Here is a 69,204-nt window from a genome sequence, read left to right on the forward strand (position 1 = left end):
ACCCAGCTTGGTGTTTGGCACAGCAGTTAGTAGGCATTTGGGGGAGTTTTGTTGATCGGATCAAAACATGATCTAGAGATAATGTGTATGAAGATGCTTTGTAAACTGATGTTAGACACACACGGGGGTTATTATGTGATCTTTTTTTAGGGTTTGTCCCTCATCTCCACCTGTGCCTCCTCAGACTTTGCCCAGCACCCAGCTGCTGGCACTATCAACCCATCAAGTGAGGTTTTTTTTTTCCCCCCAGCAAGGGAGTATTTACGGAAGCTCTACTATGAACCCAGCACTTGAGTGCTGTGGGGAATATAGAGGTATAGGAAGCGTAGTCTGGGCCCTCAAGAATCTTTTGGGGCAACCAAATGTATATATATGAAACAAAACATATAAGTAGGTACTCTATTGGGTGGCATAGACGTAATAGGTAGTCAGAAGAGAGGGTGGTCTATAAGGGCTAGGGCTCTCCGCGGACCCAGGAGGGGCAGGGGAGAGGGCAGTGGAACCGAATATCAGGAGCAAACAGGCTTGTTATTCTTCTTCATTTCTGAAGCAGTCTTGTTACTTGTTGGCATTAATTTTGGGTGGGAGCAGTAGGATATAGGGGAAGTGTCCTGGGATAAGGAGTCCCAAGTTTTCCTGGGCTTACCACTTTCTAGCTGTATAACCCCGAGGAGGTCCTTAACTACTGCAAGGCTCAGTTTCCTCACCAGTGTAATGGGGCCATAACCTCTTTCTCACAGGTTTGTGGTAAACACTGAAATAACATTTGTGTAATGCTTTTAAAAAGTGCTTTACAATTTCTTCTTCATTGCATCTATCCTCTTATAGGGTCTTGAGTGTATGTGTGTGCAGCACTTTGAGGTTAGGAGTTTTTTTGAGAATACAAAGATTTTACTTCCACATTTTCTTAGCATCCACTTTGTGCTAGGTACTGAGATGAAAAAAATTCAGTCTGTGCCCTCAAGGACCTCATGGTCTCCTAGGAAAGAGAGATGAATAAAGAGATGCTCAGTGCATAATGAATGTGGGTGGGTACAGTGAAAAGGGGACCCAGTTGTGTGTGTGTGTGTGTGTGTGTGCTGAGGGGAGTCCAGGCAACTCCCACCCCTTCCAATCAGTGTAGACTGGAGGGTAGGTTTGTGAAACCTCTCTCTAGCCTGGGATGTTGTTGGCGCGTCTCTTCCCCAGTCCTCAGGAATGGGGAGGAGAGCAGGGTAGAAGCCCCCACCCAAACCCCCCGGCCAACCTGCCTCCCGCTAGCCGGCCGGGCGCCTTACCGAGTCAGACCACTGGGAGGCTGGGGGAGCCGGGTTGGGCGAGGAGGCGAGCGAGATGGGGGAGCTCTTATTTTGACAGGGGCCTCTCCGGGCTCTGGTATGAAGGCAGAAGGAGGCAGCCAGAGAGCCCCGATGCTTATTCAGGCTGGGGAGAGGAGCCGAGTGGAGGGGCGAGCGAGGCTCCGGCAGCGCAGGGGAGCCCGGGGAGGCGGCGGCGCGCGGCGGAGCCAGTGGCCGGACATGCCCCGGACCCGGGGCCGCTGCACCACTGCCGCCGCCCGGAGCCAGCCGGCCGGACGCCCGCACGCCTGGGTCCCCCGGCGCCGCGCCGCCCGGGGGCTGCGACCCGGACCCTCGGCGTCCGACCAACAATAAGCGCCCAGACAGCCCCCTCCCCGCCCCGCGCCCGCCGTCCCCGCGGGCCTCGGAGAAAGTGAAAGGAGGAGGCGAAGGAAGGGAGGAAGGAAGGAAGGAAGGAAGCAAGGAAGGAAGGAAGGGAGGAGGAGCAGGAGCCGGAGCCGTGAGGTTCGGGGCCGAGACCCCAGCCCCGAGCCCCGGGCCGGGCGGGTGTGCACGCTCTCCCGCCGCTGTCCGGCGCCCACGACCATGCTCGGCGGTTGGGAGGCAGGAACCCAGGCGCCCAGCGACCCCCGGATACCCTCTCCCGGGCCGGGCTGGTATTGAGATCAAGGCGTCCAGGATCAAAAGATCACCGCCTGCCCGCCCCCCTCCGCACCTCCAACTGGCAAGCCGGAGGACCCCAGTCCAGTCACCGACCCTGACCTGGTCATGGCGTCCAGCTCCGGCCTGGCGTGAGGACCCCCGACCCGCGCGAGGTGAGGGGTGGGCTGGGGCCGAGGGCGAAAGTCATGCCAGGCAGGCAGAGGCTCGAGGAGGGAGATCCAGTTTGAACTGGGGAGGGGGAACACAGTCTGATTGTCTGTTGCCCTCTGGCACGCACCCCCAGGCTGTTTAAAGGGTGGGGGACGCCCCCAGGGTTAGTGGTGGCTACTCTTGGGCCCCCAGTCAGGTTGGCAGCCCCAGAGCTCAGGGGGGAGGGCTTAGGGGCAGCCAGGGGACCCTGCCACCCTAGCGCAGAGAACAAGGCCGGCCTTGGGCCAGCTGGAGCAGCAACCCTGCCCTGGGGGCTTCTGGGAGATGTAGTCCCCCTCCCAGGCTCACCAACCTCTTGGGTCTCAGCACCCCAGCACTCCTTCCCTGGGTAATGGGAGCCTCCAGAAGGAGGTGCATTAGGATTGGGGATTGCTGGGGTTACCCTCTGCCCCCAAGCAGTGCCTAGGAGCAGGAGGGGCTGTGACTGGAGGAGTCTCCCCGGCCAAGGATTCTCAGTGCTGTGGGCTTGGCTGGGGGGTGGGGCAGTCACACAGTTCCTTGGAGGTGTCCCTGCACTGCTAAGGGGAGGCTCCCCCTGCCTTGGTCCGGGGGAGCTCTTGGAGGAGGAATATGAGGAAGAGAAGTGAGACTTAAGCCTTCTTGCTTGTCTGGAGTGTGTCCTATTCCTGGGCTGCTGGAATTTGGTTTCAGGAGACACTGAAGTCTACTCTCCCCTTCTCCCTCCGGGTTGCTGAGAACGAGAGTGTCCCTCACAGTCTGGGAGTCTGGAGGGTGTCTCTCTGGAGCAGTGAAGCCAGGATCTGCTTCTGTCTGTCTGTCCAGCCTCCTTCCTTCCGGGTTTTTCTGACACCCCTCCTCCTGCCTCCTTGAGTCTGTCTGCTGCTTGGGGTGTGTGTCTGTGTCGGGGCCGGTGGGGGGGGGGGGCTCTGCTGCAGGGAGGAAAAGTGTTGCTCTGGGAGAGGTGAGCCGGGCATGTGACTGAGCCTTGGGATAGGGGCTCGGGGCCCACTTGATCTTTGGCCTTGGTTTCCTGTTTTACTTAGGAAAGCTGTCTTCACACTGTATCTGCTGGAATCCTACTGATGCCTCTGGGCAGTGCTCTGATTATGACCTCCAGGGTGGGTGGGCTTCCACTCCTCTTGTTCTCCCCACTCCTCAGCCTCTCCAGAGAGCAGCCACTTCTGTGGGGCCTGGCTTATCTGCTGCTCCCTAGCACAGTCTTGCCTTCTCTGGGTCAGGACCACGATTTCATGGCCCCAGGGGAAGAGCATGATCAGGCCCTGTCTTTCTGGTACCATCTATAGGGCGCCTGGTGCTAGAAGCCTCAGGATGCAGTGAGAATGGGCCAGGAAGATGAGGGGTAAGGGAAATCTGGTAGAGAAGGAAGGTGCTGCCTCCCTTAGGTGATCAGGCTCCTTGGCCTTGGAGAACCACGCCTGGAAGGCCGGGTTCTAGCCACCTCCCTCTAGAGGTTCTCTGCTTACCTGTATTGCTCCTGATTAGGGGTGGGGGTGCGGGGGAGGTTTAATGTTTGAAAGGGCACTGGTTAGGGGTAGAATACCTATAATCTTCCATCCAGGGTAACTCTTGTGCTTGGGATAACAGGGGCTCCATGGCTGGAGATGGGTTCTGGAGGTCCATGTGGAGGTTCAAAATGAGTCTCTAATTACTGGAGTTGAGGGTCAAGGTGGGAAGAGATTACAGAGTCCTGGAGAAGGATTGGTGGTCGACAGAAATCTGGGACTAGCACAACAGTGGTAATGTGGGGCCTAGTGAACTTGCTTATTGAACCTGTGCCAGGCACCCATGCCTCTGTCTGGGTACTTCCTGGGTTAAGCTTCTGGGTACCTGGGTTAAGCAGAAGCCCTGGGCTGGAGACTCAGCTTCCCTGAGCACGCAGGGCAGTAGCCTTCTGGGCAGAGACCTAGTGGGTGGCAGTGTCGATTCAGCAAGGGCTGGAATGCCTGGCACCTGCTTTAGATTAAAGGAGATGCCTGCAAAGGGGGGGATGCCGGCCTGTGGGGGAGTGGCTGGGATGGAGCTCCGTGTAGCCCAGGAGTGGGGTGGAAGAAAAGGACCAGGGTTGCAGGTAGCAGCCGCTCTGGCAAGAGTGGAAGGAGCCAGCACTCACCCAGCTCTGCAGCCCCCCCTCCAGGGAGTCTAAGACCGGAGCTGGGGGCACCCCCACATGGGCTCTGGCGCCACATGCTGAACTTCTGCCCCAGTGCCCAGAGGATGGGGCATCTGCGGGGAGCCAGCGTGTCTGAGTGTCCAGGCTTCCCAGGACTTCCCAGAAAAGCCTGCAAGGAGGTGGGGGGCACTTTGGGTTCTTGTCCTGATGCCATGTTTACTCTTTCTGGGGCTCCTTGGCTGCTGGTGGGGAGGCACCCCCAAGAGCCTGGGTACCCAGGGGTGATGGGGAAATGGCATCCCTTCCTTGTGCCAGGAGCCCTGGGCACTGCCCGGGTGCTGACCTGGGGGGAGGGGACAGGGGGATGGCAGCGTGGGAAAGTGGGCAGCCGTGGGAGCCAAGCGGGTACAGGCTGGGTGCCGCGGGCAGGGAGCCTCTGCCAGGCCCGCTCTCCCTGGGGTGGGGCTGGCTGTTCCAGGGACTGGCTCAACCTGTTGAGCGCCTCGCTGCTGCAGCTTGGCATCTGCGCCCCTGCCTGCCAGCCCCGGCAGCTGCCCACCATAGCCACACTGGAGGGGCTGCCCCCAGGGATCTGGGAAAAGGAGGCTCCGGGTGGCCAAGGGGCCAGGATGGGTCTGGTAGAGGCTCATCCAGAGAGTGCCAAGTTTCCTCGGGTCCTGTCCTCTTAACTACCAGAGCTGGGCTGGGGCCAGTTGGAGGGCTAGGAGCTGAGGGGCTAGGTGGAGAAGGCCCCCATACTAGTGCTCTTGAGGTGCTGCATGTCGCTTGGATGGGCGGCCCTAAAGGCAGCCTGGAGTTACAGCCTGGAATTTCCTCTGCTGGGTGCCAGGGCCAGGCCTCCAGGGCCCCACCCCCAGCCCGGCCTGACCTCCCCTCCCTGGGAGAGAACTGCCTAGACTGTCCCTGGAGGTTGGGGGAGGGGCAGTAAGGGCATTCTGCTGCCCTGGGAGGGGAGGGGTGACTTCCTGGGTGTGGGGGTATGTTGTACTGCCTCAGTCTCCCCAAAGGCCCCCCTCCCAGGTGAAGAAGAGGGAAGCCCCTGGTTCCCAGGGAGCTGTCTCCCACCTTGCTCTGAGTATGGGGAGTCCTGGGTCCCACGGAGGATCTCTGAGCCCTGAGGGCCCTTGCTGTCCCCCCACCCCCTCAGACCCCTTAGTTTGGGGCCCATCTTGGGGCTCTGCTAGCTGGTGGAGAAGGGGAGCCGGGGTGCTACTCTGTAGGGGAGAAGGTGTTGACCACCGCCCATATATGGGGGAAGCGGGCACAGGCAGCTTCCCTCTTCCTCTCCTGAGGGGAAGGGCGGCCTCCCCTGCCTTCTTTCTTTTTCATTCAGTGGCCAAAGCAGAGTCCTCTCCTTCTTTGCCTCCTTTCCACCCCAGGCCCTTCCTGCTTGGCCCTGGACCTCCTGCCCCTCCTAACCTTGGTGTCTCGTCTAGGCTCCCCTCCCTGGGGGGCTGGGATTTCCTCTGTCCCACCCCCTCCTCCAAAGGGCTGGTGGCCCTGTGCTGGTCTGTCTTCCCCTCCCCCTTACTCTCCACCCCCAGCCTCAGCTGGGAATGGCCCTGAATCCAGCATTTCCAGCATTTCGAAACCAAGATTGTTTTGAAATCCCTGAGTACTTCTCCACCCCCCTCTGTCTCCCCTCCTCCCCACTAGCCCAGAACTTAGTCCTCTAATCTGACCTCACGCTGTGCATTGCCAGGGTCTGTGTGTGTGAGTTTGAGTGCTAGCACTCAGCCACGTGCATATGACTGTGTGTGTGTGTGCGCGCGCGCGCGCGTGCAAGCCAGTGTGTATGTGTATCCCAGTGTGGATGTATCTTCTGTCTATGAGCAGTTCTGTGTGACTGGCCCATGTCTTTTGTGATTCTGGAGCTCTCCTCATTCTCTGGGAGTATGGCAGCCTCTATGGGTCTTGAGGCATTCTTAGGGAGTTTGGGGTTATTTTTAGGAGATAGATATCTTGGATGTGTATCTTTGGGAATCGTGTCTGTGTCTCAGTTGCACATCCCGGGGAATGTCTCTGAGGAGTGTGTATGCCTGGGCTTGTGTCTCTTTGATGAGTTTATGTGCGTGTGTGTGTGTGTGTGTGTGTGTGTACGTGTGTGTGCTCTGCTCCTGTTTCTGCTTCTCTCCTCCTCCCTTTGAGTATGTCTGGTGTCTGTAGTCATAGGTCTCCCTGCAGCAACCTGGGACATGGAGTCCTCTGTCCCTTGATAGGGAGGTTTCCTGGAGCGGGGCCAAGGCTTCTGGCAGTTCCATGGTCCTTGGAGAGAAAGTGGTGGAAGGGGGAGACTTTGGGATAAACTGTCCCCCCTGGGCTGGGCTCTCTTCCTCTGCCTCTCACAGACACCCAACAGCTTGAGGGGTCCCAACACCCTCTTCTTGACCTCATGATACGGGGGTGGCTGACCATAGAGAGGCTAGTGCCCTAAAGGAAGGGCGAGGAAAGGGAGTTAACCCTCCACCCCAGTCATTCGCTTCACTGGGGATGAGGAACAGGCCAGCCGCATCAGACCTGGGAGCTTGGAGGCTCATTTAAGATTCAGGAAAGTTGACTTCTCTAGCTAGGGGCAGACAGCAAAACAAGACAAGACATTCATATTTCCAGCCTTCACGGAAGACAGAGGGGGCTGGAATCCTAAGGGGGTGATGTTCCGCCCCAGAAATATGAGGCATTTGGGGTGGGGCCCGCTGCCATGGTAGCCTGGATCCTGGGAAGTCCTTCATGTTTAATTTCATTCTGCAGTTAGACAGTGTTCTGCAGTGGGGGAGGATGCTGGGGGGGGGGGGCGTTTTTGTTTTTTGTTTGTTTGTTGCCAAAGCAAGGGTGGTGATAGCAGAGTTATGTTAGCATGGGATTTGGGCACTGGGACCCCTGATAATCTCACTATGACTCAGTTTCCCATCCTGGGGTCTCAGGTTCTAATTGAATGCTTTCCTCTAGAGGCACTTGGGTCAGATCAGTGAAGAAGAAGAAGAGGGCCCGGGCAGGGGCTGTTTGTAGGAGTCCAGGGCCTGTGGAGACAGCAGCAGGAGACAGGCAGAGGATAAGCTGTCCCTCCTCCCTCCCCCCCCCCCCCCCCCCGCCCGTGGCCTCTGGTCCCAGTGGGAGGAAGGGAGGGCTAGAGGCACAGGTTGGTACAGTGCTCAGTGACCCAGCAAGGGGAGGGCTTTGGCAAGGAATTTTCAGTTTGTTTCTCAATCTCTGTCTCTGAGACACGCAAACACACGTCACTGCAGACACCTTCAGGAGATGAGCCTAGAAAAGTCACCCAAGTGGCGGTAGGGCAGGGCGCTACCGGATGGGGCTATGTGGAACCAGCTTCATTCTGGCAGAAGACACCCGGCACCTGCCCCCTTGAACTGGAAGTTGAGTCCAGCTGGAGGTCTCCTACCCAACTCCCCCATCCTGGGCCCAGGATTAACACAGGCTGCACAGGGTTAAGTCTGGTTGGCAGGGACACCCCGCTGCCCCCAGTGCAGAGAGAAAGAGGGAGGGGTGGTTAGCAGCTTGCTCTAGTTGGCGTCTCTCCCAGAATTCTTCGGAAAAGAACTCCCCTTTGACCCCCAGTACAAACTGAGCCCAGCCACCAGCCTCCCTCCTGCCTGCCTGTGGGAGCTTCACCCAGCCCCCCGTCCTACTGAACTGCTAAGCCAGATCCTCTCACCCCAGGCCGGTGGGGACTCAGTGTCTTCGGGGGATGAGGGGTGTAGCCAAAGGGACCACACAGGGACGTGGGAGAGGCACCATTCTTTTCTCTGACATAGGATAACCCTGGGGCTGGCTGGCACTGAAAGCCAGGGTCCTCCGGTCTCCCCATCCTTCCCTTCCCCCAGGACCTCAGGCCAGGTCATGGGAGTCATTGGCCCCGCCCCTCTCTCTCTCAGGCATCTTCCAGTGCCTTCTCCTTTCCTGCTTCCAGGATAGGGAGGGGGAGCGGTGTGGTGCAGCAGCTGGGTCAGGCCTGGCTCCCAGCCAATCCACAGAAGTCCTGGAGTGTGTGTTTGGGGGGGGTGGTGTCCGAGTAGCTCAGAGACTTCCTGGAGCTGCAGGCTGTGTGTGTGTGTGTGTGTGTGTGTGTGTGTACACGTTTATGTGGTGTACATGATGGGGGAGGGGCTGGGGTTATGGGAGGAGCAGGGGCCTAGATTGCTGGCTTGGGGCTTCTAGCTGTGACCCTCTCTCCACAGGGAGCCCCCTTCCCAGACCACACCCTTGAGCCTGAGCCCGTCACACAGTACTCCTGAGGTGAGAGCTCCCTGTGCTTGTGTGTGCCCTCCGCAGCCTTCTCGCTGCTCTCATCTGCCAGTCTCCTGCTTGGCTTTTTGTCTTGGGCGCCCTCCTCCTGGCTTTCTGCCCCCACTTCTCCTTTCATTCTCCTGCCCCCAGAGGAGGGGAGCTAACCGCCTTACAACCTGCAACCTGGGGGGGGTGGGGGTGGGGCAGGAAGGGTTAAAGCGCCACTCCAGTGAAAGTCCCAGGCCTTTTCTGAGCTGGAAGCTTTCCCGGCTGGGAGGTGGGGAGCTCCTGCCCAATCACCCCTGGAGGGCAAGGTACGGTTTCCTGGTCATCCCAAGTACTTGCCCCGCTCTGTCCTGGCTTTGGCCTCTGCCGGCTGAGTCAAAGCCAGGGTGGCTACCAGCCACCGTAATGTGGTTTCTGCCCTGGCCTTAGACACACACACTCTCTCTCTCTCTCTGTCCCTTTCTCCCTCTCTCCCTCTCCCTCTCCCTACTGCCACCCCCCTCCTTCCCTCCCTCCCCTCCTTCCTTACTTAGCAACAACTCCCTGAATTCACAACAAACACGCCTGTAGGCTCCTGGGCTGACTAGGGAAAGCTGCCGAAGGCTGAGGACTGGGAGGAGGCACGTCTCTTAGACTGTCCTCGGGAGGGAGGGGCTTCTAATCCCCCCACCCTCCTTCCCTGGCCGGAGGCCACTACCCCTCAGGGACGGGGAGGAAGTCGTCCTGCTTCCAACTCAGGCAATGAAAAAAGTGGGGAGCAGTGACAGGTGTGGCTGAGCAGGTGTGGGGGCAGGGGCTGGACTCCACCCTTCACTAGTGAGTCCCACTTGACCTTTGACCCCCACCTGGGGAGTGAGAGGGGCGGCAGACTCCTCTCCAGCAGCCCCCCCCCACTGTCTCTCTCAGCAGGGGCCCTGTGTTGTTGTCATGGTAACTTGCCTGGCTCCCTTCCGACAATTAGGGACCAGGATGGGTGAGGACGTAGCGGATTGGGGGTGGGTAGGACTGGGGGCTCCCCCGGAGAACTTTGCTCTCAGGGCACCTGTGCTGAGGGGGCGGGGGGTGGTGCCCTCTCTTTGATCTCTTCCCTGGGCAGGAACTCTGGCCTCTAGCCAGGACCTGGGGCACATCGGCCCTGGAGGGAGTGTATGTGGAATGAGTGAGGGGCACCTATTCTCTCGTCAGAGCACAGAGGGCTGATTCAGGGTGAACTGGTCTCACAAACTGGTGAGGAACCCAACTGCTGGCATGTCTGATTCCGGTTCTTCTCATTCTGGACTGAGTACCTTAGGCAAGTTACTTAACTTCCCGGTGCCTTAAAGTGGGGGATCATAAAAGTGCTTTCGTGTAGAAGCTGTTGTGAGGATTAAATTAGATCCTGCGTGTGTAGCATCCAGGGCAGGCTGATGCGATGGGATAAGTGTAGAGAGCCTCCTCTTCGCCCCTAGCCGTCCCTTTCTGCAAGGACTCCTACCACCACTCCCGGGGGGCTTTGGCAGGGAAGAACTGATGGCGGGGGGAGGACTGGGGGGGGTGGGGGGGTGGGGACAACCTTTCCAGTACTTCAGACTCCTAGATCCTAAGGCCCTTCCAGACTCACTTTCTCGCTGCCTCAGTCTCCCCACTGTTGGAGCCAGCTGACATCTTGGTTGTAGGTTCACCAAATAGCCATAGGCCCAGAGAGGGGCCTGGGGGGACTTAGGACATGTCCCTCCCTGTCTGCCGGCACTTCTCAGGCTGAGCTCTCCCTCCCCCAGGCTGCTGGCTCAGATCAACTTTAGCACCCCTCCCACCATTCCATCCCTGCTGCTCTGTTCTTTCACCAGGCTGAACGCAACATTCTGTCCTTAAATGGCTTAACTGGCTGCCTCCTCTCCTTCCTGGCCTAAGGGGTCAGGGACCTTCCTTGGGGAGAACAGTGGCAGTGTGGAGCTGTGACATGGATGGCAGCTGTTAGGGTTGCCCCAGGGTCCAGGGTCCCCTGGATTCCCTGTACCCTCTGCCTGGGCATTTTCCCCGAGTGTGGCAGAGCAGTGCCCAGACCTGTGATATGTATAGAAGCCCAGATGGGCATGCCTGGCACCTGCTGCACACAAACGGGCAGGGAGGAGGCATCCTGAAGCCCAGAGGAGGGGTGGGGTCATATCAGCATCCACAGTGGCCAGAGGACTCTTTTCGTGGGCGGCATGGTAAGTGTGGGCAGTGCTAGAAAGAGTTCTGCTTCAGCCCTGTGTGCCCCTGGGACAGGGTGAGTGCCGAGGGACACCGGTGAGCAGGGCTCCTGAAGGTCCTGGCGTGGGGGATGGGATAATACAGGAGCTGAGGCTTGGGAACCTCTGGATGAGGAGCCCAGGAGTGGACAGCAGGGATGGGGTGCCCACAACTAGGGGAGCTCTGCAGACAGGTGGTTTGGATCTTCTGGGGAGTGAGTATCCAAATCTCAGGGGAAAGTGGATTATAAGATGTGGCAGAAGTGTCTGGGATCCCAGGGCTCCCGTGTCTGGGACCTGGGCTTGGCTGGCAGGTACCTTCTCTGGCCTGGTGCCAAGATGGGTGGGCTGGAGCCCCTGGCTCTATGCATCCTCTCCTTCTGGAACCAGAGAGGACACTTCCCTTCTATGGGCCTGAAAGTGAGGGCTCAGGGTTGGCCTGGGCCATGCCTCACCGCTGTGCCGGCCATGCCGCCTAGGCCCGGCCCCTGGGGCCTGTTCCTTGGGCAGGCTGGGGCTATTTTTGGGATCGGGCTGGGGCTCTGGGGCTGGTTTCAGATGTTCCAATGTGAACAGGAGAAAATGGGAACAGATGGCTGGGGGGGTCCTGCTGGGAGCAGGTTATTTTTAGGGCCTTGTTAACCCTTTTGGGGCTTGTGGAGCCACCCTGAGAGGGACAGCCCTCTCCAGTTGAGAAGAGGATAGGTCTTCTCCCTGGACCCCTGCTTTCTAGAACTTCCTGCGCCAGTCGCTTGTCTTGCCCTCTCAGACCCTTCCCTCTTTAAGAACGTGCGTGGCAAGAAAGTAGGCTCCAGCTTCCTCCAGCCCAAACCCTGCAGGAGTCTGCCAAGGGGTCAGGCGGGGAGAGGGCTGCCTGGCTGGGGGAACGCGGGCCACTGTTGACGGGAAACCCCCTTTCACTTGCCTCCTGAGGTTTTGAGACACACACCTGAAGCTAAGAGAGTGGAACCCAGCTTTCTGGGTTCACACTCTGGGTTCAAGTGTATGTCAGTAAAGTTAGTGATGCCCAGGGGAGAGCTAGCTGAGGGAGCTGGCCTCTTCTAGGAGGGCAGAGGAAGAGCCAAGTCTTTGTACTCGGTACCCCTTATATGATGTCCATGGGCCCCATTCCCTTGGATACTCCAAGGACACATGCGCACCTTTATTTCCCAAATGCCCACAAATCTGGGGGCCAGGCAGGGGGTAAAGAAGGGGACATCATGGCCAGAGGTGGTTTCTTGAGGGCTGAGTATGTCGTAGGCATTCTGTGAGATGGTTTCACTGAGTATCTCACCCTATACGTTTACCCTCGCTTTGGAGATGAGGAAACAGGCTCAGAGGGACAAGTCCCCTAGCTCAGACAGGGCCGGATATGATTGGCACTTCGTCTGCCTGACCGCCAACCCAGCCCTCATTGCACTGCCCGCGTCCCAACCCCGGGAGGTGAGGCTGCTGGGGCAGGATCTCCTCGGGGAGCAGGTTTCTGGAATGAGTGTGGGAAAGGAGGCCTGGGGGCAGGGGACCCTGCCTGTCCCCGGTCTCACAATCCCCTAAGCCCTTCTTGCCTGAGGGTGCCAGGACTGACACCAGAAACCCCGTTTGGCCTTCCTGTCTTCCCTGCGGGAGGATCACAGGCAGGCATCCTGTCTCTCAGCCCCCACCCCCACCCCGTCCTGGCCCACAGGCCCCTGCTTCCTGCAGGGTCACGGCCGCCTGCGTGTCAATGTGGGCAGAGCTGGAGGGCCCTCCAGGTGCTGCCGGGGCCAGGGGTCTGGGCCGGGCAGGCGAGCTGAGGGGACCGGGAGGACGTGTCTGCCGCTGGTGGTACCTGGGGGAGCGCGGGCGCTGGGGGAGGTCCCGCCCCGTGGTGCGCTGGCGGCCTGTGCCAGCAGTCTGCCCAACTCCAGGCCTCCCACAATGGCCCCATTGTTCCCGGCCGCCAGGCAGTTTGGAGGAGGTTCCTAGGCCACCCCTACCCACCCCCCCCAAACAGGGGCCAGATTAACCCCTTGGAGGACAGGCCAGGTGAGGGCCCACAGGGAGCCACCCTGCCCATTCCTCCCTGCGGGGACTCCAGGCTTTGGGACGTCACCTTCCACCCACGTGTACCCAGCGACAGGACCACTCCAGAGACTGGGGTCTCCCACCTAGACCCTCTCCCACCCCCGCCGTGGTGCAGGTGCCAGGGGGCAGGAAGTGCCAGTGGGGTGGCAGGCGGAGACCAGATATATTTGGGCCGGTGGGGCTAATTCCAGCCACCACCGCCTGCCCTACTAGCTCCTGAGCGCCTTTCCTTCCTGTGAAACCAGAGCTGGGTTGGGCCTAGCTCAGGATTTCGGTGGATTTAAAGAGGCAGCACCATCCCTGCCAGCCTGGCTTCCTCTCCCCCTCCCCAGGTAGGGTCTGGGGCAGAGAGAGGACTGAAAAGAACTTCTGGCTCTTGCCTTGCCCCGGGCTAACCCTGGGCCCTCGCCCTGGTTGGGGGTACCAGGCTCTTGGCAGCTCCACTCTCCCAGAGCTTTGGGCGGGTGGGGTGGGCGGGGGTGGGCTGTGGTTTCCTGTGTTGGCTGTTTGTGCCTGGCCCAGAGTGCCCGCCGCCTGCCTGGGCTTCCTGCCCTGTCTTGTTTCCTTGTGCCCCCCACCCTCTCTTCCCCCTCCCCCCCGAGGGAGGGAGCAGCCAGGGATTGGGCAGCAGCCTTTGGGGGCCCCCCACTGCCAAGGCATGACTGTGTCCCCAGGCCTGGCCACATTGGCACTGGCTGAGGGAGCCAAGTGAGGTGACTTCAAGCTTGTCTAGGCCTTGTCACTTGTCTTGCAGACTCCAGAGGGGACAGTGGGCACCAGAATGGGCAGAACCCCCCCTTCGCCCCAGAAGCACCTTGTTCAGAGACCCCAGACTAGAGTAGTCTGGGACTAGGAGTCCCCACATAACTGCAGGGCTGGGGTTGCCTGGCATCACCCTGGGGCTGCAGGTGGGGTGAGGTGGTTTGTCAACCAGACAAAATTGTTGATGTGCATGGTCTCCTTTGGCAAGAGGTGGGGTGGGGGGAAGTGGGGAGAGCTGCTAGGAACCAGGGCGAGGAGAAGGCCTCTGAGCCTGTGAGTCCCCACACAGAGGGTCCCAGAGCAATACCTTGGTCCTTGAGCAGATTTCCTGCTGGGCTATGAATCCTTGACCTCCCCACTGGGCTGAGTCACCACCTCAGGAAGAGGAAGTGACCTGGGTGGTAGAGGAGAGCTTCTAGGGACCGAGTCCTGACACCCAGGAGAAAAGGGACCCGGCCCTTGTTGTCTTGGGAGCTGCATCTCCTTGAGCCAGGGGACAATAATCCCACCCCCATGGCTCCAGGAGGGCCCTCGAAGCCCATTTCCTCTCTAGAGGTGTCTGCCCACCAGACTGGGGAGCATGGAGCCTCCAAGCTGTTTTCTCACTGCCTCTCCTGGGTGGTTTTGAGCTGGGCAATGAGGCCGGTGAGCCAGCTGGTGAACCAAGCAGGGGCTCCCAGGGCGGGGGCAGCTGGAAATAGGCGGGTTGCCACCGGCGTGTGAATGCCCGTTACACCTGTGGCAGTTCTCTGTTGAGCATCCATTGAAGGCATCCGTGGAAGCCTTCCTGATCTCCCTCCCCCCACCGAGGTCAGGTCCACCGGCTCCCCCCAAACCCCCCAGGGAAGACCATGGGGAAGCAGCTGATCTCAGGCTCTTTGTCTCAACAGCCTCCTGGCCTGTACTCCTGACCATTTGCTCAGGTGACTCTCGAAGCCTTTTTGTGAGCACAAGTCACCACTCCCCACCCTACTCTCTAAGAGGGAGCCCCAGCAATGGGCCCAGAGTCCCATGCCTTTCCTTTCACTCATCCCAGGGGTTCCTGCTCGGGTGCTGGGAAGCCCCCTTCACTCACTGGTGAAAAACTGCACCCACCAGGAATTAGCCCCCCCCCCCATCCCCAGGCCGTCCAGGTGTCTTCGGGGGTGCCCTGAATGTGTAGAGGAGGAGGGGTCTTTGGGAGCCGGGGCAAACTTCTGAGGGGTAGGGGGGAGGTGTGAGATGGGAAAGTCCTGACTCATCTGTGCTTGACTCAGCTCGCCCTGCGGCCGGGTGGGAGCGAGGGGGTGGAGTCGGAGAGGGGAGGGCCACTCCAAGATTCTTCTGGGGAGGAGCCCTGGTCAGACTGGGGACGCCGGAGAGGACTAATTTCCTAACAGCCCCATTCCAAATTATTACAGGTTCCAAGATTTGAAGCTGTAAACACAGGAGGTAGTGGGTGCCCCTTGCCCCGCCCCTCTGCCCCACAGGGGGCGGGCCCCGTGGCTGGAAGCCCACCTCTCTGGTGCAGGCTCAGACGAGAGACACTGCAGAGCGGGCAAACACCCCAGGAATGGTCACATGACCCAGGGGCACGTCGCTCCCTTTTCCCACACCTCAGTTTCTTCCTGGTGAAATGGGGATAATAATACTGTCCCTTCAGGTGGTGGGTAGTTTTGAGGACCCGCGCGGTGGTGAAGGTGAGAACTTGAGTGAGACGCGTCAGCCACAGGCCTGTCCCTAAGCCCAGGTCCCTCTCCAGCCCAGCTCTTAACTGCTTCTGCTCTAACCTGTTGCAGGAGATGGGGGCTGGCCGAGGGAGGCTTCCCCGCCGGGCCCTGGACTTTGGAACCTTCCCCTGAGGAGCCTCTCTTCCCAGAGGCAGAGCTAGAGCAGGGAAGGCCAATATGCCTGAGGTTAATTTAGGGTTAGACTTCCACAGGGCCGGGGCGGGGTGGGGGTGGGGGGGCTCGCCTCCAGGTCCAGCCCAGCCTCCAGCAGCCCTGCTGGGAGCGGCGAGAGTGCGCACCCGTGTCTGGCTGGGCCGATCACGAGGGCGAGGCTGGGCCCAAGTCTCCTCCCCTCCCCCACCCCGATCGGTGGGGCGGGGGAGGGCAGGGCAGGGGGCGGTTGGGTGAGGCTTCTGTGTTTGTGTGAGTCTGTTGGTGTATCTACGGCCCCGCGTGTCTGTGTGTGCGCGCGCGTGTTCCTTTGTCACTACCAGGCTCAACTTTCTCCGGTTCCCTTGTGGCCGGGCCTCAGTCTTTTCATCCGCTCAATGAGTCGGCGCGCTCCCTCTCTGCCGTCGGGCAGCCTGGGCGTCTGCGGGGGCCCCAGGCTGACTCCGTGCTCCTGCTTGGGCCAGCGCCTCCCTCGCCCTCCAGCACACCTCCGCGGGTCGGCGTGGGCGCGCCTCTAGTTTCCTGGGGTCCGTGCGTGTCTTTGTCTCCCCGTCCACGTGTGAGCTGTGAGTGTGTGTGAGTCAGAGTTCGGGTGCTTGTGGGTCTCGGAGCCCCTGCCAGGCGGCGCCCAGCGCTAGGCCGAACCTCCGCTCGCCGCCGCCGCCCGCGCCCCGCCCCTCGCCGCACTTGGCCGGGTGTCTGTCCGTGCGGCGCGTGCGGGGCCCGGCGAGGCACGCTGCAGTCCTGTCCGTCTCCCGCTCCCTCGCTCGCTCGCTGGCTCCCTCGCTCGCTCTGCCTCTCCGCTCGGGCTCTGCCGAAGGGGGCGGGGTGGGGTGCAGGGGCGGGGGGGGGGAGGGGAGGCTCCTGCATTCTTGCGGTCGGGGAAGGAATCTGAGCCAGCGTTACTGGTCTCCAGAAGAGCCCAGCTGCAGCCCCGGGGCCCCGCCAGGCCTCTCGCTGCCCGCCCGGGCCTGCTGGAATGGGCACGGGCTAGGCCTCGAGCTGGGGGCGGGGCGGGGCATTGCCCCTACCCCGGCCGCCTGCGCGCCGGGGGGCGCCCGGGGGGCGGGGCGTGAGGAGTTCCCCACCCGGGGTGAGGGGCGTGCCTGGGAGCGGGAGTCCCCCAGGGGGCCAGAGCAGACCTGACGGCAGCCCCACGCGGGCGCCTTTGCAACCTATCCTTTTAGTGATTTCTGCCTCTGCGGCCCGGGGGGGTGGGCCTGCTAGAGACTGCAAGCTCCCTGAGGGTAAGGTGCGGGAGGGATGGGGATACAATCGGCCTCTAGGATAGAGACCCCACCTAGTAGTCCTCCCTTTCCATTCCCACCTTACCCTGTCTAGCTCCCTAGTCCCAGGGCTGTTGGGTCCTCCCTTCTCCCCTCCCCGTCTTACACCCCCTCCCCAAGTCACAAGTTTTCTCTTTGGGGCTTGTTGCTGCAGTCCGTGCTCCAGTACCGAGTACCTGGCTGGGCCCTGGGCACGCACAGGGGCCGTAGCCCCACTGTGTGTGGGAGCCATGAGGATCCTGGCTAACAAGACAAGGTGTGTGGGTGTCGTGGAGGGCGGGAAGTGTGTGTGTGGAGTGCGGGGAAGGGAAGGGCCCAGTGATCACGGGGCTGAGCTGTGCTGGCTTGGAGAGTGAGCCCTGTGGGCACTTGGCTTCCAAGGCCACCGGTGGGCTAAAGGGGGGGTCAGAATGGGAAGGCCTGCCCTGAGGCAGGAGCCCACAGCCTTAATGCCTGGGCCCAGGGGACAGAGGGCACTGGCAGTCAGCTCTGCCTGCTGGTCTAGTCCCTTCCAGCCCTTGCCTCCTAGAAAACCGTTTGAGCAGACCCCTGCCCACCCCACTGTCGGGTCCAATGGCGCCCTCTGGCCCCAGTCTAGCTGGGGGTGGGAGCCGGAGGGAGGGGCGGTGCCTGCCTCCCTCCCCTTCCCCAGGAGAAGCCGGCAGACAGGGCCAGGCGGCAGCCGCAGGACAGCAGAGCTGAAATAAATCTGAGCTGGTGTGGAATGAGGGGGGATAAATATCCTCTCCCGTGATGTGATCTTTCCAGCGGCTATTAATAGGTCTCCGGGGAGGGGGAGGCGGTGGGGGGAGCGGGCTGGAGCTTAAAGGGCCCGCAGCCTAGGCTGCAGGAATCCTTGGCTTCCAGCTTCGCTCCAGTCGGCTCCACACACCGCTCCCCTCCCCCTTTCCTCCTGCTCCTGCCTGCCTGCCAGGCCTGCCGGTGGACCCCCTTCAGGCTTTCCCCTCCTGCTCTGAGGAGCTGTCTGGACCAGTGGGTACCACGCTCCAGTGTGCTTGTCCCCACGTCCCCAGGGGAATGGGGCTGGGGCATGAGCAGTGACCCTCAGGTCCTGTGCCCCTTACCTGCTGGTGTTGGGGCACATGAAAGTTGAGGATTAGGACCTTGGAAGGAGACTGGAGACAGCAAACCCTAAAAGAGAGGTGGTTCAAGTGTTGGTCAGGTGCTAGTGGAGGGGAGTTGGCCTGGAGGCGCGCAGTCTGATGGATGGTGGGGGTGGGGGTGGATTCTGCCACCCAAGGACCTGGTTTCCACTTGAATTGTGGGGTCTGAGAGGTGGAGAGGGTTGCCCTATCTTCACTCCCCAAGGTGGAGAAAGGCATCAGCCCTTGTCTGAGGAACCACAGAGGGAGATAGGGAATAGCTGGTGGTCTTAAGATGTTCCTTGGCCCCCACCTCCACTACCATTAGGTGAGGCAGGGTGGGGGCAGTTAAAACGCAGGCACGCTAGGCCCCTAGCAAGATTAACCTTTCATGTTTCTCCCACCTTGTCCCAGGTTACCCCACCCCAGGAGGAGAGAAGCTCCAGGGAGCCCGCCGCTGTCCCCGCGCGGCCACTGCCCCCCAGCCCCAGCCAAGCCAATGCACCCAGAAAATAAGTTGACCAATCATGGCAAGACAGGGAATGGCGGGGCCCAGTCCCAGCACCAGAATGTGAACCAAGGACCCACCTGCAACCTGGGCCCGAAGGGCGTGGGGGCGGGGAGCCATGGGGCCAAGGCCAACCAGATCTCACCCAGCAACTCAAGTCTGAAGAACCCCCAGGCAGGGGTGCCCCCTTTCAGCTCGCTCAAGGGCAAGGTGAAGAGGGAGCGGAGCGTGTCTGTGGACTCTGGAGAGCAGCGAGAGGCTGGGACCCCATCCTTGGATTCAGAGGCCAAAGGTACCCCGTTTCCTGATCCCCAGGACCCCGACATGTTCCAGTCCAAGGCCCAAGCTTGCTGCCCCCCTTGCCTTATCCGTGTCCCTTGCTCCTCTCCAGCATTTGTGCAGGGTCACCTTTCTCTTACCCCCATTATACCCATCGACTTGGTCATTCTCTCAGGAGTAGGGGTGGCCAGGGTGGGGACTTCTCATCCTTAGGTGCCACCCACGGAGGGGCCACACAGCGTGATGGGGCTTCCGGTCAGCCTTATTCCTCTCCAGAGGGGGAGAGGGAGGTGCTCTGGGGTGAGGAGCAGACCCACACACCTCTTAGGAACCTCCTGGCATCCCAGCTGGTGGGAGCCTTTGAGCAGGCTCTGGGGCCTGGAAGGGTAGTAGTGGCTTCCCCTCCCTCACCGCCCCCCCAGCCCTAATTAGAACCAGTTGTGGTTGGGGATTATGCTGTGCTTGGTGCTGGGTGGGGGAAGGGAGACAGGCAGCGGGGCTGGAGAGAGAAATCAGAAACAAATGGTGTGGTGGGGGCCAAGGGTTGGCAAAGTGCCCGCCGTGGCCTGGGCAGTGCCCTCTTGGGGTGGGGCATCTGAGGGAATGGGCCCGTGGAGACCGTGGCCGTAGGAGGACAGGGCCTCTGGGCACTCACTCTGACCCCTGCCCGCTCTGTCCTGCCTGGGCAGAGGTGGCTCCCCGGAGTAAGCGGCGGTGTGTGCTGGAGCGGAAGCAGCCCTACAGTGGGGACGAATGGTGCTCAGGACCCGACAGCGAGGAGGACGACAAGCCCATCGGGGCCACCCACAGTGAGTGCCCATTGATGCCAGGATCTTGTGGCCCATGGTACCCTCAGGGGATGGCTGCCCTGGGGGAGCCTCCCTCTCCTCACTTAGGGCTTTAGAGGGCTGAGTCTGAGCGAGGAGCGGGGGTGAGGAGCCCAGGCTACTTCTTTGCTGTCTCACCTGTCGCTCTGTCCCTCCCTGTGCCGTGACAGCTTAGCCCCTGCCTTCCAGGTGCTCAGTGGCCCCCTCTTCCGAGGGACAGAGGTGGTGTGGGGTGGCCCTTCCTGGCCACGCCGCCTACACCTCCTCCCATGAATTCTTGGCCTCTGCTGCCACCTACTGGTCAGTGGAGGGAGGGTGGCGAGGGTCCTGCATCCCTGGGAGCCAGACTGTTGGCTCAACCTCGCAAAGTCTGGCTAAGCCTGGCTGTGTCTCTGGCCCCCTTCCCCAACCTCTAATTGACTCCTGGCAAGTGCCTAGCGTGCTTCACCAGGATGAGGAGTGGGTGTGGGTGGATGCCCACTCCTCTCATTCTTTTATTGATCAGAGTGTATTTGGGCCTTGCTCAAGTGATGGGGAGAACCTGACGCTCTCCTGCCCTTGAGAAGCCCACACACATTTACTGGGTGATTTCCCTCAAAGCTTACATCTCTTGGAGGGGAGAGACGACTCAGTGCAGACCGAACTAGCCAGAGAAGGAAGCCGACTGAGCAGATGTTTGTGGGAGGAGCAGACCACGTCCCTGGAGGTGGGGCGCGCAGGCTGGGACTTTAAAGGTCCTCTGGTCCCAGGTGCCCCCCCAGGGGACTGGCGGTCCATGAGCCTCACTGAACCCGTCAGTGTTAGATGGGGGTGGTCACTGCCTCCCAGGACCCACAGTCCCCCACCACCCCAGTTCGCTTTTACAACGTTAGACCGCCAGGATGTAGAAACGTTAGAAGAAACAGGGAAATACGAAGGAGAAGGTGCTAACACCCTGTCCCCAGCACTAAGGCGTCCATTGCTACTGTTTGAGTTGTACTTGCCATTACGTTCTCAAAGAGTTCTTAGTCTGGGGCAGTCCGATGCAGTGGCTCATAGCACGGACTCTGCAGTCAGACCACTGGTTTATATCCTGGATCTCCCACTTACTATTTGTGTGAATTTGGGAAAGGGTCCCAGTTTCATCGATAGAAATGGATTTCTTCACAGGTTTGGTGTGAGAAGTAAATGAATCCATACGCGTAACACTTAGAACACTGTTAGTTTTTATTATTGTTCTTGTACTAGAAAGTTCCTTATCCGAATAAAGCCTGCCTCCTTCCCCTAACTTGTACCTGGGAGTCCTAGCTCTGTGTGTGGAGTATGCACCTTCCTCTTCCCAGGACAGCCCTCATACACGGAGGCCAGCTCTCAGGCCCCCTCGGCCCCCAAGCTTTTCGCTCTGTTATTTTTTGTAAAATTTGTTTATCTTGGCGTGGGAATGGGTCCGCTGACTTACCGAGTCCCGTTAATGACCGCGCATAGATCTTTTTGAGGCTTGGGCTTAGAATCCACTTTTTGACCATGGAACAAACTTCACTCAGTGCTCAGGGTGGTCAGTCTATCCTGGGAGGGCACCCACTACGCCAGCCTTCTCTAACTCTGTTTTCTAAGGATTTTTTCCGTTAGCGACATAGTTCTGAAGTTGCTGTAAAAATAGATTTCTTTGACCTGCCCCGCTGTGCAGAGCAGGGAGTTAGTGTTTCCATTTTATAGATGAGGCAACGGAGGCTTAAAGCGATGAGCTGTCTTGTTCATAAGGGCACAAAGTCCGTTAGTTGTGAGCTAGAATGCAAAACCATTCATCGTTTGACTCATCAATCTGTGCAGCCTCTTGGCCTTCTCCCCTCACCTGGTCAGAGCATTCGCGGGTACACACACACACACACACACACACACACACAAACACACACACCCCGTCGTGCGTGGGCTCAAAGCCGGGCTTTGGAGTCCCTGCCCAGGTTCAAACCCCGGCTTGGCACTGACAGGCTGTGTCACCGTGGGTGAGAAATGTCACCCCTCCAGAGTTGTTTCCTCCTCTCTAAAGCAGAGCATAGGACACCTTCCTCCCAGGGATGTTGTGGTCAGATGGGATCACGTCTATAAGTGTCCTTCGAGATGCCAGGGACAGGGGAGCCTGTTTGTAAGGGTCACATTTCCCCTCTCCTGCATCTCCCTAGGGTCCCCACAATTTCCGTCCGGGTCGAAGACTGGTCTAGGGCAAGTAAGTGTGGACACCAGACACGTACCACCAGAGTGTGACAACAGATCGCCTGGCCGGCCCGAGCCTGTCTATCCCTGGGCATCTCTGGAATGGGGCGGTGGGGAGCACCAGCTGGCTCTCTTTTCTGAATCTGGGCCGCTTACGGGGTTTCTCTCCTCTCCCGTGCAGACTGTAATGTAGCAGACCCAGCCATGGCGGCCCCACAGCTGGGTCCTGGCCAAGCCGCCCAACTGCCCCTCAGCGAGAGCAGCGCTCCGGGACCCCCCCATGGGCCGCCGCCGGGCCTTCGGCCCGACGCCCCTGGGGGCGGGGGTGGGGGTGTCCCCGGAAAGCCTCCCTCACAGTACGTGTATGTCTTCACCACCCACCTGGCCAACACGTAAGTGCCTCAGGGCGGGCCTCCGTTTACCCGGCACCCCTCAGCCTGGGGTCCTGAGTGTTCCGTCTGCAGGGAGCCAGGGTTCAGCTGGGTTGGGTCGGGTGAGGGCAAGGGCTCCCTCCTGCCCTCCTCCCTGAGCTGTCCGTGCCTGCCCCTTCTGCGCAGGGCTGCCGAGGCCGTGCTGCAGGGCCGGGCTGACTCCATCCTCGCCTACCACCAGCAGAACGTGCCCCGGGCCAAGCTGGACCAGGTGAGTGTGGCGCCTCCGAGGACGGTAGGGTTGCTTGGCTGGTGCCTCCCCTTCCCTGTCTCACGCTCTGCCTCTGTCCCCCCGCAGGCCCCGAAAGTGCCACCTACCCCAGAGCCGCTACCCTTAAGCACGCCGTCGGCAGGCACCCCGCAGTCCCAGCCACCTCCACTGCCGCCGCCACCGCCCCCGGCCCCCGGCAGCGCTCCGCCCGCACTGCCGTCTGAGGGTCCCCCCGAGGACGCCAGTCAGGACCTGACCCCCAACTCGGTGGGCGCGGCCAGCACAGGCGGTGGCACTGGGGGCACCCACCCTAACACCCCGACCGCCGCCACCACCACCAACCCGCTGCCTCCTGGAGGAGACCCCAGCAGTGCCCCCGGCCCTGCCCTGCTCGGGGACGCTGCCCCCCCAGGAAACGGGCAGCGGAGCCTGGTGGGCTCTGAGGGCCTGTCCAAGGAGCAGCTGGAGCACCGGGAGCGCTCCCTCCAGACGCTTCGAGACATTGAGCGGCTGTTGCTCCGCAGCGGGGAGACCGAGCCCTTCCTCAAGGGACCCCCGGGAGGAGCCGGCGAGGGGGGACCACCAGCACAGGCCCCTCCTGCCCCCCAGCAGCCCCCCACGGCCCCTCCCAGTGGGCTGAAAAAGTATGAGGAGCCCTTGCAGTCTATGATTTCACAGACGCAGAGCCTGGGGGGCCCCCCGCTGGAGCACGAAGTGCCTGGGCACCCCCCAGGCGGGGACATGGGGCAGCAGATGAACATGATGATGCAGAGGCTGGGCCAGGACAGCCTGACGCCGGAGCAGGTGGCCTGGCGCAAGCTGCAGGAAGAGTACTATGAGGAGAAGCGGCGGAAGGAGGAGCAGATCGGGCTGCACGGGGGCCGCCCTCTGCAGGACATGATGGGCATGGGGGGCATGATGGTGAGGGGGCCCCCGCCTCCCTACCACAGCAAGCCTGGGGATCAGTGGCCCCCCGGCATGGGTGCACAGCTGCGAGGGCCCATGGATGTCCAAGATCCCATGCAGCTCCGGGGCGGACCTCCTTTTCCCGGCCCCCGTTTCCCAGGCAACCAGATGCAACGGGTGCCTGGGTTTGGAGGCATGCAGGGTATGGCCATGGAGGTGCCCATGAATGCCATGCAGAGGCCCGTGAGGCCGGGTATGGGCTGGACCGAAGACTTACCCCCCATGGGGGGGCCCAGCAATTTTGCCCAGAACGCCGTGCCCTACCCGGGCGGGCAGGGTGAAGCAGAGCGATTCATGACCCCTCGGGTCCGGGAGGAGCTGCTGCGGCACCAGCTGCTGGAGAAGCGCTCTATGGGCATGCAGCGCCCCCTGGGCATGGCAGGCGGCGCCATGGGGCAGGGCATGGAGATGGAGCGGATGATGCAGGCGCATCGGCAGATGGATCCAGCCCTCTTCCCTGGGCAGATGGCTGGTGGCGAGGGCCTGGCGGGCACTCCCATGGGCATGGAGTTTGCTGGAGGCCGGGGCCTCCTGAGTCCCCCCATGGGGCAGTCTGGGCTGAGAGAGGTGGACCCTCCCATGGGGCCAGGCAACCTCAACATGAACATGAATGTGAACATGAACATGAACATGAACTTGAACGTCCAGATGACCCCACAGCAGCAGATGCTGATGTCACAGAAGATGCGGGGCCCAGGGGACATGATGGGGCCGCAGGGCCTCAGTCCTGAAGAGATGGCCCGGGTGCGGGCCCAGAACAGCAGTGGCATGATGGGTGGCCCACAGAAGATGCTCATGCCCTCTCAGTTCCCCAACCAGGGCCAGCAGGGATTCTCTGGGGGCCAGGGCCCCTACCAAGCCATGCCCCAGGACATGGGCAATACTCAAGACATGTTCAGTCCCGACCAGAGCTCAATGCCCATGGGCAACGTGGGCACCACCCGGCTCAGCCACATGCCCCTGCCCCCTGCGTCTAATCCTCCGGGGTCTGTGCATTCAGCCCCCAACCGGGGGCTGGGCAGACGGCCCTCAGACCTCACCATCAGTATTAATCAGATGGGCTCGCCAGGCATGGGGCACCTGAAGTCGCCCACCCTTAGCCAGGTGCACTCGCCCCTGGTCACCTCACCCTCCGCCAACCTCAAGTCACCCCAGACTCCCTCACAGATGGTGCCCTTGCCCTCGGCCAACCCTCCAGGACCTCTCAAGTCGCCGCAGGTCCTCAGCTCCTCCCTCAGCGTCCGTTCGCCCACCGGCTCGCCCAGCAGGCTCAAGTCTCCTTCCGTGGCGGTGCCTTCCCCCGGCTGGGTCGCCTCGCCCAAGACCGCCATGCCCAGCCCTGGGGTCCCCCAGAACAAGCAGCCGCCTCTCAACATGAACTCTTCCACCACCCTGGGCAGCATGGAGCAGAGTGAGTCAGCTGGGCCAGGCCGGTGGGGGGTGGGGTGGAGACTGGACTCTGGCACTGGGCCTCTGCAGGGGGGTGGGGAGGGGTGTTCTTGCCGGGGCAGGCGAGCGCGGGAAGGCATCCGTGCCGGGGGCAGGGGTGGATGGCCCTGCTTGAGGGGCACATGTCAGCAGCTGAGCGTGAGCTCCCGCAGGGAGTGCCATGGGGCTCTCCCAGGCATTTGGAGGGGTTCACACTTGGGCTCTCTCCACTGTCTGGGGGCCCCGAGGCTGCAGGAACTGCTCGAAGACGGGTGGGCGATAGTGATAATGGGTTGAGCAGAACAGTGGGGTAGAGGTTTGCCTGGAGGAGTCAGGAGATTTGGGAGCTGGCCTCTTCCTAACCCACCATGTGAGCAGCCAAATTCGTCTTCCCCTCCCCAGTCACCCCCGCTCTTTCTGTCTCCCCGCTTCTGTAGGTGCCCTCCCGCCCAGCGGCCCCCGGAGCAGCTCCTCAGCGCCTCCCGCCAACCCTCCCAGCGGCCTCTTGAACCCCAGCCTGCCATTCACTTCCTCCCCAGACCCCACGCCTTCCCAGAACCCCCTGTCACTGATGATGTCCCAGATGTCCAAGTACGCCATGCCCAGCTCCACCCCGCTCTACCACAATGCCATCAAGACCATCGCCACCTCGGACGACGAGCTGCTGCCCGACCGGCCCCTGCTCCCCCCTCCACCACCGCCGCAGGGCTCTGGGCCAGGTGCGAGGCAGGAAGGGGGCCGCAGGGAGAAGAGCTGGTGTGGGCACCGGGCATGAGAAGAGTTGCCACGGCCAGCAGTCACCCCTGTGGTTACGCTGGCTCTCATGTGCTCCCAGCGGGCCCTGGGAGTGGGGGTGTGATGTCCCGGGTGAGGTTCCCACTTCTCATGTAGCGAAACCAAGCCCAGGGCACCCGAGTGGCCTTTCTGACATCCAGTGAGTGATGTGCCTACGGCAAACTGGGCCAGACCTCGGGTCTCTTGGCTTCTAACCTGAATGCCTGAAGTCCATGCCCCTGCGGCCAGCACAGGCCCATGGTGGAGGCCCTCACCCCTCCTGGCATGAGCCTGGCTGGGGAGTGGGGAAGAACTGAGTCCTGCAGCCTCCCCCAGCTGGGTGCACGCAGCTCCTGACCCCCTTTTCTCTCTCCCCGCAGGGATCAGCAATAACCAGCCCAACCAGATGCACCTGAACTCAGCTGCTGCCCAGAGCCCCATGGGCATGAACCTGCCAGGCCAGCAGCCCCTGTCCCATGAACCCCCACCTACTATGTTGCCCTCCCCTACCCCTCTGGGGTCTAACATTCCACTGCACCCCAATGCGCAGGGGACAGGAGGGCCCCCTCAAAACTCCATGATGCTGCCTCCAGGGGGCCCAGACTCCCTGAATGCCCCCTGTGGCCCCGTGCCCGGCTCCTCCCAGATGATGCCCTTCCCCCCTCGGCTCCAGCAGCCCCATGGTGCCATGGCCCCCAGCGGGGGTGGGGGCGGGGGGCCTGGCCTGCAGCAGCACTACCCTTCGGGCATGCCCCTGCCCCCAGAGGACCTGCCTAGCCAGCCGCCGGGCCCCATGCCCCCTCAGCAGCACCTGATGGGCAAAGGCATGGCTGGGCGCATGGGCGACGCCTACCCCCCAGGCGTGCTCCCTGGGGTGGCATCAGTGCTGAACGACCCCGAGCTGAGCGAGGTGATCCGGCCCACCCCGACGGGGATCCCTGAGTTCGACTTATCGAGGATCATCCCCTCTGAGAAGCCAAGCAGCACCCTCCAATACTTCCCCAAGAGCGAGAACCAGCCCCCCAAGGCCCAGCCCCCCAATCTGCATCTCATGAACCTGCAGAATATGATGGCGGAGCAGACCCCCTCACGGCCCCCCAACCTCCCGGGCCAGCAGGGCGTCCAGCGGGGTCTCAACATGTCCATGTGCCACCCCGGACAGATGTCCTTGCTGGGCAGGACAGGTGTGCCCCCACAGCAGGGCATGGTGCCCCACGGCCTGCACCAGGGAGTCATGTCCCCGCCACAAGGCCTCATGACCCAGCAGAATTTCATGCTGATGAAGCAACGGGGTGTGGGGGGTGAGGTCTACAGCCAGGCCCCCCACATGCTCTCCCCACAGGGCTCCCTCATGGGCCCCCCGCCCCAGCAGAACCTCATGGTGTCCCACCCGCTGCGGCAGCGCAGCGTGTCTCTGGACAGCCAGATGGGCTACCTCCCGGCGCCCGGCAGCATGGCCAACCTGCCCTTCTAGCGGTCCCCTGGGGGGGGGGCGCTGGAGCGGGGGCGATACTGCAAATATGATAACCTTAAAAGAAGTTTCTTCCCCTCCAGTGTTGGGATGGCCTGGGTCGGGGGGTGGGGTGGAGGGGGTGGGAGGGACTTGTGTGGGGAATGGCATTTGTGGAAACCAGGTGTGCTGGCAGCTTCGGGGGGGAAGTGGCAGGGCGGGGTGGGGGGTTTGGGATTGGGGTTCCATTTCGGCCACCGGGACTGCCCCTCCCCCGCCCCTCCCCGGTCCCATGGAGCCTCTCTCTTCCCTGGGTCCCGGCACCCCTCCCCCTCTTCAGCTCCGCTTTCAGAGTCCTGTTACGGAACCCTGGTGGGGAGAATCCTGGGGGGAGAGCGGGCGGAGAGGAGAGGCCCCCGCACGCTGCCCCTTACCTTTCTGCGGCTGTCTGCTCGGCCCTGTGTGTTGCTGGAGCTTCACTCTCCTCTTGGCTTCTCTGCTCCCACCCGTTTTCCCTTCTGTCTTTTCCTGCCTCATCCCCTCTCCCTGCTGATGTGGCTGAGCCCCTCTCCCACCCCCCCCTGCAGGCGGCCGGCCAGGGGGGCAGGTGCCAACCTCAGCTGTAAATAGAGTACTGCGCTTTTGTGCCGGTGTGTGTGCTGTATCTGTGCTTTGATAGAAGTCACAAAAAAGAAAAAAAGGTGAAAAGAAACCCTTCCCTCCCCGCTCCTTCTTCAAATTATTGCCCCTTTCCACTGCCCTGGATTCAGGACCACGCAGTCCGACACACGCACCCACTGTTTGCCGTGCCTCTGGGTCCGCAAGGACACCATTCCGGTCCCTTCCTCAAATGGGGAACCGACAGATACCCCACACCTAGACTGAGGTCAGACCACCCAGGCTTCCACCTGGGGAGCCCCGTCCGGGCTGAGACACCCCCCCCCGCCCCCCCAGAGCAGCAGCCTGTCTGCCGCTGAATGAATGCAGGAGAATGTGTGCTCGGGCATGCGTGCTCGCCCCACGCGGGTGACCCGTGACCCGGGGCCCTGGCTTCCCGGCTATGGATGTCTGGCGTCCCCTGCTGCTACGCCTTAGCCAGAACTTGAAGTCCTTCGTCCCCAGTGTGGGATGAGGGAAAGGAGGAAGAGGTGGAGGCTGTGTGGCCCCTTGAGCGGAGTCAGGGGGGCGCCGCACCGCAGCCCGGATGGTCCAGGGAACCCCCGGGCCCTGACTTTTCCAGGCACTGCTACCCACTTCTCACCAAAGGCGGAAGGAAAAGGGGTTGGCTGAGTAGATCTGTCTGCCTCCGGCCTCCACCCTTTGAGGATGGAGTAGAGAAAGTGATGGAGAAGCACGGGGCATCCTACCTGCCCACTCACCGGCAAGGTCCCACTGCCCGGGGCTCAGGGCTCTGTCCCTGCCCAGGCCCGGGTGCAGCCACTGCCGACCCCCTCGCTTGCCCTGCTCTTTCCCAGAACTCCCCACCTGCCTCTGGTCAGAGCTGAAGCCATACAGACTCAGTGTTTTGCCCCCTTGGCCCCAGGAGTAAAACACTTCTCCTTTTCTCACTTCCTTTCCTGCCTCGTGAGGTGGCAGGGCAGTTCCCTGGCCTCTGCGCCCTGCCTCCCAGGGCCAAGGGCCATTTCTAGACAAGGTGTCTTCTGCCATGGCCCCGTCCCCAGCCTTCCTGATCTGCAGGGTCTGGCCTTAACATTGGCAGCTGTGATACAAAGGGAATTTGCCCCACTTTTCCCAGTCTGGTGCTGTCCTCAGTCCACCGTCAGCCAGGTCAAGCGCTTCCTCTGGGGCTGGCTGGCTGCAGGCTCCTGCCTCCCCCAGCACCTCCCTGGGGCCCCCGGGGCCAGGGCCCCACCACCTGTGTTTGGGGGCCACCCGCCTTCCATCCTGCCAGGCGCTTTGCCCACCCTGCCTCAACCTGGGCCCTGGGCCCATGAGCCCCCCCCGCCCCTGACCCAAGACTCCCCAAACTGACTCTTAAGTGTTTCCTGCCCAGAGAGAGAGGGGTCAGACCGCAAAGGGCCCAGTGTCCTCCCCGTTCTCCTCTTGCCCCATCTCCGCCACCAGACTAGCTTTCCAAGGTGAACTCCACAGGCCAGCCTACATCCCTCCATCCATGGCCATACCCCCAGCCATTTTGTACCATTATATAAATATATATATATAAATATAAATATATAAATACAATATGTGAAGACATCTTCTTGGTTTTTATTTTGAAACAATTTTTAGGCTTGTTCCGGGGGTCTCTGTGCTGCCTGTATTGTATTGACCTGTTTTATAGGTGCCTTTTTATTAAAAAGAGAAAATTAAAAATCCAACCTCTTGCCTTTTTTGCTTCCGTGTCTGGCTACTCCACTGCCCAGCTTACTGTTGGACGCTGGGAGGAAAAAGGGGGACCCCGGGGCTTTCCCAGTGTTCCACGGTAAGGAGACGGTCTCCTCCTCCTCCCCCGGGTCACAGCTCTGATTTCCACCATGGGGGCCGCCTAGGGGGCTTGGCTGGCTGCCCTTGAGGGGGACTGGGCCCCCCAGATGTGCCCTCAGCAAGGGCAGGGGTCCCGGACCTCCCACCCTAGCCAGAGCAGGGGCGGGAGAGCCCTCCCCGGGGAAGGTGGGCAGGCAGGCAGGCACGGAGTGGCTTCCTCTGGTTCCATCTGAGTGGTATCCTCTCAGGGGCAGGGCTCGGCTTCCTGGGGCTCGGGGACTTCCCTGCTTCTCACCCTGCCTGGCCTGAGGGGGATGCCTCGTGGCTCTTGCTGAGGCCCAGAGAGGTGGCAAGCTCTGGGTCTGGCCCGCAGGCAGGGGGCTGGATGAGATGACCCCCAGAGGCCCTTTCCAGTCTGTCATTCTTCTCTGGGGGTCTACATCTCTGTTCTGACTCTTGGCGAAGTGCTCCCTCTGTATGACTGGGGCCCCTCTGCTGCCCGAGTTTCTCCTGGTTGTGTGGCTTGCAGAGAGGGGGGCAGGAAGGAACAGTCTGCCTCCTTCCTTATCAGTGCTCAGACCTACCAGAGCTCTAGACCCGACTGCCCCTGGCCCATACTGGGACCTCTCCGCCCTGGGCAGAGGAGACAGCTGGCTTTGGTCTCTCCTTGTCCCTTCTTGAGGCTGAGGAAGGAGAATCTTTTCTTTCAGTGGCTTTCCTCTGCTGGAAGAACTTTCCTTAGTTCTTCCCTAGGACGCTGGCTGATCTCTGAGGGTGCCTGGAGTCTGCCCTCAGTCCGCAGACCTCCCAGGGCCTGGTGCCACTCTGGTCAGAGCCGGGAGCAGCTTCCCGGATTGGGTCAGTCGGAGTTTCCTGCTCGGTCAACATGCAGGGCTGGTAGCCTGGCAGGATGTCTGTGTTTGTTAGGGCCCGAGATGTTAAGGCCGCATTCTTTTGCCAGCTGGCCTTCCCTCAGCCTTGACCTCCACCTCTCCCCTGGTGCTCAGTCTCTAGCTTCTTTCGGCAGGAGGGGTGAGAGGACAGGTGGGTAGTTGTGGAGGCCTGTGGTCCATAAGATGACGGAGTGCATTCTGGGAGGGGACTGACTTTCCCAATTGGCAGGGGCAGAAGTAAAAGTTGTTTCTTGCGCTTCCAACGGTGAAGATGAAAGAAGGGGATACAGATGGGCACAGGCATCCTTTGCTTTGCCTCCCAGCTGCTTCCCTTCCCTGGATTGCAGCTTACCCCGGGGGGGGCTGGAAGAAGAGCAGGCAGGAATGTCCTGGAAAGAGGGCGTGGCTCTAGCTGCCCCGAATGAGGGTATCGGCCAAGGCGAGCTCTTAGGATCCCAGCTCCTGCTGGAAGGGGTTCCAGCGACACCGCATCCCCCAAGGAAAGCAGAAACAGAGGGGGCTGGGACCTAGAAGGTGGTGAGGGAAGTGGCATTCTCTGACTCAGAGAGACTGCTCTTGCGCCAAGTAGGGAACAACTGGCAAAGGGACGCCGGGCCGGCACAGCCCAGCTTGGTCAGAAGGCGCGACAGGTCGCTCCGGAACTTCACGCCTGCGAAAGTGTAGAGCATGGGATTGAGACAGCAGTGCGCCAGGCCCAGGAACTCACTCATGGTGATGGCCACGGAGAGGTAGCCGTTCAGCTCGCAGCCGTAGCCCACGGTCTTCAGCCTCGCCAGGGTGTCCAGGAAGATGACGATGTGGTAGGGTGACCAACAGAGGAAGAAGACGCTCGTCACCAGGATGGCCACCCTGACCGCCTTCTGCCTCTGCGGGCGCCGCTGGGCCTGGCGCAGCCGGTGCACCACGCCGATGTAGCACCAGCCCATCACCAGCATGGGCAGCAGGAAGCCCCCGACGTGGTAGAGGAAGCGGGAGGTGAACCAGGCCTTGGTTTCGGCCTGGCTCTCCTGGGAGAAGGTACAGCGCGGCAGCGAGTCGTTGTGGTGGGGCTGGCTGACTTTGGCGAAGAGGATCTCCGGCAAGGCGAAGCAGCAGCCCGCCAGCCAGATGGCGGCACAGGTGATGTGGACGGACAGCAGGCGGCGGTGGCGGTAGGCGTGGACGGCGTGCACGATGGCCAGGTAGCGGTCCACGGCGATGCAGGCCAGGAGCAGGCTGCTGCAGTAGAAGTTGATCTTGTGCAGAGCGATCACAGCTTTGCAGAGGAAAGTGCCCAGGAGCCAGCCCACAGAGCCCTCGACCACGGCGAAGGGCAGGATGCAGACCAGCAGGAGGTCGGCCACGGCCAGGTGGAACAGGAAGGTCTCGGTGGAGCTACGCGTGTGCCGGTGCCGCTCCAGGATCACCAGCACCAGGATGTTGCCCATCATACCCAGGAGGAAGATGAAGCCGTAGGCCACCGGCATGAACACAGCCTTGAAGGAGGTCAGGAGGGGCCCCTCGACCGTGGAGCAGAGGTGATTTTCCACCGTGGGGCTCTCGGTGCTGTCACTGTAGTTGCCGAGTTCCCTGTACTGCGAGGGCGGGGAGACAGCAGGGCGGGGGGCTGAGGACCCGTCTCTGCCCCTCACACAGGGACCCTGACTCCCCTGTCCCCCCACCCCCCCATGCCGCTTTTGTCCCTGTGCTCCCAGTACGTCCCACCGACCAAATCCCAATCCCCCCTTGGGTGTCCACGAACCAATCACTTTGCCTTTTCCCACTTCAGTTTTGGTCTGTAAAAGGGACTAATGCCTTGCAGGGTCCTGACGAAGATGGAAGGAGACACATGGCGTATAGAGTGGGGAGAGGCTTCTCTGAAGGGCCGCGCACCTGTAAGTTACTCTATGTTTAGGTGTCCTCCTAAACACGGAAGGCTGTGGGCCCCCGGGGCTGGAATCAGAGCTTCAGTTTGGGGAATGGATCTGGTTGGGGCAGGGAGCCATGTGGTCCCGTTCTGAACAGAGCAGTGGGCACTAAAGCCTAAGATCCTGCTGAGGGGGTGGCTGCTGGGGTGGCCCCCCGGCTTCCTCTTGGGGTGTCTCCCTATTCCTAAATGTCTTCATTATCCCTGAAATGGTAGTAACAGCCTCCTGGTTTGTTTAATGTGCGCAACGAGCTCGGGTATGGGATATTCCTATCCTACCCATGTGTCTTGCTAACGGTCGGGTGCGTTTGAACCCACGTCCATCCACCTCCAGAGCCCATCCTTCCACCACTACGCAGTTTCGTCTGGGGTTCCCTCCCTGCTACTTCCCATCACCGGCCGCCTCCCTCCTCTGCTTCCTTCCCTGCCTCAGAAGCAAGTGAGGAAGGGGTGGCGCTCTTCCAAGAGAAGGTGCTATGCCCACTTTGTCTCCGGAAGCTCCTCCTCCTCAGCCTCCTCCTCCTCCTCCTCCTCCCCGCCCGCCCCTCGCCACCGGCGCTCAGGTTGTTTACCCAGCTAACCACAAAGGAAGACATGGTATCTGTTTTCATACCTTTCACTCACAGCTGTCCCTCTGCACCTGCTCCTCCTCACTTCCCAGCCCCGCTCTCCCCCTCCACCCTCCACCAGACCCCTCCCCACGGTTTCAAAACCAATTATAACCAACTTCTGTGGGTTGAAAAAGACACTTGTATAAATGATGAGCCCCAGGGAGGGAGAGGATGGGAAAGGATACTCTGCACAGAAGCTCTAGCTGGTCTCACGCTGCCCTTCTTCCAGGAGAACGAGGGGCTTGCACAAACAGGGGGGTGGTTGCACTGCCACCCAGGGACCCCGGTTGCGGGTTACACATTCACTCTCAGTGGGCAGACCCATTCTCCAGCCTGTGTCTTTCCTTCTGGTCCCAGGGACAAGTGGGTGTCGGAGAAGGGGGTGGGGGTTACATTTGTGCGATGACCCAGCCATCTGCCTCCCCCACCCCAGCGTCCCTCCACCATAGCCTCAGTCCAGCCCTCCTTCACCCTACTGCCCAGGACTACCGTCTCTCCATGGCCCCATTCCAGCAACTTCTCCACCTTTGTCCATCCCCTACACACAGGAGGGATTTTCTGTGATGGTCCCAGATCCCATCAGTGTCCTGCGTAAAGTCCTTCATTGGTTCCCCATTACCTGTAAGCACGGGTTTTCTTCTCATCTTTACCCCCACCCACCCACCCAATTTCACATTTAATAGCAAAGCCAATTACAAGAAGAAGTTGTGCGATAAAATTAATCAATAGAAGATTGGAGTAAGCCAATCCCAGCACATTCACGCAATAGAATACAATGCAGTTCACAGAAAGAAAGGTTTGTCTGCATGTTGTCTTAGGGAAAGAAGGTTAACACACAGCGCCGCATTTCAGACCCGATTGCGGGGCACTCCACACAGCACGATCCCCTGGACTCTCTTCGCAGGGTTTCCTGGGGCCTTGGCTCCTCTCCTTGCCTTCAAACCAGACTTCTCCACTCTTGTCTCCTGTGGTGTTTCACACCTAAGCTCTTGTTTAAGAAAAACAACTCGGCTTTCATTTGAAAACCATGGACTGGCAGGGTGAGGTCTGCACTCCCCTACGGGGGGCTTGAAATGTCTACGAGATAGCCCCCTGACTTTTCAAACCTCATCTTCTACTTTATTGCTTTAGGCACCCTGTCCTCCAGGGTCATCATTCTACTGGCTGCCTGCCCCCAACACCCCAATGCACCCTTGTCTCGGAATCTTTGCTCCAACTCTGCCTTGTGCAGAGCACTCCTTTCTCCCCGTGATTGCCTGGCTAATGTCTACGCTTCCTTCAAGGTCCCACTCAGCCCCACCCCCCCACCTCCCTCCTAGCTTGGGAGGAGATTCTCACAGTCTGCGGGGTCTGCGAGTCTTTATTACGGCACTGGGCCTTGCCATGTGCATTTCCTCACTAGATGGCGAGCTCCTGAAGGCTAGCCCTTTGTGTCCCCCTGACAAGGCCATGTGTTTCACGCATGACAGACATGCAACAGATGCGTGCCCAGCAGCTCTGAGGGCAGGTTCCCAGAGACGCCAGACGCCCTTGTATTCTGACACCTTAGGCAAGTCCCTCTCTGGGCCCCTGCGGAGACTCAGACACTCCTTTCCCCCTTCTTTGGTTCCTGCCTCCTCCCAATGCCCTTGACAGCCTAGAGCCTGTCTGGGGTTCTCTCACCATATTGGGAGCGATGTCCAATACCGTCGTTTGACTCATGTTGGAATTCAGCAGGAGGTAAATGGGGAAACAGTGAGATGAGTAGTCTCCATGTGGAGCAAAGCAATTCAGACCCAGGGTGAAGAGATGAAGGGGCCGGGTGCCGTCAGTGGGGCTGGACTCCACCTGCCTCTGGGAGGAGTCTGGCTGTCCCACTGTGTGGAGGGCTTAGGTACAGCCAGCCCATCTGGCCCCGAAGGCCCTTTATGAGAGCCACTCAGGTCCTGACCCTCTAAACCATCCAGGCTGATTGGTTTATCGCTCATTTAAAGTCAGCACAGTGGGATATGCCCCCAGGACCCTTGAAGCCCCATCGCCTGAGAACCCAGCTTTAGAAGACGGTTGAGGGGGAACGATCTTTCCCTCCTTGCCAAGACGTATTTGTTTGGCAAAGCGCTCAGGCAGGGAGGGGGACACGGGAGGAAGCTGGTTTCAGGGGTGCCGGGAGCTGTGAGTACGTCTCAGCAGGAGGTGTCAAACAGACATTTTGGGGGCCTGGGAGTGGTACATGTCAAAGCCACTTCCCATACCTAGGGGGTCAGTCACTCCACCCCTCCCCAGCCCGTGGAGGGAGGGAGTGAAGCAAGGTTAGTTCTGCTCTGGTGGGAAGTGGAGGGATCATGAATCCTCTATAGCGTGGGGAGTGGGGCGCAAAAGGGACCCCTCCAAGACTCGTACCCACAGGGAGCTCAGTGCCGACGATCTGGCCGAGTGCTTACTCATTCTTTGACATCAAAAGCCTCAGGGGCCCAAGGCCCTCATGCACACACCTGCTCTGATGGCACCCAGTATAGACACAGCCACGTGCCCAGGTCGAGTCACGACAGCATGCGGCCTAGGCAGGTACCCAGCAGAGAAGAGCATGCACAGAAGCCAGGGACTGTTACCCAAAGAAAGCAAGCAAACACGAGTGGGATGCAGCTGAGCGCTGAGCCAGGAATCTAGGTAGAAGATTGCTGTGAGCACTGGGGATAGGGCAGGAGAAGGAGAACATTCCGGGTCCCGGTATTGAGGAGGAGAGAGGATGGGCGGGGGGTGGGGGACCAGGGCCTCACAGGCCTGCACTGGCCAGTGGGAAGACCAGCAAACCGGGTTCCGTGTGAGCAGGTGGGACGGGGCTGACAGGGGCATTCCTCGGGGGCCTGCCCTGGACTCCCTCCTCTTCGATCCTCTCCACCCCATCTCGGGTGACACGGCTGGGGAGCACTCCACAATGCAGAGTTCTCCACAGCCTGGAACTAGAGGCCCAAACTGACCAGATGGAATTGGTAGGGAACAACGGAGAGACCGAGACCGGCGTTTAAAATTTCAACCATCTGGGGACAAGTTAGGGAAGACCTGGCTTACCGACAGTTGATGAGAAAAAGACCTGAGAATGTGTTGATCGCCAGCTTCAGATGAGTCACAGGGTGACGTGGCTACTGTCACCCTACCCTAGGTGAACAGAAACCTGTAGGTGGGCAGCTGACACCACCCCGGTTTGTTTGGTCTGGACAAGGGTGACCAGTTTGCTGAGGGGTCTGGAAATCCCCACCCTGGGAGGAAGTTTTCAGGTCCTGGCGCGAGGAGTCTAGGCAGAAGAAGACTGGAGTCCAAGAGAGCTGCCTTCTTTGAGGACTAGAAGAGCTACCGTGGGCAAGAGGGCAGGACGGCTTACCGGGAAGCCCTAGAGGGCAGACTGGGAGGAATGGGCAGAGGTTGGGGCACGGGGTGTTTCCATCAAAGGAGAAAGAACCTTCTCCCGGGCAGAACTCTCCAACAGGGGGTTGGGGGGCCGCTGGGAGGAAGAGGAATGTCTGAGCTCAGGTGTGCGGCGAGGGATTCCTGCCCTGGACAGGAGGCTGGGCCTTGCCCTCAAATGCCCCTCACGCACAGCTCCCAGATGCTCCGATTCTCTGGCGGTCACGCTCTGCCCAGGGCTGAGCAGGTTCTCAGCATGAAATTCATCGAGCTCAGCACCTGCGTGGGAGCTTTGTTTCCCTAGCTCATCTGTGGCGTAGCCAGAGAATGCCCCAGACTGACCTTGCGGCTCAGCCGCCAGGAGAAGGCAGGGCTGCTGAGTGTGGAGCTCATCCAGCCAGAACCCCAGGACTCCAGGGGCCTGAGTCATCCTGGCTGTAGGAGGCCTCTGCACACAGATGCAGGTCGTTGCTCTGGCCATAGGGAGCACACGCAGGCTCCAGCTCCTTTCAGGTCCCTGTCTGGACATTCCCAACCAAGAGTCAGGAGCTGTGAATGGGGCCAGCCGGGCAGGCTCTCCTTCCAGCCCTCAGGGGCTTGAGGGGGGAGGGCATCTGGAGGATTGAGACTGGGCTAAGGGCGCAAATGGGGGTCTGTGTCCATAACCCCACTCTTCCTTTTGAGGGTCCACACTCCCAAAAGACCGTCTGAGACTCCGGCTTGCCACTTGTCACATCACCCCCTTGCTCCCCCTCCCCCCTTCAGGAGCGAACCTACTTGAAATATTTTGTCCTGTCATTCCTGAAAGACTACTCAGTCTTGTCTCTTGATTCTCAGCACCTTATCCACGGCCACTTTTTATGACATTCTGCCAGAGGGATGGGATCTGTGTCCTTAAGGAAGGCAAGAATTCCTGATGGACACTGTGGTCTATACGCCCGAGCCCAGATTCACCTCAACACTGACCTCTCCCCAGGCTGGCCCTGGGTCTCTCCCTCATCTCTCACCCCTCAGGTCACCCCCCAGTTGGGGCCTTCTCCCCTGGGATGCCTCTGGGACTTTTCACCTATTTTGAGGGAGGCTCCTTCCCTCCCCCGAGGCATAGCCCAGAAACGGCCTGGTTTTAGTTCCTCTTCCTTACCCCTTCTTGATGAAATGAGATGGTGATGCTCTGATCACAGTGAAATGGTTTTGGGGGATCATCACTGAGGAGGAGTTAGGGGGAGCCAGGTCCTGGGACCGGACCAGATTTGCCCTGCTCTCCAGCAGCTTCCTTTCCAGGCTCGTGTGTAGGGTGGGCCTGGAGGTGCCGTTTCTGCCCAGCCCCTGTAGGTACCCCAGCCCACGCCCCAGTGCTGTCAAGACGGGGCTCGGCACTCCCAGATCAAGGTTCCTGTGGACAGAGACTTTTCTAGGTCTGCCTAGATCTGCCTTCCTAGCAGGATGGGTCCCTGGTATGCCCACCCCAGGGACCTGGCTCTTTATTCCTTGTGCTTAGCCATCTAGAGTTTTTGTTTGGATCCTCCACTCATGGGAATTAGCAGCTCATCTTTTAAAAATGGGCATTTTAAGTGGCTAGAGTTGATCTTAGAATTCAGGAGGTGGAAGGGAAGACAGGATGACCAACACCTGACTATGACCAAGGGCCCTCAGTTCTTAACCTAACGTTAGAGTGTAAAACCCTGTCTTCTAGGAAAGTGAACCAATACTTGGTTTGGACAAGGATAGAAAGGGGATAGGAAGTAAAAAAGCATAGAAGCGAGACTAACTTCAGAGAGAAATGGGCTAAGACTTTTAATACATCACAAGTCAATAAATACGTATTGAGAAGCTACTACGTGCAAGACCTTTCTTCTACTCTGCCATCCTAGGGCCTCTGTTCCACGAGACACTGTTGAGGCCGCTATTAAAACTGCGCCCAGCCCTGCTCTGAGTGAGTGGGGTGGAGGGAGAGGGTCTGTGCTCCTGAGGGGGCAACAGCCCCGGAGAGAGAGCATGTACAGGGAGCAAGGGAGAGCAAGATGAGGCATGGGGAGCTGGTGGAAGAAGAACTCCAGAGCCTGGATCGTCCTAGGACTCCTGGGCTCCCGACTAGACTCTGATCAAGGGAGGTCGGGCGTGCTGGCATGACTGGCCCAAGACCACTTATGTGCGTTGTGACATGCAACAAGTAGCCAAGTCTGTCTCCCTAGGCTGCCGGTTTTCTTTCATATATGGGACATGCCCTGTTGTCCCCTGCCCTCTGCCACCACCTGTCTCTAGTAGGTCACGCAGCGGAGTGAGGCATGCAGTTAGGGGAAACTCTTGAGATTTCTCAGAAGCCAGGACCGGCCAGGTCTTGGGTTGGTTATGATGTTATCCAACTGGGTCAGGGCTCGTGGTCAGCTCGAAGCTGTGGGCAGAAGAAAACACCCACTAACCTAATCAGGTGAGGTCAGGGGCCAGGACGGGGAGCCAAGGTGGGCTCGTGGTGCCTTGTCAGGGCGGTGGAGTTTTAGTCTGGTCTAGGGTATTGCCCAGACTCTGTGATTACTCTCAGGGTCAACTTCATGGGCACATGACCCTACACTTAGAAGAGCTCCATGCTTGGTTTAGTGCTCTGCTGTTGCTATCTTGAAATTCTTAATAATTTTTGAAGAAGGGGCCCTGCATTTTCATTTTGCGTTGGGTCCCACAGGTGAGGCAGCAGGTCTGATTAGACGGATGGTTCTGGCTCTGCTTTTATCTGGGGATTGGACCTGAAAGGCCGGACTATGGGTAATTAGCTCTTCCCCCCTCCTTCTCCCCTTGTTCTACTTAGAGTTCCAAGCTTTGGGATCTGGACAAGCGAGAGGCAGAATTTTCCAAGCAAGTCTGAGAACATGGTTGGTAGAGTTCTAGTAGAGACTCCAGCCGGTGGAGCTAGAAGGTTTTGGGGAACATCTCAGGGTGAGTTTAGGGTCAGGAGAGCTAGTGGGTATAGGAGAAAGGATTTGGATCCTTTATGATCCAGCCCAGAGTGCAGCTCAAAGAGAAGTCCTTTCCTTAGAAGTACCATTGGCCATGGGGAAAAAGGAGGAAAGGAGGAAAAAAGTTCCCAAAAGATCCTCATAAACAGCCCCCTCCTGCCTGTACACAGGAGACCCAGGGTTCTGTTGAGCTGTTCCCTACACACATCCTTTGGGAGCCTGGTCAACTGAACCACTCTGGTTCACAGGAGGGACTTGGGTGGGTGGCAGAGTGTGATGCTGGGGACCATTTTCTTAGCCCATCTAAAATACCTTATCTCTAGAGATTCCAGTCTTTTCAGGGGGTCACAACATGCTTTAAAAAATTCCTAGGATTAACACAGAGTTCTCCCACCAACTTGGCATCCCTGTGCCCCTGGACTCTGACCCAGTATGTGGTCCTCTTCCTTACTGACCACCTGCTCTCATGCTGCATTCCTTCAGCACATAATTATTGTCTAAGAGCTTCCAGTGAGTGGGTTTTTTTTTTCCTTTGTGGGTAGACTATAAGCTATTTGAGGGCCAGAACCAAAGCCTCAACTTCTCCATCCTACATAGAATGTAGTACCCCAATGATAGAATCGTAAAGCAAGAGATGAATAAATATACTGGAGCAATGCCAGGTTCCCAACAGTAAGAAAACCTCCTAAGTATTTTCCCATCTGGGCCCTTATTCCACCCTGAAGAGATAAGGAGAGGATCTTCTTCTGAAGAATGGAGAGGCAAAGTGACTCGTTCCAGGTCACGTAGCAAGTCAGGGAGGATGCAGACCGGAACTCATACTTCCAATTCCCCCGAAAGAATGTCTATTTCAAGCAACAGCTCTACTTATCTCCTTCCTCCATGGAATGAGAAAATACAGTCTTAAAAAGCAAGAACCATTGGGCCTGCCTCGATTCTGCCAATCCACAGTGGGAGGGGACTCCACAGCTAGCCCCTCTTCCCTGGGCCCTGGGCACAGAATATCTAGAATTCCAAGGAGGGCCTGGGCGACCAGCTGTCTCTACTCACCACATCTTCCAGGTTGTAGTTCATAAGGTCCATGTCCAGGGTTAGGGGGTAGTTCATGCTTGTAGCCGTATGTCAACCAGACTGGTCACTGACTGATGTTGAGAGGCTCTGTGATGCCTATAGAGAGGTGGCAGCCGTCAGCTGCAAATTTAAACAAATGAGCTGTGCACTCTCCTGGGCCTGTGTAGCACCCGCTGTCTGCCTCGCAGCTCATCATTTTTTTTTTCCACTGGGTCTTTTCTGTTGTTTTTTTTTTTTTTTTTTTTGAAGAAAAAGGGAAAATCCCCACAGTATCAGTGCTAGTCAAGCATTTCAGCCTCTTTCCTGGCAATGGTTGTCTCAATGGGGCTTGTGACCGGTGTGAAGGCTGCCCCTGGCTTCTCCAACCTGCACCTCCCCAAAAGGGAGTCGTACCTTATAATGAAAACCACCACACCAGTTGGTGGGGCAACAAGGGAAACTCCGCATAGAAAGGGAACAGGAGGAGAGCCCTTCCAGGACCTCTTCTCCAAGCCACCTTCAAATCTTCACCTTTCTCACCACTAGGGAGACCGTTCATCCGGTTCACCCCAGACTGAAAGTCCCTTGTCCTGGGAAACCCCTCACTCCCAGACAAATGGGGACACTTGGTCACCCTACTTGCTACCATCCTTTTGCCCAGGCAGGGGCAAAACCCCTTCCCTTTCCAGCTCAAGTTCAGGAGAGAAAGGTTAGAAATTTTCAAAGGGAACAACACTAAAACATTACTGGAAGTCAAAAATGAAATTACCCAAATTACCAGCAGAAAAATATAAGTAGTCACAGAGTCATCTTCTGACTCAAAAAAGAATGATGTTCTAGCTACAAATGAACTTGGTTGGCACCTAATTATTAACATCAGAGACTACCCAGCTGGAGTAGAGTCTTATTCAGGAGGACCCCGAGGTTCAGAATGGGAGAGGAACATCCCCAGGACCCACAGCTAACCAGTGGCAGAGCTGGGCCTCAAAGCCAGCTTTCCTGACTGCATATTCAGTGTTTTCTCCACACCAGGCTGCCATTCCCACGGGCTCATGCAACCCTCTCCTTTCCCTCAACTCTATCCTCTCTGAGGACCCCTTCCTTTAAGAAGCCCCTTTGTAGGCATTGATCACTGTCCCTTCCATGTCCCCTCTCTGTGCCTTTTCTTCCAGGAGAGGGCATGGCCTCTCTTGGTCCACAACAACATAAAAATAATGACAGCACACCAGGGCACCCACACGGGACATGATGCTTCTTTGCTCTTGTCATCATCTTCCCTTCCAGCCAAATTACCATTTGCTGGGATTCTCCCCTTTCAAGTGTCTTCCTTCATCTTTTCCTCCATATTCATCCTCCATCTTTCTCTCTTATACACCTTGCTTATAACCCCCACTGGACCCCCAACAGATACAGCTTTCTTGGGTTTCAACAACTTGAGGAGTTCTTGGCCTCTGTTCGGGCTGTCGGGGCCCGTCTTTCCCCTCTTCATTCAGTCACTGGCTTCAGCAATGGCTTTCAAGGAGGAAGAACCTCAGGACAATGGGTAGGAGTCCCTCTTCTGTAGTTCCAGTCCTGAAACGTTCAGGAGGAAGCTGCCCCGATGTTTCATATGTCCCATGCTTGCTAAGCACTCCCCATTCTTCCAGTCCCACACCTGAACACCCCTGCCCCTCCAAACCATTGATACATTCAACTTAGTTTTTGCTACTCTAAGGACATTGATTAGGAAGGAATATAGGGGCACTTGGGGGCTCAGTTGGTTAAGCATCTGACTCTTGATTTCAGCTTAAGTCATGATCTCAAGGTTGTGAGATGGAGCCCCGTGTCCTTCGGGCTCTGAGCTGGGCATGGATCCTGCTTAAGATTCTCAAGCTCCCTCTCCCTCTGCCCCTCCCCTGCAAAAAAGGAAGGAACATAGCATACAGAATCATATAGGAATTGGAAGGGAATTTGGAAGATAAACCAGTCCCTCCTCATTCCCCCCCCCACTGCCTCCAGCAAATGCAAGATTCTTGTCACTACGTCCTCATCAGATGGTCAGCCACTATTGCACAAACATCACTAGGAGTAAGAAATTTGTTCCTTTCAAGAGATTGTGTTTAAGGTAGGATGATTTAATCATTAGACACTTACTCCTCATGCTGAGTCAAAATGTGTCTCCCTGTAACTCATCCCAGAGGTCCTGGCACGGCCTTCTGTCCAGAGTGTCTAATAAGCACCTTCTGAAGACAGATCCCACATCCCCATTAGTCTTCTCCTTTTCAAAATCCACATTCTGGGTGTCTTCGGTCATCCTTCATAAAGGACATGATTTCTGGGTCCCTTGTCAGCCTCTGGGTGATTTCTGGTTAATGGTCCACATATTATTTGACTAGGACAAAACATACAAAGATAAGAACTTCCTTGTTCAAGACTCCATACGTACATAACTGTGATTAAAATGCTCTTTCCTGTGGGCTCCCGCTCCCCTTGACACCATGCCTAACAGACTTCATTCTGACGGTTCTAGAGCATCATCTCAGCCTATGAAGGGGAACTTCTGAAATCCTGGTTCAGTCATCTGCGCTGTGGTAACAACTTAGATAAGCGTGCCATTCTTCAATCTATCCTGGTCCTGATGGAAAATATTGGCAGGACAATGCCAAAAACAGAGCTCTGCTTCCTGCTGTTAGAGACCCACTGCTCTCAAAGGCCAGGGAAGACTTCATGGAAGAAGTAGGACATGAGCTGGCCATTAAAGGTTTGGGTAGACCGAAGATCTGATGTGCCTGGAGGGGAGGGTGCATGGTTAGGCATGTTTAGGAGATAATGAGGGTTGCATGAAAAAATATGTGGAAAGAATTACTCAATGTACGAGGGTGTGATTATGGTAGTGATGATGATGATGATGATGTTGGGGTGCAGAAGGAGGAGGCAGGAGGCAGTTGCAGTGTGCACTGGACAAGTTAGGAATTGCTCTTGCAGCCTTCTCTCACAGTTGCCCATTTCCCTTGATGCATTGCAGGCCCAGAAGAGGGGTCCCGGGAGGAGGCTCAGGACCACTTCTTAGGTGTAGCAGCAGGCTACGGCTATGACGGTGCTGGGCAGCGAGCTGTCTACGAGCTTCTCAATGGCTGACCTGGGTTTTATGGAGCAGAGGAACCTGTGACTGTCACCCAAACTCCTTTCCCGGCCCTTGACTTCCTGATGCTTCTGGCACCATGGACCCATTCAGATGTTCCTTCCCGTCTCTCCAGATGCTGAGACATACTGTAGGTCCCCAGGGCCCTCTTGTCCCAGCCACTGACCTTCGATGGTCAACTCAATTTGCCTTAAATGGATAAATACCTCCTGACCATGAATTCTAATGTTGCCTTAGAAGGTTCAGGGAGTAACTGCCTCTGGTAGAAAAGATGATCTTGTGACTTTCAAACCTATAAAGCCAGACTACCCCACCCCCAATAGAGAGGTAAATGCCTAGGCTGTGATCCCTTGACTTTAAAGATGAGATAGCAGGGGTTCCACCTGTGTGATAATCAGCTGTGGGGGGGGCGGGGGGAGGGAGAGGGTGGGTGGGGGAGAGCTTCCAGATCATGCAGCCCAAATTTTATTTCAACGTGCCACTTGTTTGTATTTCTACTATGTGGTTTCCCAATCCGCACACCACAGGCAGCCTACCTGAGGCTGAATTGTTGCCCAGGCTTCTCATCGAAATGACTGCTGGTGGTTCTGCCAAGAGTGGGCTTGTGTCTGCCTTTGGGAGTAGCTGCTTAGCATCAATTAGCTCAGGTGAATTTTTTTTTTTAAAGATTTTTTATTTATTTATTTGACAGAGAGAGACACAGCGAGAGAGGGAACACAAGCAGGGGGAGTGGGAGAGGGAGAAGCAGGCTTCCCACTGAGCAGGGAGCCCGATGCGGGGCTCAATCCCAGGACCCTGGGATCATGACCTGAGCCGAAGGCAGTCGCTTAACGACTGAGCCACCCAGGCGCCCCAGCTCAGGTGAATTTTCTCAATAATTTTACTTCACGGTTCATGGGTTAGATTAAATTTCTATTTATTCCGGATACCAGATACAATCACTTGTCTTGGAGTTCATTTCCCACATCCCACAGAAAAATTAAGCTGTTCTGCAGAATGCTGGGTGCAGGGAATGGGTTGGGGTTTTTTCCCTGTTCTTCCACTAACCTGAGATGCTCTCTTCTGATCTGGGCAGAGATCATGTCTTCTTTCTCTGAGTTTTTCCTAACTGTTCAGAACAGAGCTCCATAGGTCCCCACCTAGCGAGTCGGCCTGGGGGGGGCGGTGGTGTTGGGCATCTCTCTAGGCACCAAAGAAGAACAATGGCATTTACCGATGTACAAAGCTCTGCAATTTTGACATTTAACTTTGTATTTAACTTGATTTCACATTTAATCCTATTTAATCCTCAAAACACCTTGCGTGGAAGATATTGGCATCATCCCTGACCATGTTTTGGGGCAGGGTGGGGGGATGAAGAAACAGAGACAGTAATTGGCAGAGTGAGGGTCGGAAGCCAACTCCGTGGACAGCGAGCCCGAGGATCTCTCCCCCAGACCACACCACCTTCTCTCAGGGATTGTTTTTGCAAAGGACAGGCACTTAATCTGGCTATCCAAGGGGAAAACTGCCTACGCTCTTCACGGTCTGCTCCTCAGGTACTCACTGCGTGCCATGCAGTGTGCGAAATCCACACACATTATTTCCTTCCTTCCTCTGAAGAGTCTTGTAAGTGTTAGGTATTTTTATCACATTATCACACATGTGGAAACTGAGCTTCAGGCAGTAGTAGGAAGTAGTTGTGAGTGTTAACAGCTCACTCAGGCACCAGGGACCCAAAAGCACAATACAAATCAACACAGGAAGTGGGGTGGTAAAGGTTCTCAGTGCGGGGAGCCGGCACCCACGCATAGCTCCTCTCTCATTAGGTAATAGATAGGAGTCCCTGCAGGGAGGAAATGGGCTGCAGGTGCTGGTAGGCACATCAAGGTTACCTCAAGGTTATAGGGGCCATGAGTGCGCTGGGGAACGGGGACGCAGGGGTGGGCTGTGTGGCCAGAGTTTGAGAGGCAGGTGCTCAATCAGGTGTTTGCATACTGAGTAGCGGCTGAACCTCTGCCAGAGGGAAAGCGTGAAGATCAAGGGTGGCAGGATTCGGGCTCTGTCCTGGGAGCACGTTGTCTAACGAGAGAAGGCTGGGACAGATACATGGGCGCAAGTTTGCACACTCATAAACACACGCACCTTGAGAACATTTTCAAAGTGATTGTATGAACGTACCGTACCAATGAACCCCGTGCGGACCGTGTCCAGCAGTGTGGAAAGCAACTGAGCAAGACGGATAAACCCCAAAAAAATAAATTAAAAAAAAAAAAAAGGATAAACCCAGCGTTCCCCCACACACGAGTGCAGTGCATGAATGTGCCACATAGACTGTGAAAGAACACTGGATTTATACCAAAAGGCCCGAATCGGAGACCCAGCGCTTCTGTTTTCCAACAAGGTTGTTTTTAGCCGGGACCCTGCCTAGCTCTTAAGACACGCCAAACACAGAATGCCAAACAGCGTCGCTAGGAAAATGGTTCTCAGATGTTACGCCTCAGAATCAGCCGGAGGGCTTGTTAAACACAGGTTGCTGGGCCTTCCCTCAGAGTTTCTGATTCAGGAGGGCTGGGCTGGGACCTCAGAATTCTCAGCTCTAACAAGGGTCCAGGTGATGCTGATGTTACCCCCCTGGGAACACACTTTGAGAACCACCCCCTAGGCTCCGCAGGATTGGTAGGCAGAGCTGGCTCACCCTGATGCAGCGGGCATCCCACACGGGAGCTCCCGACCCAGGCCTGCACCGCTCTCAGCCTCTCCCCACAAATGCTACCGAGAGGACGCCTCTCTCGGACAACCGACAACCCGGCACTCAGCCCGCACCGCAACCCGCAGCCGGCTTCTGCGGGACCGTCCAGCCTCCCTGGGGCCCACGCTGGGGCCGCTGAGATTCAGATCCGGCTGCTCGGCTGGCTCCCAGCCCTGGCGCCTCTCTGCTGGGTCTCGGCCTCTGCTGCGACCAGCGGTGCCGACGCTCTGCCGGGTGACCTCCCGCCTGCCCTGTGACCCAGTCCCTTTGACCATGGCCCCCAGAAAGAAAGAGGTTTTACATCACAACCTTGCTGGCATGTGTGTACACACACACATTTCACAAATAATACTTGCTCCTAGTATGTGTGACATAGTCATCTTGTATACCCTTCGTTTACCTCTCTCTCCCTCAGTCTTTCTTTTTTTTTTTTTTTAAAGATTTTATTTATTTATTTGACAGAGACAGAGCAGGAACACAAGCAGGGAGAGTGGGAGAAGGAGAAACAGGCTTCCTGCCGGGCAGGGAGCCTGATGTGGGACTCGATCCCAGGACCCTGGGATCATGACCTGAGCCAAAGGCAGACGCTTAACGACTGAGCCACCCGGGCGCCCAGTCTATTCCTTTCTTGACAGAGAGAGAGACAGTGAGAGAGGGAACACAAGCAGGGGCAGTGGGAGAGGGAGAAGCAGGCTTCCTGCGGAGCAGGGAGCCCGATGCGGGGCTCGATCCCAGGACCCTGGGATCATGACCTGAGCCGAAGGCAGACGCCCAACGACTGAGCCACCCAGGCGCCCCTGTTCCTTTCTTTAATGGAGGTCGCTCAACCAAATTCTTTTCCTGGATCCACAAATAAGTCACAATCCCAGCTATATAAATTACAAATAAAGCTTCTCTGAGGGGCGGCGCCTGAGTGGCTCGGTTGGTTGAGCGTCCAATTCTTGATTTTGACTCAGGTCATGATCTCGGGGTCGTGGGATGGAGCCCCGCATCGGGGCCCGCGCTCAGCGGGGAGTCTGCTTCTCTCCATCCGCCCCTCCCCCTCCAAAAATAAAAAATAAAAACTTCTCTGAGCCTTCAGTTTCCTAATCTGTGCACTTGTAAGAGGCCTACACTGCCAGTCTTGCTGCTGTTTGTCTTCTTGCATAATATCATGCATGCAAAAGGCTTTTCCAGATAGAAATCTTCCATGGCTACAAAGTGGGATTAGACACACACACACCTGCTTTTAATTTTTTTTTTAAAGATTTTATTTATTGGGGCACCTGGGTGGCTCAGTCGTTAAGCGTCTGCCTTCGGCTCGGGTCATGGTCCCAGGGTCCTGGGATCGAGCCCCACATCGGGCTTCCTGCTCCGCGGGAAGCCTGCTTTTCCCTCTCCCACTCCCCCTGCTTGTGTTCCCTTTCTCACTGCCTCTCTCTGCCAAATAAATAAATAAAATATATATTAAAAAAAGATTTTATTTATTTATTTGGCAGAGAGAGAGAGAGCGAGCACAAGCAGGGGGAGCGGCAGGCAGAGGGAGAAGCAGGCTCCCCGCTGAGCAGGGAGCCCGATGAGGATCCTGACCTGAGCCAAAGGCAGATGAAGGCAGATGCTTAACTGACTGAGCCACCCAGGCGTCCCCACACACGTGCTTTTTAAAAGGCTTGGGAAGGAAGGACGTTTAGGCAGAACTTTGAGGGAAGGAAAAGGGGAAGGCCTCGGGCCTAGCGGAGGCCTGCAGATGGTACCAGCATATATTTGCTGGGGAGAGGACTGTGGGCACTTTGTCTGGATTGGAGCAGAGGAGAACGTGGGAAGAGGACAAGAGGCAAGGACAGCGAGTGCCGAGCGGCACAGAGAGCCCGTCTGGGCCTTTGGGTTGCAGACAGAGCTGCTGCGAAACACCGCGGAGTCCTCAGAATCAACAGACCTTCACAACGAAATGGGTATTTAAGGAGTTTTGTTCATTTCAAACTTCCAAAAAACATTTATCTGTCACCTACTACGTGCCCGGGTTTAGCAGTGAACAAGACAGGCTAGCCTAGTGGATGTCTCCAGTGAGGACAGGTGGGGGGTCCTCAGATAACTTACCAGTGAATTATTCCTTAAGCCTCCACTGCATGCCAGGCACTGAACTAGACGCTGGGAAAGCAACGAGAAGCAAAACTAAACACGACTGCTGGCCTCTTGTAGTTTACAGCCTGGAGGGGAGGTAGGCATTAGACAGGCTTGCGTGCCCAGGAATAATGATACCTCGCAATTCTAAAAATCTGAAAGTGCTACAAAGAAAAAGAACAGGGTGCCCCGAGAGAGTATAATAACGTGAACTCAATCTTTACAAACTAATAACCACAACTGCAATACTCCCAGATTAATTTATAGCATATGAAGTCCTTTCTCATTCTTTGCCTCAGGAAGACCTCATCTCGAGCCCGTGGAGGAAGCCAACCAGGATTTCTTAGCTTCTTTTATTTATAAGGAAACCAAGGCTCAGCAGGTCGTACAAGCGACCGGAGTCTATCCAGTTGGAAAGGAAGCTCAGTCAGTTCTGAGACCAGACCCTGCACTCTGCCCTCCACGGACAAGAGATGAGTTGGTCTCTGGTGGGCCACTTAGCCTGCTTGTCGTAGACGAGATGTCAAGTAAAATGGCAAAAAGTTCATCTCCTCCATGTCCACGTCCTCAGAGCCTCTTTGAGGGAGGAGCTGTGGTCAGCAGGGAGGGGGATGGGTTGGACGCCTGGCACTGGATGACCCAGAGGGGGGCCCACAGGATGGAGCAGTCTTGACAGGCAAAGGCAGGAAACGGCTGAAGCAGGATGGTGACATGACATTTGTCAAAGGCATCCACACCCATCTCCGGCAGTGAAAGTGTACCAGGCCCAAGGCGGAGGTAATGGGCCAACGAAACTCACCACCGCATTCACCTCTGCAACTGGGGACACGGTGAGGCCGGCCCACCTGCCGTATCAGCACCTTGATCACGAAGCTCATCAGAGAGAGGTTTCCAAATGACTCGGCTGCGCTGCCCCAGGAAGGAAGCTTTCTGGGCTGCAGTGTGGGGGCTGCTGGGTGTGGGCCAGGCACTTGAAAGGGAATAAATGATGACACAGCAGTGGGGGACAGGGTTGCTGACACTGTGGGACCAGCTCTGGAGAGGAGGCCAGGAGAGGCTGATAAGGAGCCGCCACTTCCCCTTACCTGCCCAAGGGGGACATTGGGAAATCACACCAGTGGTTCCCTCTAAGCCAGGCAACAGGTGCCAGACTCCGAAGCTTGGTGTTTTAGGCCCCTGTGATCTGGCCCAGATGCACGGTTTTGGTTTTCCAGGTGGATAAATATTTATAGAATGTTCACCGGGTGTTTCCAAACTTAATTTCCTGCTACTTCCTTTCAGGTTCACTTGCCTCCAACCCGGGGGACTCCTCTGCTCTTCCCTACTCCCCCCGACACCTTTCCTGAACCTCAGCAGCTCTTTCCCTGAATCGCGGCCCGACCCATACCTAAACATTCTCAAGGCCCATCTTGTTGCCCCTTCCTCCTCAAGATGCCCCTGAATCAAAGTAATTGTTTCTGCCCTTGAATTAATCTAGCCCTTTACCTGTATTCCTTACTTTTACCTTGCACTGTAGTTACTTATGTACTCTATTAGGCCGAGAGCTTTCCGTGACAATCATCATACATAATTGATTTTTTCCTCAAGAGTTTTGCACCAGAAGGTGCTCGATAATTGTCTTTGACCGACTAACTGACTGAAGAGGGAATGAGGGTAGGGGTCAGTGGAGAAGGGATGGGAAGTCTGGGGTCAGGCCCAGGGGAATCCGGCTCTCCTTCGTGGCTTTCTGTGGCCTGAGCATGCAGTGCTTCTCCTGGGCCTGCCCGCAAGATCAGGAGAGAGAACACAGGCTTTGACTCTCAGCTTTGGTATTCAGTAGCTGCGTGACCTTGGGCAAGTCTCTGTCTTCTTCCTCATGCGTGAATTATATAACACCTACCTCAAAAGATTATCGTGAGAATCAATGTGTGATCAAAGACACCCAGTACCTAGTAAATGCTCAATTAAGTTTGTTTACTAGTTATCCAAGTAAGAGTCATGTTTTAGCCTTTTATTTTAGGTGGGAGCAGAAGTCAGGTGGGCATTTGCCTTACTCTTCGTGGTAGAGACATCTGTGTACTTGTAGATTCCTTCCTGCTAGATTATAACCTCGCACGGCGTCAGGCAGGTAGGTCAGAGTCAGCAATCCACAGAGGTCCGGTGACTGGGTGGATGAACACATGCATGGTCATTGAGTCAATGGTCTCTGGAGTTTAAAATCCTACTTGCAAGTAAGCAAGGTGCTCTGGAAACTAAATGAACATGAGCTGTCACTCTTACTAGTGTTCTTCCTCTGGACAGGTGATCCAGCCCCGTGCTGCTCCAGGCCCCCTCAGCTGGGTGCTAAGGAGATGCCCCAGAGCAAGAGTTAAGAGAGAGGTATCATCGTTTTCTGGATGGCTGCCCCAGAAATGAACTGGGGCTTTTTTGCCCTCGCAGGCCTGTGGTAGGGCGGAGAAAGCCCCAATACGCTGAGCCCGACAAACCAGCCCAGTGTGTGGAAATTGGACACTGTCCTGAAGATTGGTATGGAGGGCTGAGCCCTGGTCAGCTGCAAAGAGAGGACTCTTAAGGCTGGGGGGTGGGGAAAGAGAGTGCCTGGGGAGTGCCTGGGGATGGGGAAGAAGGAGACCCAGACCAGCCTGCACAAATTTCCATGCATCTAATTTTGCTTCTGAGGTGAGCCAAGTGAGGAGCTATCAGGCAGTTGGATATTCAGATATAGAGTTCAGAGGAGAGGAAGGAGCTCAAGATGCACATTTGGCATTAGTCAGATGGTATTTACAGCCCAGGAAGAGAGGAGACAGACTGTGGCCTAAGGCATACCAGGGTTCGGAGGTTAAGGACCTCTCCTCCTTCATTAATGCTTACAACAACCTTCTGAGGAAATTACTTTTAATGTCTTCATCTTACAAGTCATGAAATTGAGGCATAAAGAAGTTCACTTGCCAAAAGCCACATCGCCAACAAGCAGCAGAACTGGGATTTGCACCAGCCAGTCTGGCTCCAAGTGTCATGTGCTTCGCCTCTAGGTTATAGGGGTGAGTCCTGTTGCTGCCCACATTTTACAGGTGGGGAAACTGAGGCTTAGGTGAAGTAATTTGCTAGGCAGCAGAGCTGGAATAAGAACTCTCTCGATGACTCTCTGAGAGGTCTCTGCTTTGTTAATCACTCTGCCATGTGACCTGCACAACATTTTTAAAGATGGGGAGAAAGCCTGCTACGTCTCTCAAATTACAGCCCTTATTCAACTGCCTTTCCTACTCACACACAAGACTTTTCTGGCCCGTCACTATGCTCAGAGAGATGGGATGCCAGATCTAGCTGCCAAGTCAAACTCAGCCTCTGCCACCCCTCTCCTTCCCCCTCTCCTGGTCAGGAAGCCCATGACTAGATGGGATTCCTGACTTCTGGAAGCTCAGGTCTTAAGCTAGTCCTGGGGAATGGTTCTGTGTGGCCATCAGCAAGCTGCCACCCTTCCCAGCCTCACTTCCGTCTTCAGTAAAACAAGCAGATCGGGTCAGGACAGTGGTGCCCAAAGCTGGCTGCATGTCTGAATCACCCACCTTGGGGTGGTTTGGATCCTGCCTCTCCCACCGCAGACTACCGAATCCGACTCTTCCAGGGTGAGGCCCAGGCATGTGTATGGTAGTTCTGACACACACCTTGGTTGAGAAACCCTGGATAAGGTGGTCTTAAGGTCTCCTCCCGGGTCTAATGCTCTGTGGTTCTGGAGCCTCCCTCATCTTGAGCTGTGTTCCTTTGATGTCTCTCTCAAGGCATAGCACCAGGTGGACCTATGAGTAGAAGGCAGGAAACCTGAGATCTCATTCCCACCAGGCCCATAACTCAGTTCCAACAGAGAGGCTTCCTCTCTGGGCCTCAGTTTCCCCAAATGCCAGAACAATTTGTTGGGGGGCAGATTGCTCTAGATTCATTTACCCAGCAAGTGTTTATTGAGCATCTACTCTAGGCTAAGATGTGCAAAGCCCTGGGTCTGAGTCTAAATCATGCAGAACGGTAACATCATAAGGGCAAGGGTGGGCAGGGTGCTACTCCCTGGTTGCCCGGACTTCTAGGCATGGATATGCCAGAGTACCTCGTTAGCACCTGCATGGTCGTTCCCTCTCCCCAGACCCTGGTCCTGGCGGCACCACCTGGTTTCCGCGGCAGTGAGCAAACCTGCTAGGTTCGGGAAGGAAATGGTATGCAAAACTGGTCAAATAAAAATGAGTAGCTTTTCTAGATAATGACAATAGCTAGTTCTGAAATATTAGACTAAACCATCTCATTCAGACCAGCACAACTACAAGCTTACTTTTCCAAGTGCACTCCTGAGCAATGCCATAGCCTGAGAGCTGGTTAGCAATGCAGGGTCCCGGCCTCCACCCCAGGCGGCTGAGTCTGCTTATTAAGAAGATCCCCTGGGCGCCTGGGTGGCTCAGATGGTTAAGCGTCTGCCTTCGGCTCAGGTCATGATCTCAGGGTCCTGGGATCGAGTCCCGCATCAGGTTCCCTGCTCAGTGCAGAGCCTGCTTCTCCCTCTCCCTCTGCCACTCCCTCTGCTTGTGCTCTTCTGTCTATCTCTCTGTCAAATAAATAAATAAAATCTTTAAAAAAAAAAGAAAAAAAAAAAAACAAAACCAAAAAAAAAAAAAAAAGAAGATCCCCAGCTGATTGTATGTTAAAATTTGAGAAGCACTAAACTAAAAGAAACCACCTCAGAAAACCCTTCATAAGAAATGTATGTGAGACCCGGATGAGGGGAAGCTGGTGACTTTCCTCACGTGGCTCGTGATGACGTGTCGCGTGTTCTTGGATGGGACAGATCGGTGGTGTGAAGACACCCATTCTCACCAAAGTGGACCGTGTCAAGGTGATTTGTGAACAGTTCATCTGAAACAATTAACAGATAAGAATGTTGTTGTTGTTTTTAAAGAAAGTAAATATAATTAGATGGGATTTTCCCTGTTAGACAGAAATAGTGTTACATTAGAATATTCGGGTCTGGAGGAAGTTTGACTGTGACCCCACTACTTCCTGGACATGTCACTGGTATAGACTGAATTGTGTCCCCCCAGATTTACATGCTGAAGCCTTCACGTTCAGTGTGACTGTATTTGGAAATGGATCTCCACCCTCCCCGCCCCGCCACTTGCCACATGACCGCAAAGGAAAGGCTGTGTGAGAACAGAGACACAGAGCAACCATCTACAAGCCAAGGACAGAGCTCTCACCAGAAACCAAACCCTTCCAGAACATCAGAACCTTGATCTTGGACTTTCCAGCCTCCAGGACTGTGAGAAAATAATTTCAACTGCATAGGCCACATGGTCAGTGGTATTTGGTAATGGCGGCCTGAGTGGACGAAGAGAGTCGCCCTGGGAAAGATCCTCAGATTCCACATTCAGTAGCGGGAAAAAGAATACCACTGATGGCCCCGTCACGAGTGTTAACATGAAATATTGTGTGTAAAGCGCCTGGCACAATGCCTAGCTCTGACCAGCTGAATGGCAAGTACAATGATAACTACCGTGGCCCTGGGACACAGAGTCGTAGAAACACCAGTGGCGCCAAATAGACAATCCAGAAGCATACCTTGGTATTTGTAATAAGCTCCAGGAGTCAGGAGAGGGACTGTGTTTTTATTCACCATGTGTCATTTTCCCTGTGCCAACCATATGTATGGCACATAGTAGATGCTTAAAAATATTTGTTGAATGGGGCCCCTGGGTGGCGCAGTGGGTTGAGTGTGGGACTCCTGGTTTCAGCTCAGGTCATGATCTCAGGGTCGTGGGATGGAGCCTCACGTCAGGCTCCGCCCTCAGGGCAGAGTCTGCTTAAGACTCTCTCCCTTGGGCGCCTGGGTGGCTCAGTTGGTTAAGCAACTGCCTTCGGCTCAGGTCATGATCCTGGAGTCCCAGGATCGAGTCCTGCGTCGGGCTCCCTGCTCAGCAGGGATCTGCTTCTCCCTCTGACTCTCCCCCCTCTCATGCTCTCTCTCTATCTCATTCTCTCTCTCAAATAAATAAAATCTTTAAAAAAAAAAAGACTCCCTCTACCTCTCCCCCACTCTCCCCCTAAAATAAATAAATAAATCTTTATTATTATTTTTAAGATTTTATTTATTTATTGACAGAGAGAAAGAGCACGCACAAGAAGGGGGGTAGGGAGAGAGAGAGAAGCAGGCTCCCCACTGAGCAGGGAGCCCAACTCCGGGCTTGATCCCAGGACCCTGGGATCATGACCTGAACCAAAGGCAGACACTTAACAGACTGAGCCACCCAGGTGCCCCAATAAATAAATCTTTAAAAAAATATTTGTTGACTGCATGAATTAGAATTTAATACATGCTAAAGAAGGACTCGTAAATCAGTGGTGAAAGAAAAGACCCTTCTTTGGAGGATGCTGGAAAAATTGCTGACTTGGAATAAAACAATTTGATTTTATCATTTCATCCCATAAAGGGGCTTTCAAACGTTTTGTGACCATGACCCATAGTAAGAATGATGTGAGTCCGGGTTGTTTTAAAGGGGTATTCGTCGAGGTCAGAGAATAGACTATGTTTTATCTAAATCTCTTCACTTGACTTACAACTTTTAAATATGAGATCTCCGGGCTGGGGTCTTCCATTTAATATAATTAAAAGCGTCTTCCGCCCCTATAATTTTTATTCTATAACTGGGGAAACTGAGGTGGAGAGTTTAAGTAACTTATACAGACATAGTGCGAATACCAAGTGGCAGAGCTGGGATTTGAACCTACACTCTTGCCCTGGGTCTGGCTCTGTCAGGGGCAGGCGGGGCTGAATGGATGGATCGTGAGCTTCCTGGGGCTGAGCCCTCCTTCCCCTGATAGGGTAGGGCATGAGGACACACAGACCGTTGGAGCTGACAACTGACCCGAAAATCTTTGAAGCTTTGATAGGCATGGTGAGGAAATGGAAAAAAAAACAAAAAACAAAAAACCTGTCATTCAAAGCAAACACTAATCCATCTTCATTCTAGAAAAGCCTCTCGAAGGGACTTTTAGTTATGCAAATGTAGAGCAGAGCTCCTCTTCTGAAATGGAGCTGCCTATGACCGGTGGCCCAGGAGCTCCCCTCCTCTGGTGAAAGCAAGGCAGTAGCCTATGTTGGAGGCAGAAAGTCGTCTTCAGATGCTGTTTCCCTTTTAAGAAATCTGATATAAAATACACTTTATACAATAATATTTAATGAACAATTATCATGTGCCAGGTACTAAGCAAAGCACTTTACATGGATTATCTCATTCGATCGTCATAATATACAATATTATAATTTTTATTCTTTTTTTAAAAAAGGATTTTATTTGTTTGAGAGAGAGAGCGCGCATGCGTGAGCACGGGCAGGGTGGGGGGAGCAGCAGAGGGAGAAGAAGAAGCAGACTCCCCACTGAACAGGGAGCCCGAGAGGGGGGCTCTATCCCAGGACCCTGAGATTGTGACCTGAGCTGAGGGCAGGTGCTTAACCGACTGAGCCACCCAGGCGCCCCTACAATTTTTATTCTATAACTGGGGAAACTGAGGTTGAGAGTTTAAGTAACTTACACAGAAGTGGTGCCAACAGCAAGCGGCAGAGCTGGGATTTGAACCTACGACTGACTCCAGGGCCTGTAACCACCTCTATCAGCCTCTGGGATTCTCCCAGGTGTCATTAATGACCCCCTAACATGGAGAGCCCAGACTAGAAGTCCATCCTCAAGATTGACTCAGACTGGAGCAGAGCAGGAGAAACCATCAGCTTCCGTGAAGTATGTGCCAACGGGGGCCATCCGTGCCGACTTTCGGAGGGACTTGCTTCTTCACCCGGGGAAGAATGGATGGAACGCTTCACAATGAGGCCACGAAGGTGCGGCCGATAGGAAGGAGCCAAAGCCCTTTTTTCCTCTGGGTCAGGCCAGGAAGAGTTGAGGTCCAGGTGACCAAATCGAGTTCAGAGGGGCGATGTTGGGGAAGGCTTTCAGGCGACGCTGAGCTAGCCAGACCTTCTCGAAGAAGCATACGGCCCACCGGACAGCGGCCTCTGGCCAGAGCGAACTGCTGAGGTAAGCCATGTTTGGAGAGCTGGAGGACATCGGAGAGGAGGCCGCGCTGGCAGCCCGCAGCGCCGTCCCAGAGAGGGCTGCCTCTTGGTGCGGACTGGGGCTGGACCCTGGTAGTGACGAGCTGCCGAGTCCACATGGCAGGATGGCCTTGTTCTTTGGGCTGTGAAGGCCGCCGCTGGGACTTAAGAGAACTTTTTGTTTGTGGATTTAGCTCGCTTCTGGCTTTGGAAGTGTAGGTGACACACAGTGTTACATTGGTTTCAGGCGTGCAGCACAGCATAGCTTTCTTTTATTTACACTTTTCAAGTGGAGTTGTTAGCAGAGCACGAACGCTGCCTGCATGGCCCCTAATGCACTCCCCTTGCACTTCCGGAGAATCCAGGTGGGGGCCCTCCCACCTCTCCTCCAAGTCAGTAACCCTGCCTGGCTGCCCCCACTCAGTGCTTACACTTCTACTGATGCTCCTTCATGTTATGTTTAAGCTATTGGTTCCTATTTAGCTTGTGGTTAACATAGATGGCCAGATCTTTTTCTTTCTTTCTTTTCATAGGTGGGCTCTACATTCAGTGTGGAGCCCAACACGGGGGCCCAAACTCACAACCCTGAGATCAAGACCTGAGCTGAGCTCAAGAGTCAGAGGCGTAACCAACTGAGCCACCCCGGGTGCCCCAGGCCAGATCTTTTTCATACAAACTGCTGTCAGGCCACTTCTTCTGAGGCTGTTCTTAGTACTCGTGCAGCCGATTAAAAATAAAGCAAAATGTGAGTGCAGGTCATTCCACCTGTAATTTTGTTTGATTCTGGTCTGCTGAAATAATGTTAGTTTTTTATTCTGTCACCCTTTGTAATAATCCCTTTCCCTTCTATCTCTCTATCATCTGCGAAACTGATGAGCACTAATTACTTTGTAGTTAGTGAAAAATAACTACAGAAATTCATTCGTAGTTAAAGAAAATGGGAAGTAGGGCAAAACAGAGCCTTGTGGCATAATGCTGTAACAGGGGTTCTCAAAGTGTGGCCTGGGAATCCTAGAGTTCCCGGAGACCCTCTCAGAGGGTCTGTGAGATGAAAACTATTTTCAAAATAATGCTAAAATGTCTTTTTCACTCTCGTTTTATTACAAATGAACTATGGAGTTATCCGGAGGCTACATGATGTGTGATATTGCAATAGATCATGCAGAAGCAGTTATGAGAAACTAGCTGTCTTCTATGAGCCAGACGTTAAAGGGATTTGCAAAAATAGAAACCAGGGGCGCCTGGGTGGCTCAGTCGTTAAGCGTCTGCCTTCAGCTCAGGTCATGATCCCAGGGTCCTGGGATCGAGCCCCACGTCGGGCCCTCTGCTCAGTGGGAAGCCTGCTTCTCCCTCTCCCACTCCCCCTGCTTGTGTTCCCTCTCTCACTGTCTCTCTCTCTGTTCAAAAATAAATAAAATCTTTAAAAAAATAAATAAATAAACCAGAGCCATGCTTTCCCCCACTTTTTTTTTCCTTTTGGAAAATAGTTATTTTTCATTAAAAAAGGTTATGTTCACATGCAATAGGTTTATTACTGGCATTTTTAAAGCAATAAATAAAGCATGTAACATTTTTTATTAATTTTAATTTCTTTTTTTTATTATGTTAATCGCCATACATTACATCATTAGTTTTTGATGTAGTGTTCCATGATTCATTGTTTGCATATAACACCCAGTGCTCCATGCAGTATGTGCCCTCTTTAATACCCATCACCGGGCTAACTCATCCCACCACCCTCCTCCTCTCTAAAACCCTCAGTTTGTTTCTCAGAGTCCATAGTCTCTCATGGTTCGTCTCCCCCTCCAATTCCCCCCCTTCACTTTTCCCTTCCTACTATCTTCTATTTTTTTTCTTTTTTTAACATATAATGTATTATTTGTTTCAGAGGTACAGGTCTGTGATTCATCAGTCTTACACAATTCACAGCGCTCACCATAGCACATATCCTCCCCAATGTCTATCACCCAGCCACCCCATCCCTCCCACCCCCCACCACTCCAGCAACCCTCAGTTTGTTTCCTGAGATTAGGAATTCCTCATATCAGTGAGATCATATGATACATGTCTTTCTCTGATTGACTTATTTCGCTCAGCATAACACTCTCCAGTTCTAACCAGGTCGTTGCAAATGGCAAGATTTCATTCTTTTAATGGCTGCATAATATTCCATTGTATATATATACCACATCTTCTTTATCCATTCATCTGTTGATGGACATCTTGGCTCTTTCCACAGTTTGGCTATTGTGGACATTGCTGCTATAAACATCGGGGTGCACGTACCCCTTCGGATCCCTACATTTGTATCTTTGGGGAAAATATCCAGTAGTGCAATTGCTGGGTCGTATGGTAGCTCTATTTTCAACTTTTTGAGGAACCTCCATACTGTTTTCCAGAGTGACCGCACCAGCGTGCATTCCCACCAATAGTGTAGGAGGGTTCCCCATTCTCTGCATCCTCGCCAACATCTGGCTTGTTAATTTTAGCCATTCTGACTGGTGTGAGGTGGTATCTCATTGAGGTTTTGATTTGGATTTCCCTGATGCCGAGCAATGTTGAGCACTTTTTCATGTGTCTATTGGCCATTTGGATGTCTTCTTTGGAAAAATGTCTGTTCATGTCTTCTGCCCATTTCTTGATTGGATCATTTGTTCTTTGGGTGTTGAGTTTAATAAGTTCTTTATAGATTTTGGATCCTAGCCCTTTATCTGATATGTCATTTGCAAATATCTTCTTCCATTCTGTTGGTTGTCTTTTGGTTTTGTTAACTGTTTCCTTTGATGTGCAAAAGCTTTTTATCTTGATGAAGTCCCAATAGTTCATTTTTGCCCTTGCTTCCCCTGCCTTTGGCGATGCTTCTAGGAAGAAGTTGCTGCAGCTGAGGTCGAAGAGGTTGCTGCCTGTGTTCTCCTCTAGGATTTTGACGGACTCCTGTCTTACATTTAGGTCTTTCATCCATTTTGAGTCTATTTTTGTGTGTGGTGTAAGGAAATGGTCCAGTTTCATTCTTCTGCATGTGGCTGTCCAATTTTCCCAACACCATTTGTTGAAGAGACTGTCTTTCTTCCATTGGACATTCTTTCCTGCTTTGTCGAAGATTAGTTGACCGTAGAGTTGAGGGTCCATTTCTGGGCTCTCTATTCTGTTCCACTGATCTATGTGTCTGTTTTTGTGCCAGTACCATACTGTCTTGATGATTAGAGCATTGTAATAGAGCTGGAAGTCTGGAATTGTGATGCCACCAGCTTTGCTTTTCTTTTTCAACATTTCTCTGGCTATTCGGGGTCTTTTCAGTTTCCATACAAATGTTAGGATTATTTGTTCCATTTCTTTGAAAAAAAGTTGATGGTATTTTGATGGGGATTGCATTGAATGTGTAGATTACTTTAGGTAGCATTGACATCTTCACAATATTTGTTCTTCCAATCCATGAGCATGGAACATTTTTCCATTTCTTTGTGTCTTCCTCAATTCTTTCATGAGTATTTTATAGTTTTCTGAGTACAGATTCTTTGCCTCTTTGGTTAGATTTTTTCCTAGGTATCTTATGGTTTTGGGTGCAATTGTAAATGGGATTGACTCCTTAATTTCTCTTTCTCCTGTCTTGTTGTTGGTGTATAAAAATGCAACTGATTTCTGTGCATTGATTTTATATCCTGCCACTTTACTGAATTCCTGTATGAGTTCTAGCAGTTTTGGGGTGGAGTCTTTTGGGTTTTCCATATAAAGTATCATATCATCTGCAAAGAGTGAGAGTTTGACTTCTTCCTTGCCGATTCAGATGCCTCTTATTTCTTTTTGTTGTCTGATTGCTGAGGCTAGGACTTCTAATACTATGTTGAATAGCAGTGGTGATAGTGGACATCCCTGCCGCGTTCCTGACCTTAGGGGGAAAGCTCTCAGTTTTTCCCCATTGAGAATGATATTCACTGTGGGTTTTTCATAGATGGCTTTTATGATATTTATTAATTTTAATTTCTAATACACTAAATGTTCATAGAAATGACCTACATATACAAAAGTTCTTGAGGGTCCTCAACAATATTTTTTTTTTAAGATTTTATTTATTTATTTGAGAGAGAGAGAGAGTGAGAGAGAGAGCGCAAGAGGGGGTAGGGTTAGAGGGAGAAGCAGACTCCCCGCCGAGCAGGGAGCCCAATGTGGGACTCGATCCCTGGACTCCGGGATCATGACCTGAGCCGAAGGCAGTCGCTTAACCAACTGAGCCACCCAGGCGCCCTCAACAATTTTTAAGAGTGTAAAGGAATCCTGAGACCACAAAGGTTAAGGACCACAACATTAGAGATACTCCTCTGGGCTGATGCCCAGTCCTTACTCTATAAGTTGTCATGAATAACGTGAAAATTCTTTTCAGAGTTTTCCAAGCACTTTTCTTCTAAGGCAGAGGAAACATAGCAGGGCCAGCACTAGAGATTGAAGAGCCCAGGGCTCTAATTCTGGCTCTGTCACTAACTAGCCTTGTGATCCCAGGTAAACCTCTCCGCTTCTCTGGAGACCAGATTCCACAGGTCTTCATTGTAAAAATGAAGGGCTTTATAAGATTGACCTCTAAGGTAAATTTAACAACTGAAAGCACTTTTACAAACCTCTTTGGGGGAGGAAGGAAGGGGAGGAATTTGTTCTTTATTTTACCCACAGAGAAATAAAGGTCCAAAGATGTGAAGAGAAAAAAGTGCTCAAGGACCCGCCCCGAGGCAGCATCAGATGCAGGAACTAAAGCCAGGGTCCTTGTCTTCTGCCTATGACTTGATCTACTCAGTGAATGATATGAATAATAATAGAATTTGCCTGGATAGAGCATATAAAAAATACATTCCTATTGTGAAACAATTCCAAACTGTGAAAAGTTGGATAGAGCAAAGAACTTTCATAGGTTTCATGACTATGGTAGCCAGCCTCCAGGATGGCCCCCAATAATCTCTGCCTCCAGGTATTCATGGCCCTAGGGAGTCTCTATCCCCATTCAACAGCGCTGACCTATGGGACCAATAGGTATCAGGTCAGTATGTTGAAGTGATAGTGTGTGACCTTGAGACTTCATCATAGAAGACGTTGACCATGTTGCTCTTAGATGGCTCTGGGAAACACCCCCCCCCCCAATGTTTCAAGGACATGCAAGCATCTCTGTACAGAGATGTATGTATTGCAGAACTGAGACATCCTGCCAATAAGCAGAACCAACTTGCATTCAGCTGAAAGGCAAAGGTTAGATTATGAGGAGGCTGGGGAGTTGATAGAGCCCTGGGGTAAATCAGGGAAGGTGGATTGCTGACCTGGCGAACTAAAAGAAAATGGCATGGAGTGGCCTTTTCTAAAAGGCATAGAGTGAAAAGCACCAGCCAGACCCATAGCAAACAAGTGCCATGGGATATGTTGATTTGCTTTAGCAAAGAAATCATAGCTGGTACTGTAGCTACAACTGGAAACCCACCAAGTTTTGGATAATCCATGTCATTCTCCAAGGCCCATCAGACTTCTGATAGACAAATAGGTGATTTGAGCGGGGCTATGGTAGGAATCACCACCCCTGTTTCTTTCAAGACCTCATTGGTGGCGTTAATCTTTTCAATGCTTCCAGAAATGTGATCCTGGTTTTTGTTTACCATTTTAGTACGTGGACACAGTTCTAGTGACTTCTGCTTGGCCCTTTCTTTCATCATAGCCACCAATGTGGGGAGTCTACCAGTTGTCGAGCATAAATACTCAGATACCTACTGAGTATATCTAAGCTGCAATGTCTACCCAGCTGTATGTTCTGGAGCTGAGGAAATACTAATGGGATGGTTCTGGGAACCAACGGGCTTGCTGCGAGATGGAGCCAAGCCAAAACTTGCAAAGATCATCTGACTTCCATAAGCCCCTACTCTGACCGTGGACAACAGTGGCATTTTGAGTGTCCAGGAGTTAGCATCAGTTCGAAGCCACAGTTCTCTAATCTCCCAACAATCTGGTTATGTTCCATTCCTAATGCATAGTCACCTGGTAAGTGGCTGTAGGAGAAAGGGTAGAAGGAAGTTTGACAATATGACTTTTTGGCAGTAGAGTAAGGTCCTTCCTCAAGTGGTCCCAGTCTTCCCTTTATTCCAGGGGGTTGGGGTTTATGAACTGGCTCCAATCTAAGAACTGGTTGAAGGACCCCTTACTCTATCATCAGAAGTCAGACTTCTGCTCACCACAATGGCAGTCTTTCCACTTACACAAACCAAGTAAGACTTCAGTGGGCTGCCTAGGCATTTCTGTCCTAGGGACGCTGTGAGCACGTAGCCAATACCAAAGCTCGGCAGGCCAACCACTTCGATGCCTGCTCTGGCCGAGGTGCACATTACCGGAGCTACACTGACTTTGTCTCGGTTACTAAATGCCTGCACTTGACTCCCAACACCCTGACATACCATCATCCCTGTTGCATCAATTCCGGGAGCCCACTTTGATGACTGCATTTTCCGTTTTCATGCTTTGCTTTTAGAACCCTTCAATGATGTGGTGTTCTTCCCACTAATGCATTTCCTCGGTGAAGGGAGTGTCCTCTGGATCCTACCAAGGAATATCATGAGGTGGTTTTACATTATAAATCCACTCTCGCATTCTGGATACCCTTCACTTCCATATTGGAAGTTCTGACATCCCAGCCTCATTCAGTGCAAACCCTCCGTGGGTTTAACAGCAAACTATATTAGAGCCATTCCCAACCAACGTGAACAAATACAGTACATTCAGAACCTCTGCTGAGTGCACCTATATTAATACATTCAGCCTGGTCCAAAACTATATTCCTTCCAGCCTGATCCAGCACCTTTAGGATCTACTCTCATGCATATTCCCTGGGTTTCTGTCAATATAAATTGGCATTTGAGGGGTCTTGATCAAAGGTAAAGAGAATCGTTTGTATCACTTGTGTAACTTTTCAGTAAGGCTGAAATTTTGTCAAAACAAAAAGCGAAACAACACCTAAACTGACACAGTCTCAATATTCTTGTGGTGTGTGTGGTATTTTCTCCTGGGTCACACTGCGGCCTGCTGTTACTTGAATCTGGTTGCAGATCTAAAAGAAGTGGTAAGGTTACGTTCCTAGGAGGATTAGCAGTCCCCTGCAAGGCAACTACCTTGGGGAGGCCATTACACTTCTTCAGATAAGGAAGGATTGACTGTACTTTCCCTGCTGAAGGAAGGTCAGCGGCATTTAGTTTGAGGTCTTCAGCTTCATCAGAATCTGTCCTTATGTCCCCTGAGATTCAGGGTCTTACTTCTTCCCAGTCAATGTCTTGATTTTAACCTGAGACCCTACTAGGTAATTAATTCAATATTTATTGGAATTCAGTTCCCTGTAAGTAGAAATGTAGGTTTTGGATATGAGAAATCTTGACCCTAAGGCTACAAGAGATAAGAGTTTCTTTTAGGGCGGTCAAAGACATTTTTTTGGTCCTTTTCCCAGATCTTAGGCTGGAATTTAAAGCCCTAAGCTTGTCATTTTCTTTCTGCATACTTAGAAGCAACTGACAAGGCTCGTTATGCTACTATTTCTACCAAAATGTTCTATGGCAGCAAATATTTGTTACTCAAAGGCTTGCCTTCTGTAAGCATTTATGATAGCTGACTGCAGGGGAGAATGGGGACTGTTTTTCCACTGAATGCAATGGAATGCCAACGTCCGCTTTACCACTGGCAATAATCATTAATGCATTTATTATTTTTTTAATATTTTATTTTTAAGTAATCTCTACACCCAATGAGGGGCTTGAACTCATGACCATGAGATCAAGAGTCACATGCTCTTCTGACTGAGCCAGCCAGGTGCCCCAATGATTAATGCATTTAAATTTAATCAGATCACAGAACTAATTCCAGATTCCTATCTTTAAGATTCTATTTCCCTGAGACCACAGCCAGTACCAATAAGCACATCAGACAGGGAAGCAGAACCACTGTGAATTATGAGAGGGAGTTTCTATCAGAATCAGACCTTCCACAGTTGTGGAAGGAGCTGGGGAAGTGAAGGACTAGCAGAGAAGTCAGAGGATCAGAAAAGGAGTCACCAACACGGGAAGTCAAGCCCATCTAGCGGGCACGGGACGGGTGATGAGAAAAGCTCATGGAGCTGCCACCTCTGTGGGCCCACCGCCAAGTCCCTGGAGGTGGGCCTGGGGCCACTGTTGGTCACCTGGGTCAGCAGTTGGGAAGAATTTCTGTACACTAATCAGAGCTAAGCAAGGACAAGCTTGCACTCACTGACACTTAATGTTTGCAACTCTCACCACATCTAACCACAATGACCTTCAGAGAATAATACTTGCTGCTTCATTTCTGCCTTGCCAATTTCATGCACGTTCCTCTTTTGACCTACTCTAACCTGAAACCATCCGGGGGAGGGGTTTCTGGCAAAGAGAATTCCAGCTTAACCGAGTTCTCACAGTACAAACCACCACTGCCATGTGCAAGGTGTGACTCTGGCCTGGATCCTGGGTTGGAAGGAAAACGGCCCCTAGAAGACGTTTTGGGGAAATCGGGATGATTTTTAGATGGACTGTTAGGTAATTAAAAGGGATTAATGTTAATTCTGATGCTTGAAAATGGCATTATGGTTATGTAAGAGAATGTCATTTTTAGGAGTTAGGCACTTCACAAACGTGAAGTTTCAAATGGTTTAACGTTTATTTATCTGAGTGTTTTTTTGTTTTTTGGGGTTTTTTTACTTATTAAGTGAACATGGCAAAATGTTAACAGTTGTTGAATCTATGTGGTGGATCTGCAGATGTTTCAACTTTTCTGTTTGAAAATTTTTTTTAAAAATCTTTTTTATTTATTTGACAGAGAGAGAGACAGCGAGAGAGGGAACACAAGCAGGGGGAGTGGGAGAGGGAGAAGCAGGCTTCCTGCAGGGCAGGGAGCCCGATGCGGGGCTCGATCCCAGGACCCTGGGACCATGACCTGAGCCGAAGGCAGACGCTTAACGACTGAGCCACGCAGGTGCCCTGAAATTTTGAGTAGTAAAATAACAGGGAAAATAAAACACTGCTCTTGATTACGACCTGCTCTAGAAGCCTTTCCTGCCCGCCTCTTCTCTCCGCTTACATTTACCCTGTTGCTCTCCAAGCATCCCCAGCTGTAGCTCTGAGGTATTTATCACACTGCCCTTCAATTTCTTGTTTTCTGGTCACCCTCCCCCTCTAAACTTTGAAGTCCTTAAAGGACACAGATGTCTCTCACCTTGAACTCGCCCGCGCTTATTTCCGTACCTGGCACAGAATAGGTGCTCCTTTAATCCCCGTTCAGCCAAGAACAGAAGTCTAATGGAGGAACTTTCTTCAGGAACACCACCAAGTTTAGGGTTCACGTGAATCTAAGGAGAGCAAGGTTTTGGATTTTTGAAATTTTGGTTCAAATTACAAAACTAATACACGCAAATTAATGTAGAATCAAAGTGAAAAACAAAATCGGTATTTCATTCCTGTGGTATACATACTCCAACCCCTGGAGTCAAGAGCTTAGAATATATCTTTTCAGAACTATTTCTTTCTTCTTCTTTTTCTTTTTTTAATTAAGTATGCTCCGTGCTTAACATGGAGCCCAACAAGGGGCTCGAACTTGCAACCCTGAGATTGGGACCCAAGCAGAAATCAAGAGTGGGGGGTCCAACCGACTGAGCCACCCAGCGCCTCCAGAACTATTTCTAAGCAATTATAAACACACACACACACACACACACACACACACACACACACTGCAAATGTTTGATTTTTTTTTTAAACTGAATAATGTATCATGGAGTTTTCCACATTAGTGTATTGATAGATTCACAGCATTCTTTACACAGGCTACATAGTAGTTAATTGTATGGATGTGCATTTCTTTTTTTTTTTTAAAGATTTTATTTATTTATTTGAGAGAGAGAGAATGAGAGAGAACATATGAGAGGGGGGAGGGTCAGAGGGAGAAGCAGACTCCCTGCCGAGCAGGGAGCCCGATGTGGGACTCGATCCAGGGACTCCAGGATCATGACCTGAGCCGAAGGCAGTCGCTTAACCAACTGAGCCACCCAGGCGCCCTGGATGTGCATTTCTTTAACCACCACATTCGAATGAGCGTGGGGGGTAGGGGAGCGGTTCCTACATGAAACTAGTAACCTGGACAAAAAAAGGGATTTGACACATCCAGTCATCGAGAGAGTAAGAAGAGCTCAGCCTTGCACTGTGGGTACAAGTCAGGGTAAAATGGCAAGTAAGGGACTCTACCAAGGAAGGGACTTTACTTCTGGCCTATTTAAGGAACAAAATAGCATAGAAAACCGTGATCCAAGAGTGAAACCGAATTGAGCCAACTGATAAATGTGAGAGCTTCCCACTAAATTAACATAGTCGGAGTGCCCTGACGCAGCCGCTGTGGATCGCACACACGGCCACAACCCAGGAGCAAGCGAAAGCAACAAGTGTCTGGGCCACATTCATCTTGGAGGAGAAAGTCCCACAGGCTTCCCAGTGACAAGAGAAAGTTACCAAGCAAGTGCTGATGAAATCCTACCAGAAGATGCCTCAAGGTCCATCAGGGCTCCTTGTTGGCACCTCCACTGCTTTCGCTTTCCTGGTCTGTTTCTCATACACAGAAACAAGCCCTTTTCGCCCTGTAGCCCCCTTGCCTTCCTAAACATGATGTGCTTTTAGTCTCTAGCACAGAGACTATTAAACTGGGCTGTACCATCTGGATGGTATTTACCTATCCGAAAACACAGCGAGAACCTATCCATGTCGATTTCTCTTTGCTCCCACGTTACAAGTGTGTGTTCGTGGCTCTGTCTGCTGCTAATGGCAAGTATTGTAAATAAAATAAATATAATTAAGCTTAGAGGCATAATTTACAGAAGTCCAGTGAGTGGTGATTCAAGAAATAACAAGTTTCGTAGGTAAAGGTAAGTCCTTAAATTGGCCATTTCAACCTGGGATTTTGTGGAGTGCCAGGAAATCTGAGTGTTGCATAATTTGAATACTACTCAGCAGTGTTCATTGGTGCATTGGTGTTTTTTTAACGTTTAAATATTCACTATGGGTTACAGTCATTTGTAAATACTTCCACAGAAGAAATGCAAAGAGAGGAGAAGTGAACGTTGTAGGCTACAATGACACAAAATCAGAAACTGATCTAAAACCAGAATTTGCAAAAGTAATACCAATTTCAGCACTAAAACCAAATTGTTATAAAGGGAAATGAGCTTGTATGAAGCAACGTGTACTCTAATGCCTAACTTAAAGACGCTTTTGGATGTGTTTTTAGCAATTCAACTGACATCGGTGCAAATATAAGAAATATCTTTTATACCTGGATTATCTGTCACTAAACAAAAATTACAAAAAATTACTAGACAGGGCAATTAATGCTTTGCGTGTTTAAAATTTTCATTTTCGGGGCGACTGGGTGGCTTAGTCGGTTGGGCAGCTACCTTTGGCTTGGGTCCTGATCCCTGGGTCCTGGGATCGAGCCCCACATCGGGCTCTCTGCTCAGCAGGGAGTCTGTTTCTCCCTTTCTCTCTGCCCTTCTCCCTGCTTGTGTGCTATCTTTCTTACTCTCTCCCAAATAAATAGATTAATTAAAAAAATGTTTTTTCATTTTAAGAATGCTACCTTTTATTTTTTTTTAATATTTTTTTTTTTTCAAGATTTTTATTTATTTAACAGAGAGAGAGAGCACAAGTAGGCAGAGCGGCAGACAGAGGGAGAGGGAGAAGCAGGCTCTCCGCCGAGCAGGGAGCCCGATGCGGGGCTCGATCCCAGTACCCTGGGATCACGACCCGAGCCGAAGGCAGCCGCTTAACCGACTGAGCCACCCAGGCGCCCCGAGAATGCTACCTTTTAAATACTAAATATTTGTATCATCATCTTTCAACTGCTTACATGGTTTTCATTTGGCATTTACTTTGTGTTAACTTTTTAAATTGTCTTTTAGTGTTTTCTATTGTCAAATGACTATATCGAGTAAAGATCATGTTTACATGTTATTGAAATATATAATCTTGGGGCGCCTGGGTGGTTCAATTGGTTAGGCATCTGCCTTCAGTTCAGGTCATGATCCCAGGGTCCTGGGATCAAGTCCTACATCTGGCTCCCTGCTGAGCGGGGAGTCTGCTTCTCCCTCTCCCTCTGCCCCTCCCCGCCGCTCGTGCTCGCTCTCTCGTGCTTTCTCTCTCTTTGACAAATAAATAAATAAAATCTTAAAAAATATATATGTATAATCTTGTCACAATATGTAGGTTTACAATAATGATAAATGTGCAATTATTACACTGCTTTTTTTTATAGCAAAACTCTGAAACCTTTAGTATACGCCTATCACAGAAAACTGGTGCACTGTTTATTATCATGATCACTCATTATTATTATTACTATTTTTAAAGATTGTATTTTTTTTTTTTAAGTAATCTCTACACCCAACATGGGGCTCAAACTCACAGCCCTGAGATCAAGAGTTGCATGTTCTACCGACTGAGCCAGCCAGAGGCCCCGATCACTCATTATTACTTAAAACATGTAAATAAAGTGTTACAAAAAATATAGAATCACTTATAATATCAAGAATCCCTGGGAATTTCTATGTCTTATTCTGGAATCCTGAGGGTTGGCTGTAAGTTAATTTTTGAAGCTGGTCATGGGCACGTAGCAGGTCATAATACTATTGGATCTGTTGTCACACACGTGTTTAAATTTTTCCATAATGAGTAAAACAAAACCGGATCATGCTACATTCCTGCCCAAACTCCTTCAATGGCTTTCCAGTGCCCATAGGATAAAAGGCAACTATGTGATCATGCCCTTTAAAGCTTGCATAGTTTTCACCCTCCCACCGCTTTGGCCCCAGTGCATCTCACTCTCCCACTACTTTCCAGCAACACTTGCCTTCTCTCAGTTCCTCAAACTCACCAAACGTGTTCCTGACTCAAGCCCATGCTGCTCACTTGCTTAGAGTACTTTTCCTGTCATTTCCTAGGCAAACTCCTACTCATCTTTAAACAGGAGTTCCTCTTGGA

At 54.3% G+C, this 69,204-nt stretch overlaps 2 protein-coding genes and 1 long non-coding RNA gene across 7 annotated transcripts; 1 reads left to right on the forward strand and 2 right to left on the reverse strand.

Moving 5' to 3' along the window:
* Positions 1-897: 897 nt before the first annotated feature.
* Positions 898-2,491, reverse strand: LOC144379464 (uncharacterized). The gene is made up of 3 exons (XR_013442596.1): positions 2,464-2,491; positions 1,278-2,189; positions 898-979 (listed from the first exon to the last, which is right to left on the reverse strand). It is a non-coding gene; the product is annotated as an uncharacterized LOC144379464 (long non-coding RNA).
* Positions 1,977-27,033, forward strand: BCL9L (BCL9 like). 4 transcript variants are annotated; one of them, XM_036090757.2, is made up of 10 exons: positions 1,977-2,113; positions 8,478-8,535; positions 16,889-16,990; positions 18,252-18,637; positions 19,314-19,433; positions 21,823-22,033; positions 22,199-22,283; positions 22,371-24,660; positions 25,115-25,396; positions 25,832-27,033. In XM_036090757.2, the coding sequence occupies exons 3-10, from the start codon at positions 16,965-16,967 to the stop codon at positions 26,923-26,925; spliced, it is 4,494 nt and encodes a 1,497-aa protein (XP_035946650.1). In that variant the 5' UTR covers positions 1,977-2,113; positions 8,478-8,535; positions 16,889-16,964; the 3' UTR covers positions 26,926-27,033. The 4 variants fall into 4 exon arrangements, with proteins under 4 accessions (XP_035946650.1, XP_035946653.1, XP_035946651.1 ...); XM_036090760.2 differs by lacking the exon at positions 16,889-16,990; XM_036090758.2 differs by lacking the exon at positions 8,478-8,535.
* Positions 27,034-29,108: 2,075 nt separating this feature from the next.
* Positions 29,109-40,339, reverse strand: CXCR5 (C-X-C motif chemokine receptor 5). 2 transcript variants are annotated; one of them, XM_036090762.2, is made up of 2 exons: positions 40,157-40,339; positions 29,109-31,834 (listed from the first exon to the last, which is right to left on the reverse strand). In XM_036090762.2, the coding sequence occupies exons 1-2, from the start codon at positions 40,211-40,213 to the stop codon at positions 30,767-30,769; spliced, it is 1,125 nt and encodes a 374-aa protein (XP_035946655.1). In that variant the 5' UTR covers positions 40,214-40,339; the 3' UTR covers positions 29,109-30,766. The 2 variants fall into 2 exon arrangements, with proteins under 2 accessions (XP_035946655.1, XP_077915012.1); XM_078058886.1 differs by lacking the exon at positions 40,157-40,339 and adding an exon at positions 32,780-32,840.
* Between the last annotated feature and the right edge of the window lie 28,865 nt (positions 40,340-69,204).

The sequence above is a fragment of the Halichoerus grypus genome, chromosome 11, assembly GCF_964656455.1.
Source record: "Halichoerus grypus chromosome 11, mHalGry1.hap1.1, whole genome shotgun sequence".
Taxonomy (NCBI): domain Eukaryota; kingdom Metazoa; phylum Chordata; class Mammalia; order Carnivora; family Phocidae; genus Halichoerus; species Halichoerus grypus.

Coding starts and splice junctions, on each gene's coding strand:
- BCL9L (XM_036090757.2), top strand. CDS start 16,965: ATGAGGATCCTGGCTAACAAGACAAG. Junction 16,991..18,251: donor ATCCTGGCTAACAAGACAAG/GTGTGTGGGTGT, acceptor ACCTTGTCCCAG/GTTACCCCACCCCAGGAGGA. Junction 19,434..21,822: donor GCCCATCGGGGCCACCCACA/GTGAGTGCCCAT, acceptor TCTCCCGTGCAG/ACTGTAATGTAGCAGACCCA.
- CXCR5 (XM_036090762.2), bottom strand. CDS start 40,213: ATGAACTACCCCCTAACCCTGGACATGGACCTTATGAACTACAACCTG. Junction 31,835..40,156: donor ACTACAACCTGGAAGATGTG/GTGAGTAGAGAC, acceptor CCGCCCTCGCAG/TACAGGGAACTCGGCAACTA.